Source organism: Salmo salar, chromosome ssa25 (assembly GCF_905237065.1).
Source record: "Salmo salar chromosome ssa25, Ssal_v3.1, whole genome shotgun sequence".
Taxonomy (NCBI): Eukaryota; Metazoa; Chordata; class Actinopteri; order Salmoniformes; family Salmonidae; genus Salmo; species Salmo salar.
In genome coordinates, this window is record NC_059466.1 from 31,008,566 (window position 1) to 31,069,513 (window position 60,948).

Genomic DNA, 60,948 nt, shown 5'->3' on the forward strand with positions numbered 1-60,948 from the left:
CATGTAGTAACCAAAAAGTGTTAAACAAATCAAAATATATTTTATATTTGAGATTCTTCATATAGCCACCCTTTGCCTTGATGACAGCTTTGCACACTCTTGGTATTCTCTCAACCAGCTTCATGGTGTAGTCACCTGGAATGCATTACAATTAACAGGTGTGCCTTGTTAAGTTCATTTGTGGAATTTCTTTCCTTCTCAATACATTTGAGCCAATCGGTTGTGTTGTGACAAGGTGGGGGGGGGGACCCAGAGTTACCTCTGCTGCAGAGGATAAGTTCATTAGAGTTACCAGCCTCAGAAATTGCAGCCCAAATAAATGCTTCACAGAGTTCAAGTAACAGACACATCTCAACATCAACTGTTCAGAGAAGACTGTGAATCAGGCCTTCATGGTCTAATTGCTGCAAAGAAACCACTACTAAAGGACACCAATAAGAAGAAGAGAGACTTGCTTGGGCCAAGAAACATGAGCAATGGACATTAGACCGGTGGAAATCTGTCCTTTGGTCTGGAGTCCAATTGAGTCTGGTTCCAACCGCCGTGTTTTTGTGAGATGCGGTGTGGGTGAATGGATGATCTCCGCATGTGTAGTTCCCACCGTAAAGCATGGAGGAGGTATTATGGTGTGGGGGTGCTTTGCTGGTGACACTGTCTGTGATTCATTTAGAATTCAAGGCACACTTAACCAGCATGGCTACCACAGCATTCTGCACCGATATGCCGTCCCATCTGATTTGGCTTAGTGGGACTATAATTTGTTTTTCAACAGGACAATGACCCAACACACCTCCAGGCTGTGTAAGGGGTATTTTACCAAGAAGTAGAGTGATGGAGTGCTGCATCAGATGATCTGGCCTCCACAATCCCCTGACCTCAACCAAATTGAGATGGTTTGGGATGAGTCGGACCGCAGAGTGAAGGAAAAGCAGTCAACAAGTGCTCAGCATATGTGGGAACTCCTTCAAGACTGTTGGAAAGCATTCCAGGTGATGCTGGTTGAGAGAATGCCAAGAGTGAGCAAAGCTGTCATGTAGGCAAAAGGGTGGCTATATGAAGAATCTCAAATATAAAATATATTTTGATTTGTTTAACACTCTTTTGGTTACTACATGATTCCATATGTGTTATTTCATAGTTTTGATGTCTTCACTATTATTCTAAAATGTAGAAAATAGTAAAAATGAAGAAAAACCCTTGAATGAGTAGGTGTTCTAAAACTTTTGACCGGTACTGTATATAGTGCTATTTCTATTGTTGTTTTTTTACCATTTTACAATTTTCATCGGTTTCATTATTTTATTTAACTTAGTCCTGCATGTTGGAGCTCAGAGCTTAAGATTTTCACTGTACCCTGCAATCACACCTGCAACCCTATACGTGTGACTATTAAACACTCAGAATCTGAATCTGAATCTGAAACTGTAACCCTCGATTTCCAAAATGTGGATGTTTTCCTCACTGTTTGAACAATAGGCTGTCAGCACAGGGTGTGAGAGGGGTGACGTTGCGGTACGCTGTCGGTGTGTCGGTGTGTCCGTGACAAGACTGCGTCCGTGGAACGAGGCCAGCTGGACGCCTCTGCCGTGCCGTGACGCAGCGTATTCTGGACAAATCATCGATCATTCTCTTCCCTGGCCGTGGGTCTCGGACAGAAGACAGGGTCAGACCTGGGCCCTGAGACAGGCTCTGCCGAGACCACTCACAAGCTGACAGGACCCACCATTCCACGCATGCCAAAATAACTGGCAGGGATAAAGCCAGGGATATCAGTGTCACATTTTATGGAGGAAATTCATAGTATTTTATTAAACATACTTTACTTCCTCATGGTATATCAGACCCCAGCAGTAAGTTTACTGATAAGCCTGTGTTTCTTATGTGTTCTAATACTCAGTGGTGATAGGACATGATCTACTTACATACATACAGTATACACAACGATCAAGTCAAAATGAGATGATATCACACATACTAGAATATGTGGGCTGGGTGGTAGCCTAGGGGTTAAGAGGCTGGGCCAGTAACCGAAAGGCTGCTGGTTTGAATCCCAGAGCTGACTAGGTGAAATCTGTCAATGTGACCTTGAGCATAGCACTTAACCCTAATTGCTCCTGTAAGTTGCTCTGGATAAGAGCATCTGCTAAATGACTGACATGTAAGATATGTACACTGAGTATACCAAACATTAGGAACACCTTCCCAATATTTAGTTGCACCCCTTTTGCCCTCAGAACAGCCTCAGTTCGCTGGGGCATGGACTCAACAAGGTACAAGAGCCTTCCACAGGGATGCTGGCTCGTGTTGACTCCAATGCTTCCCACAGTTGTGTCAATTTGGCTGGATGTCCTTTGGGTGGTGGACCATCCTTGATACACACGGGAAACTGTTGAACGTGAAAAACCCAGCAGCTTTGCAGTTGTTGACACAAACCAGTGTGCCTGGCACCTGTTACCATAACCCGTTCAAAGGCACTTAAAAGTTTTGTCCTGCCCATTCACCCTCTGAATGGCACACATACACAATCCGTCGCAATTGTCTCAATGTTTAAAAATCCTTCTTTAACCTGTCTCATCCCCTTCATCTACACTGATTGAAGTGGATTTAACAAGTGACATTGATAAGGGATCATAGCTTTCATCTGGATTCACCTGGTCAGTCGGTCATGGAAAGAGCAGGTGTTCTTAATGTTTTGAACAGTCAGTGTATGTCTTCTCTATGCAATGTTCAAACACATCCCCAGACAGGTTTAACACATGTAGATGATCCAAATTACAAGGCTTTAAGACAATAGAGGTTGGTCATCCTTAGTAATAGGAGAGTAGAGTTAAAGGTGCAGTCAACTGTTATTCTCTGTTAGAAGTGCTGCACCTGACACACAGATCACCATTGCGTATTACCACATGTTCAAAGATACTGGGTATTCAGATCCTAATGTTGCTCTCACACGCAAACATTAAACATCTTGTATTTATATGGTCAATTCCACTAACAGGGTTGCATTGGGGCAAGTTTGTTACAAAGAGGAAAAGTGGGTGACATGTAAATATACAGTTAGAGGGGAAGTGTCATCTTGTTTGTACACTAGGACAGATATGACCTAGAAACAGTAGTTAATGTGTGGTTTACTCCCTCAGCAGTCCCAGTTAGTCACACAGAGCGAGTGTGTGTGGCAGTTTGAGTGTGTAGCAGTGTGGTAGTATGTGTGGCAGGGGTCAGGGCAGCCTGGTGGGGTGGCAGGGACCCAGGGATGGTGTGACGAGGCACAGCTGGCGGAGAGGGGACCAAAGGGCGCATATATCTAGCCTCCCTCAGCTGCTGCCAACACACACACATACATCGTCAATTAACTTTCTTTGCACCACCATTTCCCAGTATCTACAGCAAGATGACAATAAGCACTGTCAACATTACATAACAGGCAATTAGCACCAGTGTCTTTCTTCCCCAAATCATTTGACTGGCGGGGACAGCAACTGAGAAGGCAGTGGCAGCCAGTGTTGTGTTCAAGACCACCTAAAGCAAGACTGAGTCAAGACCTAGACCAGAAAAATACAAGTCCAATTCAAGACCATGATGTAATTTTGTCAAATCAGCACCATAATAAGAGTTCTAAATGTCCAGTATTTCTGTGTTCATATTTCAGAACAACATATGGATTCAGAATTGTGGAAAAAAGCGTGCTGAGGGAAAATAGAGCCACTCTACAAATTATTACTCACCCAAACAGTGGGGAACAATGGGCCTTCTACACCTTTAGAGAGGGCTAAGGATTTATAAAATAATTATTATAATAATATCATAACAATGATAATTATATACTTTTTTTCAATGATGTTCTGATTTAATCTTGTCAGTTTTTGTTGGAAAGGAAAGGGTTAACACTGAAGATAAAAAAAAATATCCAATCAGGATTTTTCTTTGCTGGCCTCTGGGGAGATACATCTAGATAGCAAAGTCAGACATTAGCTAGGCCATCAGAAGTTACTTGATAAAGGAATCTGGCATTCAACTGTATTAGTGCAACATTTTGGAGTGGCAGTGGAGTCAACCAATCACATTTTGAGTTAATAACAAGAGACCAGATATGGCCATTTTCATGTTTTCATAAATTCTTAGAATGTTTGGGAATTACGTATACTTAGGCATTTGTGGAAATTTTATAGCAATATAGAGTTGGAATGCGGCCATGCATTTGGACAATTAGTAGACACTGCAGTAAATAAAACCGAATAAAAACATCTGTCTTGTCCAGGACGAGTCTACACAGACCGGTGTGCTATAGCCAATCAGCACTACATTAGACCTTTATACAAACAAGCCATTTTCCCTATGGGACTGCCATCATTCACTTTGAACTGAACTGAGTGTTTACAGGCAGTAACAACAGCGCGGCTTTAGATCACTAGCCACAAAATACACCTGAATGGATTTCTGCAAATATGTAAATACCACGGGAGTCCTCTTACATTTGGGAACTTTACAGTCCTATTGATCAAACAACCATGAACAGGTAGGCTCTCTCTCCCTCAGTTATACACATCAATAACAACAAGATCAACAACTAATGCTAACTAGGGCAAAATGAGCTAAAATCTAGCGAAGGCACATTAGATAAACCCTCTCAAACTTTTTAATGTAGTTGATCGTCAAAATTGCACTGATAAACGACGGGGAATTGTAGCCTCCTCATCCTTCTGCAGATTGCCTGCCAATGCATGCTTGTCCCAATCAAGCACCGAAGTTAACTGGCTAAAGTTGGCTAGCTTACTAGCTAGCTACTTCCAGACACAAATGAGAGAACACCTCACTCTGACCATTTTACTCGCCGTAGTAGAGCTGGATAGGCTGTTTACATGTTATCTAGAGCGTTCTTGACCAGCTATTACCTTGTTTGCCTACGTATACTGACACCGGTCATATTCAGCAGGTGTTGTGCGTTAGTAAATTCATCAGTTGGTCTGCGCTCTGAAACACTCAGACGAGAGTGCTTTGAAATTGGAGTAGATAGCCAGAGTGAATTTGCGAACACAAGAGATAGGCTAACTGTATAACAGTTGTTCAAGATCTTGCTAGATAACCAAATGACACCTGCATCTCTAGCTGTGTATAGCTACCGAAAAAAGATATGAGGGGAAAAAGTCAGTCACTCACCCACTCCTCCAATGGCATGACATGACATCCTCCTAGCAGCTAGCTAGCTATCTAGCTACTGTTAGCTGGATACATAAATAGATACGCTAGCATATTAGCCACGTTATGACTGACTTGTGATGGTTGCCCTTGCTAGTTTGATTGTATTGACATTCCCAGCCTTAGTTACCTTTGTCAGTTTTTGTCCAGAATATTGAGTCATTGAAACTGAAACAGTGCATATCAAATGGAGGCAGCAAACAATGTACCAGGCCAGCTGTGATTTACGACCTGATAGCAATATTTTTGGCCTACCAAGAAGTCTATTGGTGAATTATATTAATCATGCTTTGAACTGCATCTATCTATTCTAACACCAATGCCTTAGTGTACATAATGGAACATTGAGTTAAATATAAACTATTTTTAAAACCTCTTATAAAGTTAGTTTTGTAGCATAAACTGGGAATTTGATATTTTTTACTGATATTATGATTGTCTGTTTGTTTCATATCTGCAAAGTAGTTAAAACGCTGTCCATTCCACTTCAAACTTTAGGTCACTGGTTACTTTGTGTTCCAAACATGAAATGTTTTTTTCTCTCTCAAAATCACACTTTTTTTTCTAGAAAAAATACACAAAATCGTTGGTCTAAGTCCACCACATCAATCTGATTGGGTGGGACTGTCAATTGATTGGACATGATTTGGAAAGGCACACACCTGTTTATATAAGGTCCCACAGTTAACAGTACATTTCAGAGCAAAAACCAAGCCATGAGGTCGAAGGAGTTGTCCGTAGAGCTCGGAGACAGGATTGTGTCGAGACACAGATCTGGAGAAGGGTACTAAAAAATATCTGCAGCATTTTAGGTCCCCAAGAACACAGTGGCCTCCATCATTGTTAAATGGAAGAAGTTTGGTACCACCAAGACTGTTCCTAGAGCTGGCCACTCGGATGACCAATGGGTTCATCGTCACTGAGTACAAATGTATCCGACACAGAGACAAGACCAAGGAAGTCAATATCTGGTCTCGAGACAGGACTCGGTCTCGAGTACTACAACACGGTGGCAGCCATCTTGGGTCAAGTGAATCCATGGACACTAAGAGGGAAACAGCAGGGGTTAGCTGGTTTTCAGTTATAGGCAGCTTCCTTTTCCCCATTATCATCTCCTTTAAAAAGGCTGGGGGCCAAACACTTGCCAATCAAATTCAATCAAATAGATTATGCTCACAAGACTATATTGCTTATAACATCAAGGTGGATCAATGTCATTGTGTCTTAAATTCATCATTAGACTTGAAATGTTAAAGAAGACCCTGGACGTTTCTCTGACAGGGTATCGGTGGGGAACATGGAGAAAGTCTACAGCAATGATAAAACACTTTGTTCTAACATTATCAACAAGTTTTGTACACTTTAAAGAAAGACTCAGCAAAATTACTGGAGATATTGAAATGGGTGAGATGCAACACTTCGCTCTCACACGGTCAGACACATTATCTGTGCATGTGCACTGGTTAGCTTCATGCTGTTAACAGCGTGGTAGCCAGGGCACCAAACCAGCTGAGAAGTTGATCCTCGCGCTTCAACGCTCTTAGTTGTGGAAATGTACCCACTATGCTGTTTACTTTCTGAATCTACGTCATTTCGCTGTGTCTACCTTTAAACAATTCAGCATAACAAACCTGTATAATTTTCAAACCAAGTTCAAGTGATAATGGAGCATAATCTGAGTGTTTCAGTTCTTCAGTTCTTCTGCTCTCGGTCTCTGTGTACGTATCCACTCACATGAGTGTGCCTAATTGCTAAGGTGTGGTCTTTCCACCCAGCTCTAATTAAACCTCACCGCTGTTACCACTGACCCATGAGTCTTTTTGCATTTGCACATGGGATAGCTGAGTTGGGTCTAATTCAGCCAAACTAATCAAATGGGTTTCAATTGCTCATTAAAAGACCTCATCTGCCATGCGGTGTGCAGTCTCTAACCTTTGAGAGTGGCCACGTGGGAGATGTAATCTCATTTGTATCCTGTGCATGTCAGTGGAGGTGTTAAAGGGCAAGCAAACAGCACTCTGTGTAGACTGGAGTTTAAGGAGTGTCATTATCCATGACTGTTTCCCCTGACTCTCCCAAATGAGCCCCTTAGCAGCATTGGCTCAGACTCTGTATGTGGTGCCAAGTGTATATTAATTACAGCAACTGTAGCTTGATGTGTGTACTTCAGAAACAATAATCAAAGGGATTCATTGTGTTCCACAACACCCCAAAGTCTGGCCATTGATTATATTTTTTTTCTTCAGATTTTAAACACATGATACACAAATAGCCATCTTACTGTAGCCTACTCATGATATTGCCATGGTCCATCTCCCTTGTCTTTCTCTTTTCTTGAATATTAAGTGGCTGGAGGGATCATCTGTATGGTGCCACTAAAGTGGTGAATGTCAAGAAGCGATGGTGACGGCAGAAGCAGCTTTAGAGTGGTGATTATGTGTCGGAGCTGGGCAAAAGAACGCGGCCCATTTCAGGAGAATGATGGAAATCTCCTGATAGAAGCAGTGCACCCCACAGTCCACTCTGATGCCCTGGGGGTGGCAATGTTGGGTGATGGATTCTCTGCCCTGTGTAGCTGCCTTATTATGAATAAGGACCATGAATGTGACACATCTGAGAAACAGTGGCTCCCCATTCCGTCTGATTAACAGGATCCTGGGTTTAAATCAATCGGAGCTGAGCGCAGAGCAGACACATAACTCAGCCACTATGCCTCTGTCTCAGTGGTGGACACTGCCAGGTTACTGTGGGTATCAGAGGAACCAGAAATTCTGTGGGTGAGGTTAAAAGGGTGTAATCGTTTGTAATATTGACTCTGTGGCTACTGTACCAATCCCAACTGAAGGTTTTAAGAGAAGTTATATAGGACACTGTGAAAATATAGGACACTGTGAAAATATAGGACACTGTGATTTCCTCTGCTCACTCCACAGTCCCACATCAAGGTCAGAGACTCCAACCCATGTTCTTTTTCCTCTGGTGATTTTACATCCAGGCTTCTCAATGCTGTGTCTGTGTACCGTATCACTCACCACAGCGCTTTATAGAAGAGATTTTACACTGAGGTTTTACACTTTTGCTCCTCTATAGACCCACATTTTAATTTCAAAGGCCAGGGACTTGAGTCTCTCTCTAGCCGTCACGACTGATCTTTCACACAGCGCTTAATTGAGACGACACTGAATCAAAACAGTACAACCTCAACATAGAGTCTCACGGCAGTGGACAAGCTGCCGCAGCACTCCCAGCCCCAGCAGCAAACATGCACTGAGGCAGAATGCCCCATGATTCACTACTACAGGTTGTCCAAATATTTTCTGTGAAAGCATATACAGATATATGATCTTAATCTGACCAATCTTGTCACAGCAAAAAGATCTTGCAGCAACAGGATTTTAACATTTAGTCCATAACGTTGCTTGATCTGTGGTTAAGCTATTATCTGGCCAAAATTAGACTACATTAAAAGTGGAAACTGTTAACATAACCATGTGTTGGTGCGAGTTTTCTGTGAATTTATGTAAATCACAAAGCTCATCTATATTTCCTGCAGTGCAGGAAAATTTGCTTCAACAAAAAAGTGATCAAATTATGATCCCACACCTGTAAAGTGGGACATTTATAGGTGGAAATATATCATTTTTGTAAATGGGCAGGCATTTCAGCTACTGTTTTAAGCTGACCTGGTGATTCTGTAGGGTTCATTCAGCCGGGCCTTATGTCTTCAAATTGAGACAGAATTTTTCTAATTCATTAGAAGAGTTTGAAAACTTCTACGCTTGGTAGTGGGTTTCTAAATGCCTGTATAAGCTGGTGTCTGGGGATTGGTCCTTTGAAAGGGCCTCAAAGCAGGGACATCAGAGCCCAGTGGAGAACCACAGGAATCCTCAGCATACTGATATCCTGCATCTCAGTCCCTTCTGAGAACTGAAAGTCACAGGACGAGGACGGTTACTGATTCAGACGATGTCTTCTCTGGAATCAAGAGCAATGACTGCTGGCTTTGTTGTACCATTAGAATCTACTCCCAACCTCCCTCCCAGAAAGAGAAGTGAACGGTAGATAGAGAAAACCCAGGTGGCCAGAGCAACAATAGTTGATAAAACTTACATGAGCTGACTTTGAATAGTAATAAATGTCACAGAAACAAAAGATACTGTACACCTGCTACCCTTACTTGTATTATTTTTGAGTGTGTCTTATTTGGAGACGGAAGGATGTGACAATGATTGGATCCGAAATTAGGAACATTTGTGGTGAAGGGAAATGATAAATAGTAAATGATCTGCATCTTTCACTTCTTGTTTTCTTCCATTAACATATCTCCCATACAATCTCCTTGTGCCCTTCTGCTTTTGTAGAATGTGACCTTTAGCAGCCTTTGAAATAAACAGGGTAAACAGATAAGAACGGGTTGAAAGTTTGTTTGCTTTGATATTTTCACTCAAGTCGGATGAGAATGTCAGTCATGACGCATTTGATAAAATGCAAATGGCGAAAAAGTGTGTCATTAAATAGAGATTTTGTATTTCATCATGTTTCAGTTCGTTTTTGTAAATCCGAAAGGAAAAGTAAATTGGAACAGAGAGAGAGAGAAAACAAAAACAAAGATGAAAGTTAAAGAGCCACAATCGAAAAACGAACTTCTCTGTTTGAAAACGACCTATGTGCAATCGATATGAGTCAGAAACATTTATTCTAGTGTGAAAATGTACTACAAAGTGTAAAAAGGATCATTTTGGTCATGAAGCCCAAAACGGATATTTGTGAGATGTAAGGAATCTTACATTTTTCTTTGATTAACTAGGTTTTCCCTTTTATCTGTGGATTAATTGTTGGAGTAGAGAACACATGATTTTGTGTGACTCAAAATTCTACAAAGATCCAGCAAAAAAAGAACCATATACATTTCCAGTAAAATAACAACCCAATGTTTATATCCAAGGACAAATTAGCTAGCAACAGCAAGCTAGCAAAATGTCCATGAATGTTTCATGTGGGTTTCGACCTGTCCCCAAATTAATATAGTTGGTTCACAGTTGGTTTTTGTATTTTAATCTGCGTATCATGTATGCGTCTGGTAGGGGTAGACAAAATCAACATGCATCTGCGATGGCACACGCGGATGCACGTGCGGGGTCGGTTTGGTCAAGGTGCTCAGTCAACCTCTATACTGATTGATTCATATTCTCTGAATCAAGTGTTATTTCATTTCACAGCATCATTCACACAATCTATGTCACTATATTCAGCATGTTTGTTCCTTTACTTTCAGACAACTTGCTTTCAGAACAGAATGATCCCTGTGTGTACAGGGGGCAGCATCAGAGTCTGTCAGATGCGTCCCTTTCAGTAGGGTGAAAGGTCACCACGACGGTCCGGGGACCCCGCTCAGGGCAGCGCGGGCACGGTCGTTGCAAACAGAACATCCAGGACACCACTACTTGCCTCATTCACCCATCACTCTGTTGGAGCACTCTGAGGGAAGGTTGTGGATATTATAGGATGTGAGGGGGTGAATGGTATAGGTTTGGAGACATCTGAGATTTAAGCTTCATACTGTGCTACACATGTGCTCTTACAGCTAACTCTATTCACTCCTTTTCTCATCTGGTCTCTTCTCCGTCTGAGATGACCCAACAGAGCTGAACTTAGAGAGAGAGAGAGAGAGAGAGAGAGAGAGAGAGATTAAATATTCTGTGTTTTCATTCAGGGGAGTTTCTCTATAAGTACAGAGCAATTAGCTACTTAGATAATCACCTAATCATGCCCACATGTGGTAATTGGAAAAATACACTAAGCAGCTTAAGTCATTCGAGCAGATAGGCGGTCACTATGTAAACTCTCCAGGTACGGATAAGAGAATTTGTCCCAGATTAAAATCTGTTTATTTTGGATGGGTGTATTTATCTGGATATGTTAGCATAACCTGATATTATCCCCAACTGACAACATAAATGTAAACATGATTAAATAGATAATCATTTGAAAGGAAGAGAGGAAAGTGACTGAATATGTGTTAACGGCGAGGAAAGGGCTGAGAAGAACTCTGTTGAGGTGAGTCCATTCCAGTACACTCCTTTCTCTTTTTTGTACCATTCTTTGTAATACTATTTCCAAGAAGTCATCAGTCCCCTATCCCTACTGTTTCGGTGGTTGTTTGTGAGTGGCTGTCTCTGCCTTGCCCTGTAAAACAACAAGGCAGATTTATTAATATAAATGTGTAAAAATAAAAACTTTATTGGAAGACCATGCTAAACAGAGAGACAGATGAGACCATGCTTAACAGAGAGACAGATGAGACCATGCTTAACAGAGAATGAACAATGCTTGGAGGGGAGAACATCTGTTCGTTGGCATAGAAAACTTAAAGAGGCATTCTCAGCTCTTTCCCTCAGAAAATGTGGCTAATGCATCACACTGGAATGCACTGGTGACCAATCAGGTAATCAGGCAAACTCCGTTTCTGGGTGAGTGAGGCATACAGCAAATGGAAATAACTCACTCATAACTCACTCCTTGAGATTCGGCACCTAACTTCTACTTTAACTAGAAATAAGTTTTGCATTATCAGACTTGAATAATTTTAACCCAGTTGAAAAAGCATTAATTGCAGGTAAGCCTCTCACTCATAATGCTTCTTATTGTTGCTCTCTCATTTGAGAATGCAGGCCTTGTAGCTCTGAGAATCAGTATGGCCACTCCTACCTTGAACCATATCAACATGCAGGACTGAGACTGGGATCCAGGTTTAATTGGTCTAATGTAAATGGGAAGCCAAGGGGAAGCATCGGTGGCACACCTGAGGAGAGTGAACACAGTGTTATTTTTAGAGGGAAACGGAGAGCAGTGTCACACCAACTTGTTGTGAAGGGACGTCTTTTTCACTTCAGCTAACATCCCCCTATCTCTCACTCTCTTTTGCCCTCTCGTTCTCTCATTCCCTTTCTCACCCTCTCTAGCTCTCTCTCTCCTTCTCTTTCCTTCTCACTCTTGCTCTCTCTCTCTCTCTCTCTCTCTCTCTGTGATTCTGTGATTATATCACCCCATTTCTGCCTCCCCCTATACACAAACAGCTACCACGTCATGCTATCTGACGTACCTGACGAATCTGTAGTGAAACATGTTTCCCTAGAACCAATATAGACCATGCCTATTACATCAAACTAACAATGATTAAACAGCTAATGCATCAACATGTCAACCATATGCATAGAATGGGGAATGTTGTGAAGCATATAGTCTGTATGAAGCAGTCACATACTACAGAATATAACCAACTACAGAGGTAAGTAACATGTTATTATTGTATAGCAGTAGTGTGATGTCTCTAGCAATGGTATTGTGTCAGTGTTGTGTAATTATCGTGTCAGTATTGAGCAGTGCTATGGTGTCAGTGTGCTGACACCACTGAGCCTTGTTAGTGTCTGAGGTGCTGTGTTTAAATATAAACGCTTCCTCAGGCCTACAGACGATCACTGTGGTCTCAGCTGCAGAGCTTTAGGGACAGTGTGCCTCTAATACACTCATATCAAACACATAGCAAAGCAGTCTCTCCATTCTTCTGTCCCTCTCACTAACACAAAACATCCAGTCTAATGACTGCCTCTAAACACATCAACATGACACTCAGACACGAGTCGATAGGGATTCAATCTTTACCTTTAGGAGTTAAGTTCTCATTTACAGTCCCAAATTAAATCTGACATTATTATACAAAGTAGAAAAGTGTTGTATTTAAATGTAGCTCTGCAGAATGTAATGTCTAAATGGGCTGATTAAGAGCCCTGACGAACCCTAAGTATGACATAACACTCCCAGAATTCCATTGTGGAGTCTCCTTATAGTGTGTGAGTCATGTGTCAAGGTCCCTCTCTCCTAACCCTTCCACTAGGTTGGAGCTGAGGCTGCCCATAGTTACGCCAATCAAACAACTCATTATGTTAATTGTTCACCAGAGAAAACAAGCTTAGTGTTTCCACAGATACACAGTGTACTATGATATCCTCTCAGACGGAATCAATGAATGCCACATTTTTATTTGAGATGTCCTAATCTACAATATCGTGCATGCATAAAACTGTACACACACACACACACACACACTCACGTACACACCTTCCACCTCACCCATTTTTGCGTTTAAACTGCCTTGTTGAAGCTGTGCACCTTGACTATGTTCCCTTGAGCCCATTCTTACTCTTTCCATTATTTATCAGCTCTCTGACAAGAGCAGGGAAGCTGATTTCTGTCGTGTTTTAAGATGATGCGAATATGAAAAGAGCCTGTTGCCTGAAAAGGTCAGACAAGAAAATGGGAAGCTTGACTTGCCTAGAATGTAAAGAGACCAACTCCCACCGTTTACTGTTCAGCCATAACTTTTCCTCTAGGATTTGGATTTTTGCCACAGGACTTATATCTCCATCCTCTGAGCTGGTGTGTCAACAAGGGTGTTTTCCATTTTCTTTAATGCCATAAGGGGCCCAGGGATTGAGACAGAGATTTCTGTTCAATGAATGCGATGATGAGGTCGCCTTCTAAAAGCGATAGGTATTTGGATCTCGTATAGCGTAGGCTACCATCTTATGACGGGGTCTTGCTGTGATGTGTAACCTTCTAGAGGAGAACAACCTCATCTTATCTCTAGGTTATTTTCCGATTACATCCCAAATCTCCTCCACCATTTCCTGATGTTCTCTGTTCCTTGAAAATATCTGTTGCTGATTTCAGAACAGTAGCCTAAGGACTTTCCAGTATTTCACACATACCCTGTCCCATCCATATAGCACCTCCACAAGCCAGCCCCATCCCCCATCCCCCAGCCCCCAGCCCGGACCCTGTCCCATCCATATAACACCTCCACAAGCCAGCCCCATCCCCCAGCCCCCAGCCCGGACCCTGTCCCATCCCATAAAACACCTCCATCCCCCACACCCCCCTGCCCAAGCCCCTGGCCCCCTCCCCAACCTCCATCCCCTGGCCCTAGCCTCCATCCCCCCAGCCCTATCCCCCAGCCTCCATTCCCCGGCCTCTATCCCCCAGCCCCCCCTCCCCAGCCCCATCCCACAGCCCCAGCCCCATCCCCATCCTCCAGCCCTATCTTCCAGCCCCTTCCACCATCCCTAGCCTCCATCCCCCAGCCTCCATCCCTCAGCCTCCATCTCCCAGTCTCCATCTCCCAGCCTGATTGTGTGTCATTGTCCCTCTACAGGCTGCTCTCCAGCCCAGACGGTGAATCTTCTCTCTCTGCTCATCTCTCACAGATCTCCCCCATACTGGCCAATGGAAAGTGACATTTTTAGGGAGCGTGTGCGTTCCTGTGCTGACTGCCCGGGATGTTACCCTACACTATTATCTCATGGGTTAGTCATTCAGTGACACCGAACAAACAGGCTGTGTCTGTGTAGCATTCCTGATTGGACTGACCTCATTTTCCCCTATGGAGACAGTACTGGGGAGAATCTCGGGTTGTCCGTAATGGGCAACCCGAGCCAACACCTCTCAGCTCATATAGGTACGATTGGGACAATATGTTTCCTTAAGTGCCTTTGCCTTTGTTATTTCTTCCCCTTCAGTTTTCGAAGATCTTCCTGGACTAAAAAAACTATTTCAAAGTGACTCCTCTTGTCAGAAGAAGTTAGTGTGGGATGCTAAACACTAACCGAAGGCCTCGTCCTCCTCCATTTGTTTCCTGGAGCAACAGAGAACGTCTTGTTGTTTTATTAGCGGTGGTGCGGAGGGAATCTAGTGTCTGTCAGAGTGTGTCAGGTGTCAGGGAGGGACATAAAGCACACCTGCCTCGTGTCTCACTGGAGAGACAGAGACAATCCAAATAGACTGGGAGTGCTGAATGAGGTGTTATATAATTTCCCACTGTGTTCATTTTTTTACGTCAGGGTATAAAACCTGTTGCCTTTAATTTAGGGGGCAAGATTCAACCATAGTGGAGGGACAGCAGTAAACATATGTGTCTGTCACAAGTTGATGGTTATTGGGAGAGAATTGAGACCCCTGTTTATTTGTGATGGAGACATTGGAGAACCCTTGCTTTGACCTTGAGCTCAAAGTAAACCTCCATATCACAATCTAGAGATGAGGTAGTGCAACTGGTGAGGTCAAGGGTCTCTCTCTCTCTCTCTCTCTCTCTCTCTCTCTCTCTCTCTCTCTCTCTCTCTCTCTAACTCCTACTTAAAAATAATGGGTGAAAATCCTCACCATTCTGTGGAATGGCTAATAAACTGATTTTGATTATTACGTGATCAGTCCATCTCTGGAAGTCAAGAAACAGATGGTGAGTTCCCACAATGCAGCTCTGTGGTGACTCCAACCTTCCCACACCTGTCATACGGTTGATGGACACACAGTGGCCAGTAGTTGATGTGTAGGCTACTTCTATCAGCACACACACTTTTATTTTTGTTCGATTTTAGTCACATTTTAGTTGTGTCATACCAGTTCATTTATCCCTGTATGATGATTCTGACACCTACATGTACAGTAGTATAATGTGGCCTACGGTATACCTCACAGAATCAGTGACAACTGGACTACTCAGCAATTTAACTCTCTCAGTTCATATTCCCAACTGTTCTCCATCATGAAAACAAAAAAATAAACTTGTTTTGTTGTTTTTTGCTTTAGCCTTTCCTTGAATAAATTCACCTAGTTGTCAGTTTCCTACTTCAATTATCTCTCTGGGTGGAGACAAGCTCACTAGTGGTGTGCAGGTCTGCTAATATAGAAAATGCCCTGTAGGCTGCAGAGAAGTCAGAACTATTTTTTTTCTATGTTTTTGCTTATAACATTTTGGTAGGCTATTTCTTAGTCAACTTGTTTATAATTAAAAACATGCAGCTTCTCTTCTGTCATTAAACAATATCTTGCCCTAGATGACTAAATAAACCCTTGCTCACCAGAATTATGTCATAAATGATAGAATGAATGCCTCAATCTAGTTGACATCTGTAAAGTTTTCTCTGTCGTCTCTGCAATAAGATTATAGATTAAAGTCAGTGTTGAGATTTCAGTTTCCATTTAACCCATCTGAACAGAGGGCTTCAGTTCCCCTGATGTATCATAGGCCTATTTTAAGGCCGCGTTCACATGCTAGTTGGAACTCGGAAACTCAGAAATGTCCGACTTGCTGATTCTTAAACGCTGCACGTGTATAACAACAACCAGTTATCAAGTCGGGATTTTCCCGAGTTTCCTAGTTCCGACTAGCACGTGAACACGGCAGAAGGCCCCATCTTGTGACTGTCGAATTTGTATAGCACCTCACAATCATCACACAACACTGGCATCATCCTCTTTTACCACTTCACAAAATCTTTCTGAAACATGACTGTTCTGGCCTCTCCCTTCTCTTTGTTTTCAACTCTCCATTTCACAGCTTTTCTCTTACTGAATTAAACTCCGACATTGTCCTTTTTGCCTCAGTGGATCGACATACATTTTTTCTGCCCGTTCCCAAAAGCATTTGGCGATTGGCGTGTAGGATATTTGGCGCCCGTAAAGTTAGGCCCTAGAGATTAGGCTTACGCACTAATGCCAGATAGCCTAAAAAGAATAAAAGAAAACCTCAATGTAGCCTATATCAGCCTAGATATAAATATTTCATGACCCTAAACCCACCCACCCCATGGTTATATCCGCGGGGACTGCGGGCTAAAAGTAGGGGCATGTATTCGTGGCTGCCAAGAGAAACCCAAATTACCAAGAAAAAAAAGAAAAATATCTTACGTCTCTCTGTGTTTCAGAATGTTCCTTCAATTAGCAAGAGGTTGAGTGTATCTCCCCAGGGAAAGCCATCCGAGGGAGCGAAACAGCACCGCTTTGTCTCTGAATGTGTAGGCCGTCTATCTGGTCAAGAGTATGACATTGTTGCCACCTGTAGCATTGAATACAAGGGAAGGAAGCCAGCGAGCACTTGGCCACCCTTGATTTTTTTTTTTTATAAAATAAAAGCTCATCAGCATTGAGCTAAATTGAGCGAGCTCAACTGTGAACTGTGTGGTCCTTGCGCACCAAGAAAAGGATCAAGGGAAGCCCGTTTGGATTTGGCTTCTCTCTAACCACATCGAATGAGAGCAATATGTCATTGACAGACACAACTTCAATTGTTGGATCTTGTTGTGTTGTTGTCAGGTGGCTCGCTAACTAAAATTGACCCTTTCCTAAGTAAGCCATGGATTGAGATAGGGATTTGGACTTGTGGTTTCACTTCTCTGTACTGGCCAATAATTATAATCGATTCTGATCCAACCATAAATTCCTACATTGTGCCCCTGGCCTGAGAAGATGGAAGTTCAGTATGTAGCTAGATGTAGAAGGCTAATGTTAACTAGCTAACGTTGCCCATGAAATGAAGTTAGGCTAGTGAGCAAGCATTTTAGCCAGGTAGCCTAGGACAACAAAAAATATAAGTGTGTACAGTACGACAGAGTCATATAGTGTTTAGTCAACATGAAAGAGAGGACGATGGCATTGGCTTTCTTTTCAAGTAGGGTGAGTCAACCTGTTTTTCTACTTGCATGAATGCACGCACAGAAATCAGAACCATGGACAGCCACATCATATTTAGCTTACCTTGATTGGACTAAATTATTTTTTGTATCTTTTAGTTGGAAAGAAGTAGAAGGTGCTCAACCAATGTGAGTAGAGGTGCAACCTAAACATGTGTAGACATCATTGGACAGGAAAAGGCGCAAAGCTCGCTCACCATTAAAAATGCAGAATTCTTCAGAATCCTGAAGAAGACCATTGAAGGCCTAAATGTCAGTCTTTTAAACTTGTCAAATAAAACTACACATTTTTACTGGTGAGCGAGCATTGTGCACTTTCCTGTCCAATGATAGCCTATATTTTAGTTGTCACTGTATTAGACTAAGCATAGGTGGTTTGATGATGTTGAAATGGTGCTGGAATAGTGGAGGCAGCTCCTGTAACTCTCTGTGGTTCTAAATCAATAGTTGTTTATGAACATAATTTCAAACTTTTGGCAGCTATCTGGCTCCATAGCATGCAGACACCTTTATGAGTCAACCCGTGCATCACTAAAACCCACATTGCGCGCCCCCTATTGGTATAGGGGAAAATGTTTCTGTTGAATCCAAAATCCCCCTTCGCCACGCCCCGCCATTTGTGCTTTCTCATGCGCCTCCAGCATTTGAAAAAGTGTCCCAAACCTCAGGGAGTGAAAAGTATCGAAGCTGTCAGAGCAAATCAGACCCTCAGATAGCCACTTCGACGGAGCCAGCAAGGATGCAGGTTTCAGAGCTAAGTGCTATCCCGACACCCACTGTGATATGTTTGGAGTTTGGACAATTTCATACAAAATCGTGGAGAGGCGTGGCTAATTACACGTGCATTTGTTTAAGTCTGATTTCGAGACTTGACACATGTAACAGATTATATACCTCCCACATAAAAATATTACACTTACTGAGGTTTATATTTTGTAAAAGGATAGGGGCGATACAATCAATAGGGGGGGTTGTTCATTTGAATGTCATGCTCCTTTTATTATTTAAAAGTGGAACATGAATTGTATCATTCAAGTCAAAACCTAGTCAGTTGTACAATTAAAATGTGTCTTCCGCATTTAACCCAACCCCTCTGAATCAGAGAGATGTGGAGGGCTGCCTTAATCCACATCCACGTCTTCGGCGCCCGGGGAATAGCTGGTTAACTGTCTTTCTCAGGGGTAGAACAACATATTTTTACCTTGTCAACTCGGAGACTCGATCCAGCAACCTTTCGGTTACTAGCCCAACGCTCCTACCCGCCAGGGTACCTGCTGCCCCGGCGAGTGTGTCCAGAAGTTGATGGGTTTATTGATCCCATTGCCACTCTCTGGAAGTCACCCTCGGAGTTTCATCAGCAACAGTGACAAAGGAGGACCCTCCGGCCGAGTTGGTGGGGGCGAGAGGGTGGTTTGGGATTCACAGTCTGTCTTTACCTAACCTGCGCTGTCCATGGTGCTGAAATCACTTGTCCGGCGGCGGTTGCTGTCCACGGTGCTTAAGCCCTCTGCAGCGCAGCAACTTTAGCAAATGCAACCAACTGCTTGACTTCGGAAATCCGTATAAAAGGCTATTTAGATGCTTGCGCATTATTTCGAGGAAGAAGAATGGCATCATTAACTAAATGTTAACATGAACCATTGTTAACCTGTGGATCTTAATCAGCTAATCAGCCTTCTACCAAGACGCGTGAAAAACATGCAGGCTGACGTTTATTCCCATGAATCTTGCCCTGGAGGCAGAACTGAGCGATTTCTGCTAGATGATACAGCTGCGAAGTCAAATATGGCTTTTTCGTAAAAATTCATGAAAACCAAATTGTGCTTTTTTGGTCTTAATTTAAGGTTAGGGTTAGGCATTGGGTTCAGGCATTAGGGTTAGGAGTCTGATTAAGGTTAAGGTTAGATTTAAAATGAAATGTTATGACTTTGTGGCTGTGCCACCTTTTGACCATCCTGCAGAGCTGCCTCCAGGGCAAGATTCATGGCAATAAATGCCAACCTTTGAAAAAACACTCAAACATATTCAAAAGTATTTGTGCAAACAATAACGGCATTAAAAGCCAAGTGCAAGCAGAAAATAAAAACATGTGCTTGATGAATAACACATGTTTACCCAGTGGTTGTGAGGGGGCATGCTTTAAAGATCTTAATACAGGATTAGCATGCAGGCGAAGTATCATAAGCCATCAGGTCTGTTGTGCTATCTGTTCAGTATATGGACGGGTACCATAATGGAGTATGATTTCTAAGCTGTTGTCCCAGACATCTTCGTAGAACATGAGGTGCAAAGACCCACGTCCCTCCAATATTAATTGGGCGTGAATAGATCAGTGTCGAGGTAAATTAAGCCATGCAGGCCTTAGTCTGTGCCCGGTAGGACATCCATCTCCAACCGTCCCCACCACAAACACCGACAGTGACACCGGCAGTGACACCCCTGGATGGAGACTGGAGGCGTGAGACAAGAATACAGATTCCCCCGCCCAGGGACAGCCTATTTGTAGTTCTAATGTGGAGTGGAGGACAGCTCCAGACAGTCAGACAAAAACGCAGCGCAATGGCATTCTTAGCTAACAGTCCATTAAAAACATGTGTTAGGCCACACATTCTAAGATACATCTATTGGGAAGGTGGTTAATGATTGGTTAAATTATATCTATAATCTACAATCTATTTGAAGAATGAACGTGACCTTAAACATGACAACAAATTCCACAAATAAACTGACATAATAGAAAACATAATTTATTGAAATACGTATTTTCAATGGACGTAGTGTACTGGAATAAGCTACTATAAGACATAAAACATTTTTGTAACATACGGACCTTGGCGGAACAATAAATATGACGTCTGACTCCTTACTTTCATCTTTGTTGCTTATTTTTGATACATATATATCTTAATAGGCTATATATCTTGAGTGGAAACAGACAGATTTTCAAGCAAAATATACCACATCACACGGAAATGTCTTCTGTATACGGGCGGATGGCATGTCTTGGCTCCCCAAACCCCACAAATATACAAACAAATGACGCACAACCGCTTACAGGGGCGCCCGGACAACGGGCAACTTGCTCTAGGTATGATAGAGTCTAATAATGATAGTAGAGTTCACATCCCTGCATGTCTAGGTTTAGTCCGGATACAAAATGAAACCGGAAAACGTGCTGTACTTGTTGTTGTTTCCCCCATGCGCCTTGCCACCGTCCAGCTTGATATAGATCTCGTCCCCGGAGTCTAGATGAAGCACTACACTGTTGCTGGCGTAGTCATAGTTCTGGTCTGCGTCTTGGGCTATCGCACTGGCGCGTACCTGCGGATAAGATACATTGTTAGAGTATTGAAGGACTTTGCAACATGAATTAATAGGCTATTGACTGACTCGTGTCCACCCTTGACCCAATGCTGAAACATTATAGATTCTCCACTTTGAGGTCTTGTAAAAACCACCAAGCGATTCTATTGTCCTTGCTGGTAAATGAAGTGGCCCAAGCCTATTCATTCACTGACAGAACTCACTGGGTGAGATTAACTGCACGGAGCAGATGCCGTTTGGGAGAAACAAGCGCTTTCTGCGCGTAATAACTCTCCAATATCAATCTGGATCAATGCACAGTGAATGCGGCCGCTCTCCTTCAATTACAGAAGTGTATAGCATGTCATGTTGACTTTTCATAAGAGGAAATATAATTGCGTAATATAAGGTATAGCCTACCTGTCCGTTTTTGCACAAATCTGCCCACATGCTGGTCCCGTCGCCTCCACGCATTAACACATGGTATGTAAAGTAGTAGATCCCGGACACTTCACACGTGAACTTGCCGGTAGACGGGTCGTAATGGTTCCCCAGGTTTGTCACCACGTCGTCGAACCTTAGGACCTCGTATCCCTCGTGGGGGTTTTTCAGACCCACGTAAAATGCGATTTTTGTGCCACCAATTGCGGAGTATCGGTCCTCGCCATTCTCGGTCCTAGCGCTACTCACGGTCCCTTTAGCCGTCTCCCCCGTGGTAAGGCCGGGATAGCCCGGTTTCCCCGAGTTCCCCCTGTCCCCCGGCGGTCCTCTTGGACCGGGTGGACCCGGTTCGCCTGGCGGACCTCTCGGTCCTGGTTTCCCCGGCCGACCCGGATCGCCTTTAGTCCCATGCGAGAACGCCGGGGACGGGATGGCGCTCAGGTCCTGCATGACTTCCAGAGCATTGGCGCTGGGTTTGGGGTTGTATGGATCACATATCATCCTACAGGTGCCCATCATCTCGTAGTGTGCGTCCGTCTTGGATGCTTGGACCAGCAGCGGTATCGCTATGATAAGCGCTAACACCATGACGATGCCAACCACAGCAGCAACAACACGCTTCCTCTGGAGAGTCCGAGAAGCAAGCGCTAAAAAGTCTGTTTTGCTTTGGGAAGTAATGGTGAAAGGTTGTGATTGCGCTAAAATTCAATGCAGAAAAAGCAAGTGCTCCAAAAACGAATCACTCTATTCAAGGAATATAAAAAAAATATGAAAACAACAAATGTGTTGTAACCTTAAGCTTAGTTCACCTTGGGGCGCTTAACGCTGTGCCAGTATCACTACGCTTCACAGAGTTGACAGGGGAAGTATTCGTTTTGGCATGGCTGGACACTCGCTGGATTTCGGAGTTGAATAGAAAAAGCTTCGAGCGATTTCTGCCCGTCTGCAGCAACAGAGGGGAGTAGAGCGGCGCTGACGTAACAGAAGTTGAGGGCAAAGCTTGTTGCCATTTAGATTAAGACTGCAACAATAATCATGCCATCTTTATGTATGAATTATTGAATTATACATCCTCTGCACCTACCAGGAGAATATTAGATCAGAGAGCGTCTGTAATTCTTAAACGTCTAATGGGGGAGGGATAGGGGTGTTCTAAGATGACATTTGGAATTGTTTTAAGAGCCTCACTAACACTTAAACCCCATTATTGAAATGTTGACAGTGAATTCTCTCCCGTTTATTTCTGCTTATTTGAGAGAAGGCACATCTACAGTGCTTTCAGAAAGTATTCACAACTCTTTACTTTTTCCACATGTTGTTGTGTTACAAAGTGGGATTAAAATGTATTTAATTTTACTTTTTTTTGTCAATAATCTACACAAAATACTCTGACAAAGTGGAAGAAACCTTTTAACATTTAAAAAAAGAATGGAAAATGAAACACTAATATATCTACAGTGAGGGGGGAAAGTATTTGATCCCCTGCTGATTTTGTATGTTTGCCCATTGACAAAGAAATGATCAGTCTCTCATTTTAATGGTAGGTTTATTTGAACAGTGAGAGAAAGAATAACAAAAAAATCCAGAAAAACGGATGTCAAAAATGTTATATATTGATTTGCATTTTAATGAGGGAAATAAGTATTTGACCCCCTCTCAATCAGAAAGATTTCTTTTATACAGGTAACGAGCTGCGATTAGGAGCACACTCTTAAAGGGAGTGCTCCTAATCTCAGTTTGTTACCTGTATAAAAGACACCTGTCCACAGAAGCAATCAATCAATCAATCAGATTCCAAACTCTCCACCATGGCCAAGACCAAAGAGCTCTCCAAGGATGTCAGGGACAAGATTGTAGGCCTACTCAAGGCTGCAATGGGCTACAAGACCATCGCCAAGCAGCTTGGTGAGAAGGTGACAACAGTTGGTGGGATTATTCGCAAATGGAAGAAACACAAAAGAACTGTCAATCTCCCTCGGCCTGGGGCTCCATGCAAGATCTCACCTAGTGGAGTTGCAATGATCATGAGAACGGTGAGGAATCAGCCCAGAACTACACGGGAGGATCTTGTCAATGATCTCAAGGCAGCTGGGACCATAGTCACCAATAAAACAATTAGTAACACACTACGCTGTGAAGGACTGAAATCCTGCAGCGCCCACAAGGTTCCCCTGCTCAAGAAAGCACATATACATGCCCGTCTGAAGTTTGCCAATGAACATCTGAATGATTCAGAGGACAACTGGGTGAAAGTGTTGTGGTCAGATGAGACCAAAATGTAGCTCTTTGGAATCAACTCAACTCGCCGTGTTTGGAGGAGGAGGAATGCTGCCTATGACCCCAAGAACACCATCCCCACCGTCAAACATGGAGGTGGAAACATTATGCTTTGGGGGTGTTTTTCTGCTAGGGGGACAGGACAACTTCATCGCATCAAAGGGACGATGGACAGGGCCATGTACCGTCAAATCTTGGGTGAGAACCTCCTTCCCTCAGCCAGGGCATTGAAAATGGGCCGTGGATGGGTATTCCAGCATGACAATGACCCAAAACACACGGCCAAGGCAACAAAGGAGTGGCTCAAGAAGAAGCACATTAAGGTCCTGGAGTGGTCTAGCCAGTCTCCAGACCTTAATCCCATAGAAAATCTGTGGAGGGAGCTGAAGGTTCGAGTTGCCAAATGTCAGTCTCGAAACCTTAATGACTTGGAGAAGATCTGCAAAGAGGAGTGGGACAAAATCCCTCCTGAGATGTGTGCAAACCTGGTGGTCAACTACAAGAAACGTCTGACCTCTGTGATTGCCAACAAGGGTTTTGCCACCAAGTACTAAGTCATGTTTTGCAGAGGGATCAAATACTTATTTCCCTCATTAAAATGCAAATCATTTTATAACATTTTTGACATGCGTTTTTCTGGATTTTTTTGTTGTTGTTATTCTGTCTCTCACTGTTCAAATAAACCTACCGTTAAAATGATAGACTGATAATTTCTTTGTCAGTGGGCAAACGTACAAAATCAGCAGGGGATCAAATACTTTTTTCCCTCACTGTACATGTTAGAATCACATTTGGCAGCAGTTACAGCTGTGAGTCTTTATGGGTAAGTCTCTAAGAGCTTTCACACCTGGATTGTACAATATTTTCTCATTATTCTTAAAAGAGTTCTTAACCTTCTGTCAAGTTGGTTGTTGATCATTGCTAGACAGCCATTTTCATGTCAAGAATTTGTCTCCCAGTGTCTGTTGGAAAGTAGACTGAACCAAGTTCCTCTAGGGTTTTGCCTGTGCTAAGCTCTATTTCGTTTATTTTTGTCCTATAAAACTCCCTTGTCCTTTCCGATGACAAGCATACGTATAACATGATGCAGCCACCACCATGCTTGAAAATATGAAGAGTGGTAATCAGTGATGTGTTGTGCTGGATTTGCCGCAAACATAACGCTTTTTATTCAGGACATAAAGTACATTTCTTTGCCATATTTTTTTGTAGTTTTACTTTAGAGCCTTATTGCAAACAGGATGCATGATTTTGAATATTTTTTATTCTGAACAGGCTTCCTTCTTTTCACTCTGTCATTTATGTGAGTATTGTAAAGTAACTACAATGTTGAACCATCCTCAGTTATCTCCTATTAAACTCGGTTTCCTTCCTCTCCGGCAACTGAGTTAGGAAGGGCGCATGTATCTTTGTAGTGACTGGGTGTATTGATACACAATACAAAGCGTAATAGATAACTGCACCATGCTCAAAGGGATATTCAATGTCAGCTTTATTTTATTTTCACCCATCTACCAATTGTTGCTTTTCTTTGCGAACCATTTGAAAACCTCCCTGGTCTTTGTGGTTTAATCTGTGCTTGAAATTCACTGTTCGACTGAGGGACCTTATGTGAGGACAGACGCTGGGAGACTTGAAGCAAGTACAGGGAGTGAATATTTAATAAATAACCAACATGAAACAAAACAAGGACAGCATCTGGACAGGGGGAACAAAACGACATGAATGCTGACACGGGGCTGAAATGGAGGAATAGACAGATATAGGGGAGGCAATCAATAAGTGATGGAGTCCAGGTGAGTCCAATGAAGCGCTGATGCATGTAACGATGGTGACAGGTGTGCGTAATGATGGCACCCTCGAGCACCAGAGAGGGGGAGCAGGGGCGGGAGCAGGCGTGACACCTTACAGATGATTTTATGTGTGGGGTACAGAGATGGGGTAGTCATTTAAAAATCATGTTAAAACCTATTATTGCACACAGACTTACTATTTGCAACTTATTATTTGAGTTTTTAAGCACATTTTTACTCCTGAACTTATTTAGGCTTGAAAACATAATTCCACTTTGACATTATTTTAAATTCAGGCTGTAACACAGCAAAATCTGGAAAAAGTCAAGGGCTGTGAATACTTTCTGAAGGCACTGTAAGTGCACGTTTTTGTTATAAATGTGTCCTGGGAAATGGCATTATTTAGTTAAAAATTCCCAATTGTCCCTTTATATTCAAGACATCAAGGTGAGGAAGAGATCCATTCCAAAGAAGAACCAAAGAATATTGGAGAAAATAATCTACATCTGTGATAATACCAAAAGCCATACACTGTAACGGAAAACTAATTTAAACTGTAATTTTGGGTAACATCAACAACAACAAAAAATTAAATAATTTGTAACGTTTTACTGCACAATACTGGCATGTGAAGACATGCTCTGATGAATGTCGACTGACCAAAATACATTTGCATCTGACTGGAAGTGTGCAGAGACTTTTTCCTGTTTCAGCTCTGGGTGTGTGGTAGTCAGCTCTGGGTGCGTGGTAATCAGCTCTGGGTGCGTGGTAATCAGCTCTGGGTGCGTGGTACTCAGCTCTGGGTGCGTGGTAATCAGCTCTGGGTGCGTGGTAGTCAGCTCTGGGTGCGTGGTAATCAGCTCTGGGTACGTGGTAGTCAGCTCTGGGTGCGTGGTAATCAGCTCTGGGTGCGTGGTAGTCAGCTCTGGGTGCGTGGTAGTCAGCTCTGGGTGCGTGGTAGTCAGCTCTGGGTGCGTGGTAGTCAGCTCTGGGTGCGTGGTAATCAGCTCTGGGTGCGTGGTAGTCAGCTCTGGGTACGTGGTAATCAGCTCTGGGTGCGTGGTAGTCAGCTCTGGGTGCGTGGTAGTCAGCTCTGGGTGCGTGGTAATCAGCTCTGGGTGCGTGGTAATCAGCTCTGGGTGCGTGGTAATCAGCTCTGGGTGCGTGGTAATCAGCTCTGGGTGCGTGGTACTCAGCTCTGGGTGCGTGGTAATCAGCTCTGGGTGTGTGGTAGTCAGCTCTGGGTGTGTGGTAATCAGCTCTGGGTGCGTGGTAATCAGCTCTGGGTGCGTGGTAGTCAGCTCTGGGTGTGTGGTAATCAGCTCTGGGTGCGCGGTAATCAGCTCTGGGTGCGTGGTAGTCAGCTCTGGGTGTGTGGTAATCAGCTCTGGGTGTGTGGTAGTCAGCTCTGGGTGTGTGGTAATCAGCTCTGGGTGTGTGGTAATCAGCTCTGGGTGCGTGGTAGTCAGCTCTGTGTGTGTGGTAGTCAGCTCTGGGTGTGTGGTAATCAGCTCTGGGTGTGTGGTAATCAGCTCTGGGTGCGTGGTAGTCAGCTCTGTGTGCGTGGTAGTCAGCTCTGGGTGTGTGGTAGATTATTAACTGCATCATACTGAAAATGATGGTGCATTGTGGGAAAATGTTGTGGTCGGTGAATAATTGCCTTATTTCCAATGGTATTGTAATTCCACCCCACACAATACAGTACTGTACAGTATCTTTGGAATGCCAAAAACCTTTTGACCGCTAGTATTGTTGTTTCTGTCTCATTAACATATTTTGAGGTATGCTTTGTAAGAGGCTATATTTGTTGCACCCATGAGTGCGAATGCTGTACCAATTTAACTCCTATGTGGTTAGCAGGTTGACATGTATTGTCATGAGTCTTGTCCTATAGGCAGAACTGAGCAATTTCCCAATAGACCAGTTGCAAAGTCAAAATTTTTGTAACAGTTCGTGAAAACTAAAAGGAGTGTTTGGTCATAGTTTAAGATTAGGGTTAGGCATTAGGGTTAGCAGTGTGGTTAAGGTTAGAGTTAGGTTTAAAATCTGATTTTATGACTCTGTGGCTGTGCTAGCTAGTGACCACTCTGCAGAGCTGCCTCCAGAACAAGATTAATGATGAAAAACGCTAACCTGCATGTGGTTATAGTGCCCTTTCAATTTAAAATGTATAGGTTGGGGACAGATTGGAGTGAAAGCAAGTCTTAAACCTTAAAAGGTTGAGCATTTTTCCATGTCCTTTTGGTCTGTTTTGCCATGTAGTCGCTGCCAGTTTGAACGTCTTTATTATTAAGGCTTCTAGAAGTGCAAGTGATATAAAACACCAAATATGAATTCATACTGTATGCTGTAATGTGTAAAACTACCAAGCAGCCAACTTGCTTGCACCAATCCCTTGCAATTATAGAAAAATATTGTGAAATACAAACCCAGCCTCCCCTCAATGAATTTCATTCATTCATTCATTCATTCATTCATTCATATTACGGCAGAATTTACTTTTTCCAGTATAATACAGTCAATTGTACAGTATTGTACAGTGTCATTACACATTACTTGCTTTGATATCATATTTATATTACAGTAGGTGTACTGTATTATGAAAGACAGAATTTAACTTGCCAATGAGCTGCCTGTAAGTTACTGTCAAATTCACGGCAGCCTCTTTACAGTGTATACCTGGAATCCACAATGACAAATTGTGTCTTCACGCGCACAGTGGCCTAATCTTTACCATAAAGCCAAGGCTGAAGCAATGCAGTGCACTGTGTTGATGTTGCATGTAATGTTGAGCATTTAGTCCTAGATTATGCATAAAATAGCTAAGATAGGTGTCACGTCCTGACCATAGAAAGCTGTTATTTTCTATGGTAGAGTAGGTCAGGGCGTGACAGGGGGGTTTTCTAGTTTAGTTTTTCTATGTTGTTATGTTCTAGTTTTGTATTTCTATGTTGGGTTTTGTTTGGGATGATCTCCAATTAGAGGCAGCTGGTCATCGTTGTCTCTAATTGGAGATCATACTTATGTAGGTGTTTTTCCCACCTGGGTTTGTGGGAGATTGTCTTTGAGTTAGTGTATGTTTCACCTCTGCGTCACGGTTTGTTGTTTTGTTTTTCAGCTTATTTTGTATGTATTGCATAGTTTCACAGTTCAATAAAAATGTGGAACGATACACACACTGCACTTTGGTCCGCCCCTTCCTACGACAGCCGTGACAGAATCTCCCACCACCAAAGGACCAAGCAGCGTGGAATGGACCAGTGGACTTGGGAAGAGATATTGGACGGGAAAGGACCCTGGAGGCAGGCTGGGGAGTATCGCCGTCCTAAAGAGGAGATTGAGGCAGCGAAAGTGGAGCGGCGATATTACGAGGCACTATACCAACCACGAGGCAAGTGCGAATGTGGGGGGGGGCACACGGGGAGATTGGCAGAGTCTGGTTGGAGACCTGAGCCAACTCCCCATGCTTACCATGGGGAGCGAGTGACAAAGCAAGCACCGTGTTACGCGGTGATGCGCACTGTGTCGCCAGTGCGCATTCACAGCCCGGTGCGATCTGTGCCCGCACCCCGCATTTGTTGAGCTAAGTTGAGCATCCAGCCAGGACGGGTTGTGCCAGCTCTACACTCGAGACCTCCAGTGCGGCTCCACGGCCCAGTATATCCTGTGCCTGCCCCACGTACCCGGCCTCCATTGAGTCTATCCAGCCCGGTACGCCCTGTGCCTGCTCCTCGCACTTGCCCTGAGGTGCGTGTTACCAGTCTGGCGCCACCTGTGCCAGCCCCACGCATCAGGCCTCCAGTGCGCATTCCCAGTCCAGAGCTTCCGGCGACAGTTCCCAGTCCAGAGCTTCCGGTGACAGTTCCCAGTCCAGAGCTTCCGGCGACAGTTCCCAGTCCAGAGCTTCCGGCGACAGTTTTACAGTCCGGAACCTCCGGCGACAGTTTTACAGTCCGGAACCTCTGGCAACAGTTTTACAGTCCGGAACCTCCTGAGACGGCCCGCAGTCCGGAACCTCCAGCAACGGCCCGCAGTCCGGAACCTCCAGCGATGACCCGCAGTCCGGAACCTCCAGGGACGGTTCGCAGTCCGGAACCTCCAGCGGCGGACGGCCGTCCGGAACCTCAAGTGGCGGTCCGCAGTCCGGATTCTCCAGCGGCGGTATGCAGTCCGGAACCTCCAGCGGCGGTCTGCAGTACAGAGCCTCTGGCGACAATCTACAGTCCGGTTCCTCCTCTGACGATCCACGGTCCGGTGGCACAAAAGCAGAGGGATCAGCGGGCGGAGTGAGAGTTACGCCCCGAACCGGAGCTGCCTCCTCTACTGGAGGAGCCGCGGGATGAGAAGGTTCTGCGTACTGCACCAGAGCCGCCATAGACATTTGTCACCCTCCCTAACCCTCCCTTTCTTTTTGTTGTTTAGGTGCGTTCGGAGTTCACACCTTTGGGGGGGCGCTACTGTCACGTCCTGACCATAGAAAGCTGTTATTTTCTATGGTAGAGGTAGGTCAGGGCGTGACAAGGGGGTTTTCTAATTTAGTTTTTCTATGTTGTTATGTTCTAGTTTTGTATTTCTATGTTGGGTTTTGTTTGGGATGATCTCCAATTAGAGGCAGCTGGTCATCGTTGTCTCTAATTGGAGATCATACTTATGTAGGTGTTTTTCCCACCTGGGTTTGTGGGAGATTGTCTTTGAGTTAGTTAGTGTATGTTTCACCTCTGTGTCACGGTTTGTTGTTTTGTTATTCAGTTTATTTTGTATGTATAGCATAGTTTCACAGTTCAATAAAAATGTGGAACAATACACACACTGCACTTTGGTCCGTTCCTTCCTACGACAGCCGTGACAATAGTCCTATTTCATTTTGACACAGAGTACTTTCTGTGAACACTGGTCAGAGGTCAAAGAAGTCAACTTTGGGGTTACTTTGAGACTAATTTTACTTGTCCAACTCGGGTCTCTTGTGAGTCTTACTAAACGTACCACACTGTCATAAGACTGTGATAACCCGCTGAGCTAAAGCCCAGGTTGGGGAGTTTACAGAAGTCTTTAGATGTCAGGCTTTGTTACTCATCATAAGAGCATTGCATCATAACAGGACATCACACTGCCATTACACTGGAAATCGCAAGGTACATTGCGTTCGGAACGTATTCAGACCCCTTGACTATTTCCACATTTTGTTACATCACAGCCTTATTCTATAATAGATTTTTTTTTAAATCATCATCAGTCTACACACAATACCCTATAATGACAAAGCGAAAACAGGTTTTTAGAAACCAACCCTTGAGGTTGAAGCAATTGTCTGTAGAGCTCTGAGAGGATTGTGTTGAGGCAGCATTGAAGGTCCCCAAGAACGCAGTGGCCTCAATCATTCTTAAACAGAAGAAGTTTGGAACCACCGAGTCTCTTCCTAGAGCTGTCCACCTGGCCAAACTGAGCAATCGGGAGAGAAGGGCCTTGGTTAGTGAGGTGACCACGAACCCGATGGTCACTCTGACAGAGCTCCAGAGTTCCTCTGTAGAGATGGGAGAACCTTCCAGAAGGACAACCATCTCTGCAGCACTCCACCAATCAGGCCTTTATGGTAGAGTAGCCAGACAGAAGCCACTCCTCAGTGAAAGGAACATGACAGGGACTGGGAGACTAGTCAGGATCGAGGGAAAGATGAACGGAGCAAAGTACAGAGAGATCCTTGATGAAAACCTGCTCCAGAGCACTCAGGACCATAGACTGGGGCGAAGGTTCACCTTCCAACAGGACAACAACCCTAAGCACACAGCCAAGACAACGGAGGAGTCGCTTCAGGACAAGTCTCTGAATGTCCTTGAGTGGCCCAGCCAGAGCCCGGACGTGAACCCGATCGAACATCTTTGGAGAGACCTGAAAATAGCTGTGCAGCAACACTCCCCATCCAACCTGACAGAGCTTGAGAGGATCTGCAGAGAAGAATGTGAGAAACTCCCCAAGTACTGAGTAAGGGTCTGAATACTTATTATGTAAATGTGGTATTTCCATTTTTTATTTTTAATACATTTCCAAAAATTTCTAAAAACCTGTTTTTGCTTTGTAATTATGGGGTATTATGTGTAGATTGATGAGGGGGAAAAAATATTTAATCCATTTCAGAATAAGGTTGTAACATAACAAAATGTGGAAAAAGTGAAGTGGTCTGATTACTTTCCGAATGCACAGTATACCACTAAATACAAGTGGGTCTACATGCAATTTGTAGTCTGAAAGCCCATGCATGAGAGGGCTGCAAAGAGGCACCACCCTGCTGCTGGCTGGCACTCTCCACTGTAATCTGGCGCAGAGCACCAGCTTTCCTTCTGTTTCTGGGCTCAGCTAATCCTTATCTCCTAGATTCGGGGTTTAACTTCGAACACCCCTGTCTCAGTAGGCTAAACTAGCGTCTAACAAGGCACCAGTGTTTATTCCCCTCGTTCCTTACTGATGAGTTTCTCACAAACACAGCAAGGAGCAGGAAGTGGGGGGGAGGCATCGTGTCCCCCCCCCCCCCCGATCAACACCCCCTGGGAGCGGTAATTAAATCAATATACTTTGTGATTACCATCCTTCTCCTGGATTTGGAGAAAGTGTCTCTGAACAAACTCTGAGCTCTTCACTAGTTTTATCAGTGCTGTAACACAAAGTCATAAGTGTGTGCCTGTGGGTTTGAGATTGTTTGGCACATTCTAATATTACGGGGCTCATCAGGCTTTTCATGAATAATGCCTTAGATGGACTGGTTTGAGACAACATGCACATTCAAAAGGTTTCAGTCTACATCATAGTTGGCACAAACTGCTTTTCTCACTGTACTGTGGTTCTGAAGCAAGGCTAATTGGATGTGGGACCAGCAACAGGAGTGTGTCTTTTTTACCTCTACCTCACACAGCGTTGTAGGAGATCTTCAGTTTCTCCTTTCTTTTTTACCTCTACCTCACACAGCGTTGTAGGAGATCTTCAGGTTCTCCTTTCTTTTTTACCTCTACCTCACACAGCGTTGTAGGAGATCTTCAGTTTCTCCTTTCTTTTTTACCTCTACCTCACACAGCGTTGTAGAAGATCTTTAGTTTCTCCTTTCTTTTTTACCTCTACCTCACACAGCGTTGTAGGAGATCTTCAGTTTCTCCTTTCTTTTTTACCTCTACCTCACACAGCGTTGTAGGAGATCTTCAGTTTCTCCTTTCTTTTTACCTCTACCTCACACAGCGTTGTAGAAGATCTTCAGGTTCTCCTTTCTTTTTTACCTCTACCTCACACAGCGTTGTAGGAGATCTTCAGTTTCTCCTTTCTTTTTTACCTCTACCTCACACAGCGTTGTAGAAGATCTTCAGTTTCTCCTTTCTTTTTTACCTCTACCTCACACAGCGTTGTAGAAGATCTTCAGGTTCTCCTTTCTTTTTTACCTCAACCTCACACAGCGTTGTAGAAGATCTTCAGTTTCTTGGCAATTTCTCGCATGGAATAGCCTTCATTTCTCAAAACAAGAATAGACTGACGAGTATCAGAAGAAAGTTCTTTGTTTCTGGTCGTTTTGAGCTTGACAAATGCTGATGCTCCAGATACTCAACTAGTCTAAAGAAGGCCAGTTTTATTGCTTCTTTAATCAGGACAACAGTTTTCAGCTGTGCTAACATAATTGCAAAAGGGTTTTCTAATGATCAGTTAGCCTTTTAAAATGATAAACTTGGATTAGTTAACACAATGTGCCATTGGAACACAGGAGTGATGGTTGCTGATAATGGGCCTCTGTACTCCTATGTAGATATTCCATTAAACATTTCCAGCTACAATAGTCATTTACAACATCAACAAAATCTACACTGTATTTCTGATCAATTTGATGTTATTTTAATGGACAAAAAAGTATATTTTCTTTAAAAAACAAGGACATTTCTAAGTGACCCCAAACTTTTGAACGGTAGTGTAGGCTGTGACTTACTTAGAATTAAATACAAATTAAACAAAAAAATAATTATTAGTGCCCTTGAATTCATTTTTAGAATTGATTTTTTGAAACACACGAGTTTGGCCAGTTTGTGGTTTCAGGCTCATGCGACGGTGCCTGGAGAGCAGGCCAGAGCGAAGAATACCCTCTCCTCACTTGCAGAGCCACTGGGGATGCTAAACACCCTTTTGGAACTCTTGCCAGGCTGGGCAGAGATGCAGATTTTTTTAAATAATATATATATATATATAGGTAGTCCTAACGGTTTTTAGACAAAATAACCAAATCAAAATGAAAGCTCCTTGAACTTGGGAATATGCCAGACCTATTGGGCCAAAATCAATCATGGCCTATTGTATAGATAATAGAACAAAAAGTAACGAAAAGTAACGTTTAAGAGATCTAATTTTTGGTTTATAAATACTTTGCTACAATGACACACTTAGTTGTCTAACCACCTTGTTCCTTTCTTTTAGCATGTGCACGTAGCAAGTACACCGTCATGCTTCTGGGATACATGTCTTTTCAGATTCCACAATGATTATTTAGTTGTGGGCACTACATTACTGCACTCCCTATCTTTCTCTTGGTCCTCATATTTGTAATTCACCTTGATTTAGCACGTGTTTTATCAGTTTCTTTATAAAAAATAATTTGACAGTAGCTTAAGCAAGGGGCTATAGCAGCACACAAGTAGACTACTAAATGCATGCTGGGCCAGGCATGCCCTGAGCTCGTGAAGTGAGCCTTAATGGAGCGCTACTGGAGTGAAATTGGAGTGTGCGAGAAGGCCGACGCTCCAGCCTTTGGGAATCTTGCTCCATGCTCAAGTCAAAATGGGCACGCTCCGCTACTCGCTCTGCTCCAGCTCAGCTCCACTCGCTCAGCATCCGAGCGCTATAGAGGGTAGTGCGTACGGCCCAGTACATCACCGGGGCCAAGCTTCCTGCCATCCAGGACCTATATACTAGGCAGTGTCAGAGTAAGGCCCCAAAAATTGTCAAAGACTCCAGTCACCCAAGTCATGGACTGTTCTCTCTGCTACCACACCACAAGCGGTTCTGGAGTGTCAAGTCTAGGTCGAAAAGGCTCATTAACAGCTTCTGTCCCCAAGCCAGAAGACTGATGAACAATTAATAAAACGGCCACCCGGACTATTTGCATTGACACCCCCCTGTGTTTTTACACTGCTGCTACTCGCTATTTATTATCTATGCAAAGTCACTTAATCCCTACCTACATGTACAGATTACCTCTAACCTGTACCCCCACACACTGACTCAGTACCGGTACCCCCTGTATATAGCCTCGTTATTCTTATTTTATTGTGTTCGGTTTTTTTTTAACTTGAGTTTATTTAGTAAATATTTTCTTAAAACTGCATTGTTGGTTAAGGGCTTAAGTAAGCATTTCACAGTAAATTCTACTCCTGTTGTATTCGGCGCATGTGACAAATAACATTTGATTCGATTTTTTATTTGACTCACATACCTTGTTACCTGTATAAAAGACACCTGGGAGACAGAAATCTTTCTGATTGAGAGGGGGTCAAATACTTATTTCCCTCATTAAAATGCAAATCAATTTATAACATTTTTGACATGCGTTTTTCTGGATTTTTTTGTTGTTATTCTGTCTCTCACTGTTCAAATAAACCAACCATTAAAATTATAGACTGATCCTTTCTTTATCAGTGGGCAAACGTACAAAATCAGCAGGGGATCAAATACTTTTTTCCCCCACTGTAGGTGTACCAAAACATTCAAGGGCCATTTTCTCAAAAGTGGGGTTACAAGTTTATCAACCTTCAAAGCAGAATGACTTTCCCATTGTTCCTCAACTGCAGTGTATACTATACCATTTTCTAGCTCTGAGTCTCTACTTTTATCCAATATAAAAAACTCAATTTTAAATTTTGCTACATAAGACCGAATCGAGGAGGTCGGCAACATATGACTAAGTCACCACGGTTTACTACCAATCTGATACAAAGAGAGCAATGCTGTCTGATAGTGGGGGGTAGATCTTTCTTTCTCTTTCTTCTTGTCATTTCTACAATTTCTTACAACAGACAAAATGAACTCTCTCCACAACAGACTTCCTGTCAGATTGAGAGACAGTCAACACTGTTTTGTGCCAATGGGCTAGGGGTTCTGGGGAAAGACAACCTCACAACATGGCGTTAAACAGCTCAAAGTGTTTTTTTGTCTGAGCCTCTGGAGAAATGTGCGCCGCCTAGTGGGCCACTTTTGGTAAACAGAATTGACGCTGCGGGATGAACCAATGTGAAGGCTGGGTGAGTAACAAACACCCAACAAGGAAAATATACGCACATAGGCCCTGCAGAGGACAGTTGAAGGTGAAATTAAAGCTTGTGTGACTGACTGGGTTTGGACCTGTGCGGTCTTTGTGCCACAAGATTGTTATTTCACAGAGCTAAAGCCTTGGCATTCGCTTGGGGAGCTAATACAAGTCACGCAAACATACACACATGCAGTGTAAACAGAAATCAGCATTGCTCTAGACTTTACAACAATTCACGTCTGTACCATGACATATTTTCAGCAGTAAAAATATCAGTGGCCAATACCTAAATGTAAACAGTCTCTCATTCCACTCTTGTGTAAATGTCAGTTTGCTGCTTATAGCACACAACGTGGCACAGTGCAGCACTGGACTCCAGGCAAGGGCCACACTACAGCATTACACCACCAGGCCACTTTGTGACCTCCTTGAATTCAACACACCTCCTAGCCACAAGAGAGCAAGATGCCAGCTCTGTGTGTCACACACACATCACCACACACTGCTTTGGCAGCACCACACAGTCCAGTCAAACTGTCTCCACCTATCACACTGCTCTCTTGAAGCTGCCCTGAGGGGTGATTGGTGGAAGCAGACATGGACTGTGTGCTTGATGTACTGGTCAATCATTCAATTGTAGCATTTGCTAATATAGTTCATAAGGCCGTTCAGTTTTAGAGGCACAAAACTTTTATAATACTATATAAAAAGGAAAAAACTCCAGCCCAATGGTGATCTACAAGACGCTCTGTATAATTAATGGATCTTACAAACAACGTTTCCATTTTAATTAAATTGTTTGTGAAACATCAGAGATATTAATAAAACAAATGCATGGTCAGCCTTGCATACAGACAGGACCATGGGGCTCTGCTGTTCTCAAACTGTGTGCTCAGCTGTGACCCTTCCCAGAAAGCCACAGGCCCTCCCCAAATGCTTTCCTAATGCTGCATGGCACAGTCAGCAGCTAACAGAGGGCCCATTACAGTTACCTCAAAGGCACTCAAGTGTTTTCTCCATAGACAATTCTTATGTAATGAAATATACTGTACATGAACATCTCGAAGGTTGACCAGTGTAAGACCAGATGAAGACCTGATGAAGCGTTGTTTCGATTAACCTTTTATTGAACATATCTTTTTATATCCTGCTTAAAAACACTGGATGTGCATGTATGTAATACTTTCAAATACATAACACGCACATCCGTCTGGTAATGTCACTCTGTATATCATCACCAGAGGCAGACATGTTTTGGCACCAGAGGCAGACATGTTTTGGCACCAGAGGCAGACATGTTTTGGCACCAGAGGCAGACATGTTTTGGCACCAGAGGCAGACATGTTTTGGCACCAGAGGCAGACATGTTTTGGCACCAGAGGCAGACATGTTTTGGCACCAGAGGCAGGCATGTTTGGAACTGCCACTGCCCAAGGTTAACATGGAACCTGCTACCAGCCAACATCTCTGCTCCATAGTATTTAGCCTGCAAGTGAACTGTGTCTGTCACTATGCTGAAGAGACTGAGACTGAGAAATGAATGTATTTTATTTCCAAGTCATGTTCAAAGAACTGACTATACACCACCACTTCAACACACCAATATAATGTAGTTTACGAAAGCTCAATAAGTAAGGCTGGTCTGAATGGCTCGTCACTTTATATTCATCTAGTAAACTCATATAATTCACATCGCTTCCTATCTCACTCATCGGCATAGCAGGTACTTACACTGAGTGTACAAAACATTAGGAACAAATGCTCAATATCACTCATGCAATAATCAGTTTCCTTTCTTTCAACCAATGGGCATGAATCTAGGGGGGGGGGGGGGGAGTGGAGAACCATGAGCAGTCTGTGAGCTGTGGCTGCCACATAAAACAAGACAAAGGCAAAGACATTTAAAATCAATCCTCCTCAAACACTCTTCTCGGTTCGGCTCTTGATAGCTTCAGAACTTTTCCTGAGAAAAAGGGATTTGCATCCTGTTCCTCCCCTCACATAGGAGGATAAGATCATGAGCTTGACGGTTGGGAAGTTCAGTTTCGTCAAACATAAAGCATTTTTTGGTTCCTTCATGATAGAAGAGCTTTCAAGGTCAATGTGAGATGAGGAGTTATTTATATCAGATACAATACTATTATACATTTATTTATGCACTGTATGTTCTTCTCTACCTTGAAAAATAAATAAAAGCTGTAGTTCATCCCTGTCTAATCTCCTTTTGCCCGAAACCATCTTCGAGTATCAGGTATATCCTTCGTAAAGTTTGAAGGACAATGTTGTGTATCCTTTCATTGCTTGGAGCCTATGTTTGTCCTGGTACATATTTGTTTTGTTCTGGGTCAGTATTTTCCTTCTCTTCATGCCTGTGGGGTTTACTCATTGTTCTACAGCATCAGCATGTCATTGTTTGGAGCTCTCTTTGTGTCAGCTCTTGTCAGAGTTGAACTCCAGTCCTCTTCAGGCGAGGTACAACATTATTCTACTCTGCTCCAGTCTCCCACCCAGCATAGATTTGTCTGTAGTAGTTGTTAACTTTGGAGCTAACTCTGAGGAAGGTCGATTGAAAGGAATGTAAATAAAACCCACCTGAATCATGTCTCCTCTCCTCTCCTCATGTCAGCACTACATCATACTGGGAGCAGCTACATTTCTATCTACACAGGACAGACTAAAAAGAGACAGACATGGGTAAGGAGACAGTTTTGAAAGAGAGTGAGAGAAAAAGAGAGTTTGTGTGTAAGAGAGAGAGCGAGGGAGAGAAAAAGAGAGAAAGAGAGAGACAGTTTGTGTGTGTGTGAGAGAGAGAGAGAGAGAGAGAGAGAGAGTTTGTGTGTGTGTGAGAGAGAGAGAGAGTTTGTGTGAGAGAGAGAGAGAGAGAGAGAGAGAGAGAGAGAGAGAGAGAGAGAGAGAGAGAGAGAGAGAGAGAGAGAGAGAGAGAGAGAGAGAGAGAGAGAGAGAGAGAGAGAGAGAGAGAGAGAGAGAGAGAGAGAGAGAGAGAGAGAGAGAGAGAGAGAGAGAGAGAGAGAGAGAGAGAGAGAGAGAGAGAGAGACAGACTTGTGTGATTGTAATGTTTACTGTTAATTTTTTATTGTTTATTTCACATTTGTTTATTATCTATTTCACTTGCTTTGGCAATATTTCCCATGCCAATAAAGCCCTTTGGATTGAAGACCCATGGTTGGCTGTCTGCTGTGGAAAACTGATATGTCTCTGTTGTCTGGCAATAACAAAGTTGTGGCCAGATGACTGACTCCAATGATCTGTTATTGGTCTGTTTCCTGATTTGGTTGCTCCAGTCTGAGCCCTATATTAACATAAATGTAGTCATGTCATTGTAGAGTTATCTGATTATAGACAGTCTGTTTCATATGATTGTTGTTCTATCCAGTTTGACCCACTTACAGAGTGGGTATAGGTGTGTCACATTATTATGGCTTGGTCCATTGTAGGCCCGGGAGCCTGTATTATGATTCTGACCCAGTTTCAGGCTTCTGCTGTGGCTAGAATGAGATGCAGAGCCTGACTCAGATACATGTGGGGTAATAATCGCACCCTCAGGTCAGAAAACCCAGTCCAAGCCATGATGACCCAGTCACAGGGGTAACACAGAAAGGGACAACACCCTAGTTTCAAAACAAGTCCTTGGATGTAGAGTATGTTACTGTAGGATTTTACAGTGGGATCATCACTTGAGTAAGTATGCACTATTCTATGCATTGAAATGAATGGCTCCCTTTTAGTCCACTTGAAAATGTCACTTTCTTATTGAATCAACTGAGGCAACAGCGTGGATATGTTCAGACTTCGGGTTATGTCATTCATAGTTATGTAACTCAACAGGTGCTCTCTCTATCACCCCTCTCATCACTGCATCATGCTGTCTTTAGAGGTAACAGCAGAGTTTCTGCTGTGATATTCCTGTTAATCACACAGAATCACACACAAACACACACACACACTGCCTATAGGGGGAGCCGTGGACATTGTGCTGTGACATTCATGGACCCATCGCTCAGGGTCCTACAGACACCAGCTTTATGTAACAAAGAGACTGCAGCCAGTGGAGTCTTTAAAAGAAGTGTTTGACATTTAGCAGAGGGACACTACTACTCCATTTTACAGATACACAGTGAGTGTACAAAGCATTAGGAACATGTGGTAATACGCTATGGTGATCTGTGTGTCAGGTGCAGCACTTCTAACAGAGAATAACAGTTGACTGCACCTTTAACTCTACTCTCCTATTGCTAAGGATGACCAACCTCTATTGTCTTAAAGCCTTGTAATTTGGATCATCTACATGTGTTAAACCTGTCTGGGGATGTGTTTGAACATTGCATAGAGAAGACATACACTGAGTGTTCAAAACATTAAGAACACCTGCTCTTTCCATGACCGATTGACCAGGTGAATCCAGATGAAAGCTATGATCCCTTATCAATGTCACTTGTTAAATCCACTCCAATCAGTGTAGATGAAGGGGAGGAGACAGGTTAAAAAAGGATTTTTAAGCCTTGAGACAATTGCGACGGATTGTGTAAATGTGCCATTCAGAAGGTGAATGGGCACGACAGAATATTTAAGTGCCTTTGAACAGGGTGTGGTAGTAGGTGCCAGGCGCACCGGTTTGAGTGTGTCAAGAACTGCAACGCTGCTGGGTTTTTCACACTCAAATGTTTCCTGTGTGTATCAAGAATGGTCAGGGCACCCAAAGAACATCCAGCCAACTTGACACAACTGTGGGAAACATTGGTGTCAACATGGGCCAGCATCCCTGTGGATGCCCTGACTAATTGTGGCTGTTCTGAGGGCAAAAGTGATGCAATATAAGAAAGGTGTTGCTAATGTTTTGTACACTCAGTGTAGTCTATTTCTTTAAATATTTCACCCAATCCTAAATCAACCCCTTTCCACTGGATCTCCACAAGTGTCTTTCAGGTAGGGGCTAGGTTGACAGCGATTTCAAACAGAGATACATTTGCACTCAAAATATATTTCACTCTTACACAAAACATGTACTGAGAAAATAATATTTAATAATGGTTTATAAAGATAGCTAATGACAATCAACCAATCATTATTCGCCATGGTAAAAGGTCTACTCATATTTTTTCAACGACATCAGAACAAATAATATGATAATATATCAATATACAGATAAACAGAAATTACATTTGCATGATTTTCTAAGTGCATCTTTAATCAGATCTAGAGACTCACCGTCATCTCTCTCTCTCATGTAATATTATTACCATTACCTGCAATGCCATTACTTTCTTCGGGACTACAGTAGAAATAACTAAAAAACAAATCAAAGTTAAAAAAAAATATCTCTGTCTCAGTAGCAGAAGAAGTTGAGCCTTTTCTCACAGTCTCTGTTCTCCCAGCATCTTCCCTCCCATGACAGGGCCCCACAGTGGAGGTTCCAGGCTGAACATTGGGGCCTGTCCCTGGAACCAGGCCTCGAACTCCAGGGGGTCACCATTCAACCAAATAAAATTGTATTGGTCGCATACACATATTTAGCAGATGTTATTGCGGGTGTAGCGAAATGCTTATGTTCCTAGCTCCAACAGTGCAGTAATATCTAACAAAACACAACAATACACACAAATCTAAAATTTAAATAATGGAATTAATAAATATATTCATATTAGGACGAGCAATGTCAGAGTCCATTCACCCACTGCCAGCTGCCAGCCAGGTACCGCAAACCCATATACAAGTAGTCCTTCTGGGCCTCCTGGCTGTCCTCACAGGCCAGATCCAGCTTAGTCTCAGAGAGCAGGCTGACCAGGTCAGTATCGTTCTCCTTACAGTACTCCAGAGCCTCCTCCCACATCTTATTCTTCTTCACCAGAGTGAACCAGGTTTTCCTCTAGGATTTTGTCTGTGCTTACATGCAGCTCTATTTAGTTTATTTTTATCAACAACAACAAAAAACTCCCTAGTCCTTGCCGATGAGAAGCATACCCATAACATGACGCAGCCACCACTATGCTTAAAAATATGAAAAGTGGTACTCAGTGATGTGTTGTGTTGGATTTGTCCCAAACATAACTCTTCGTATTCAAAACAAAAGGTAATTTCTTTGCCACATTTTTTGCAGTATTACTTTAGTGCCTTATTGCAAACAGCATGCTTGTTTAGGAATATGTTTTATTCTGTACAGGCTTCCTTCTTTTCACTGTCATTTAGATTAGTATTGTGGAGTAACTACAATGTTGTTGATCCATCTTCAGTTTTCTCATATCACAGCCATTAAACCCTGTAACTGTTTAAATCACCATTGGCCTCAAGGTGGAATCCCCGAGCAGTTTCCTTCTTCTCTGGTAACTGAGTTAGGAAAGACCCCTGTATATTTGTAGTGACTGACTGGATGTATTCCTACACCATCCAAAGCATAATTAATTACTTCACCATGCTCAAAGGATATTCAATGTCTACCAATAGGTGCCCTTATTTGCGAGGCATTGGAAAACCTCCCTTGTCTTTGTTGTTAAATCTGTGCTTGAAATTCATTGCTTGACTGCAGAGGGACCTTACAGATAATTGTGTGTGGGGTACAGAGATTGGGTAGTCATTCAAAAATCATGTTGAACACTTTTATTGCACACATAATCCATGCAAATATATGTGACTTAAGAAACATTTTACTGCTGAACTTATTTAAGCTTGCCACAACAAAGGGGTTGAATACTTATTGACTCAAGACATTTCAGCTTTTCATTTTTTATTAATTTGTTAACATTTCTAAAAACATAATTCCACCTTGACATTTTGGGGTATGGTGTGTAGGCCAAAATCTAAATGTAATCCATTTTAAATTCAGGCAGTAACACAACAAAATGTGGAAAAAGTAAAGGTGTGTGAATACTTTGCTGGCCTTCTAGGCAGAGTTCCTCTGTCCAGTGCCTGTGTTATTTTGACCATCTTAATCTTTTCTTTTTATTGGCCAGTCTGAGATATGGCTTTTTCTTTGCAACTCTGCCTAGAAGGCCAGCATCCCAAAGTCGCCTCTTCTCTGTTGACGTTGAGATTGGTGTTTTGCGGATACTATTTAATGAAGCTGCAAGTCGAGGACTTGTGAGGCGTCTGTTTCTCAAACTAGACACTTTAAAGTACTTGTCTTCTGTGAGCAAAATTGCAAGATTACGTTATAATACTTTTATTGCATCAAATGGTTGTTTTATGCAACAGAATAGAGGGTTATAATAACTCTATTGTGTCTCTGGGAGATGACTCTGACAGGAGATTTACGATGTCCTTTGGGTGATAAAACCTAAAGAGACCGCATTCCAGAGCATGAGTTAATGTTTCTGTTGTATAAGGTACCAGGATGAGATGACCCCAGGGCCAGACCTTAGTCTCTACACAAAGAGAACTGTTTTTACAGCAGATACTGTCTGCTGTGAATTATAAGTATCTTTCATACAAATCTTAACCTTGTGACCCATTCCATACATCTGTTGTTCGTCATGTAGACTGAAAGGGGTGTATCTTGGTTATAAAAGACCTTTGTATTTTTGTCTCGGGGCTCTCAATGAATCATCTGAGGGTGATTCATCGACCAGCCATCATTATCGTAGAGCACTCAATCTAAGTCGCTCTGGATAAGAGCGTCTGCTAAATGACTTAAATGTAAATGTCAATCGATTCACTTTATATGTGTGTGTTGTATTGACCTACTCCCTTATTAATAAGTGAATAAAGATTTAGTTTAAAATTTACTCTGACTTGTATGATAAGTTTGTCTCTCCTCATTTGATTGAAAATAAATTAACCACCACACCTCTTGCTCCTCTTTCTATTCTGGTTAAAGCCAGTTTGCGCTGTTCTGTGAAGGGAGTAATACACAGCGTTGTACGAGATCTTCAGTTTCTTGGCAATTTCTTGCATGGAATTGCGTTCATTTCTCAGAACAAGAATAGACTGACGAGTTTCAGAAAGTTATTTGTTTCTGGCCATTTTGAGCCTGTAATCGAATCCACAAATGCTGATGCTCCAGATACTCAACTAGTCTAAAGAAGGCCAGTTTTATTGCTTCTTTAATCGGAACAATAGTTTCCAGCTGTGCTAACATAATTCCAAAAGAGTTTTCTAATGATCAATTAGCCTTTTAAAATGATAAACTTGGATTAGCTAATGCAACGCGCCATTGAAACAAAGGAGTGATGATTGCTGATAATGGGCCTCTGTACGCCTATGTAGATGTTCCACAAAAAAATCAGCCGTTTCCAGCTACAATAGTAATTTACAACATTATCAATGTCTACACTGTATTTCTGATCAATTTTATGTTATTTTAATGGCAAAAAAAAACATTCTTTCAAAAACAACGACATTTTTAAGTGACCCCTACCATTCAAAAGTTTGGGGTCACTTAAAAATGTCATTGTTTTTGAAAGAAAAACTAATTTTCTCTCTCTCTCCACACGGGACCTATATATATATATAGGTCCCGTGTGGCTCAGTTGGTAGAGCATGGTGTTTGCAACGCCAGGGTTGTGGGTTCGATTCCCACGGGGGACCAGTATGGAGAAAAAAAAATATGAAATGTATGCATTCATTACTGTAAGTCGCTCTGGATAAGAGCGTCTGCTAAAATGTAAATGTATATATATATATACACTGCTCAAAAAAATAAAGGGAACTCTTAAACAACACAATGTAACTCCAAGTCAATCACACTTCTGTGAAATCAAACTGTCCACTTAGGAAGCAGCACTGATTGACAATACATTTCACATGCTGTTGTGCAAATGGAATAGACAACAGGTGGAAATTACAGGCAATTAGCAAGACACCCCCAATAAAGGAGTGGTCCTGCAGGTGGGGACCACAGACCACTTCTCAGTTCCTATGCTTCCTGGTTGATGTTTTGGTCACATGAGACGGAGTCTACAACCCACACAAGTGGCTCAGGTAGTGCAGCTCATCCAGGATGGCACATCAATGCGAGCTGTGGCAAGAATGTTTGCTGTGTCTGTCAGCGTAGTGTCCAGAGCATGGAGGTGCTACCAGGAGACAGGCCAGTACATCAGGAGACGTGGAGGAGGCCGTAGGAGGGCAACAACCCAGCAGCAGGACCGCTACCTCCGCCTTTGTGCAAGGAGGAGCAGGAGAAGCACTGCCAGAGCCATGCAAAATGACCTCCAGCAGGCCACAAATGTGCATGTGTCTGCTCAAACGGTCAGAAACAGACTCCATGAGGGTGGTATGAGGGCCCGACGTCCACAGGTGGGGGTTGTGCTGACAGCCTAACACCGTGCAGGACGTTTGGCATTTGCCAGAGAACACCAAGATTGGCAAATTCGCCACTGGCGCCCTGTGCTCTTCACAGATGAAAGCAGGTTCACACTGAGCACGTGACAGACGTGACAGAGTCTGGAGACGCCGTGGAGAACGTTCTGCTGCCTGCAACATCCTCCAGCATGACCGATTTGGCGGTGGGTCAGTCATGGTGTGGGGTGGCATTTCTTTGGGGGGGCCGCACAGCCCTCCATGTGCTCGCCAGAGGTAGCCTGACTGCCATTAGGTACCGAGATGAGATCCTCAGACCCCTTGTGAGACCATATGCTGGTGCGGTTGGCCCTGGGTTCCTCCTAATGCAAGACAATGCTAGACCTCATGTGGCTGGAGTGTGTCAGCAGTTCCTGCAAGAGGAAGGCATTGATGCTATGGACTGGCTCGCCCGTTCCCCAGACCTGAATCCAATTGAGCACATCTGGGACATCATGTCTCGCTTCATCCACCAACGCCACGTTGCACCACAGCCTGTCCAGGAGTTGGCGGATGCTTTAGTCCAGGTCTGGGAGGAGATCCTTCAGGAGACCATCCACCACCTCATCAGGAGCATGCCCAGGCATTGTAGGGAGGTCATACAGGCACGTGGAGGCCACACACACTACTGAGCCTCATTTTGACTTGTTTTAAGGACATTACATCAAAGTTGGATCAGCCTGTAGTGTGGTTTTCGACTTTAATTTTCAGTGTGACTCCAAATCCAGAAATCCATGGGTTGATAAATTGGATTTCCATTGATTATTTTTGTGTGATTTTGTTGTCAGCACATTCAACTATGAACCAAGAGAATGGCAAGCATCCAATCAGTATTTGCCATGGTACAAGGCCTATTGTAATTTTTAGAAGACAAAATAACATAACATACACTATACATACAAAAGTATGTGGACAACCCTTCAAATTGGTGGATTCGGCTATTTCGGCCACACCCGTTGCTGACAGGTGTATAAAATCGAGCACACAGCCATGCAATCTCCATAGATAAACATTGGCAGTAGAATGGCCTTACTTAAGGGCTCAATGACTTTCAATGTGGCACTCCCTACCGAGTTCCAAACTGGAGCATCATTAAATGGGTTTCCATGGCCGAGCAGCCGCACACAACACTAAGTTCATCATGGGCAATGCCAAGCGTCGGCTGGAGTGATGTAAAGTTTGCCACCATTGGACTCTGGACCAATGGAAGAGCGTTCTCTGGAGTGATACATCACACTTCACCATCTAAAAGTCTATCGGACTAATCTTGGTTTGGCGGATTCCAGGAGAAGGCTACCTGCCGAATGCATAGTGTCAACTGTAAAGTTTGGTGGAGGTGGAATAATGGTCTGGGACTGTTTTTCATGGTTCGGGCTAGGCCCCTTACTTCCAGGGAAGGGAAATCCTAACACTACAGCATACAATGACAATGACAATTCTGTGCTTACAACTTTGTGGCAACAGTTTGGGGAAAGCCCTTTCCTGTTTCAGCATGACAATGCCCTCGTGCACAAAGCAAGGTATTTACAGAAATGGTTTGTTGAGATCGGTGTGGAAAAACTTGACTGGCCTGCACAGAGCCCTGACCTCAACCCCATTAAACACCTTTGGGTTGAATTGAAACGCTGACTGCAAGCCAGGCCTAATCGTCCAACATCAGTGTCCAACCTCACTAATGCTCATGGCTGAATGGAAGCCAGTCCCCGCAGCAATGTTCCAACGTCTAGTGGAAAGCCTTCCCAGAAGGGAAGGCTTTCATATAAGCATCTTATAGCGATGACTATCTCAGATGACCATGAAAGTCAGAAAGCTCCAATACATGTATGTAGGTCAAAATCAAATCAAATCAAATGTATTTGTCACATACACATGGTTAGCAGGTGTTAATGCAAGTGTAGCGAAATGCTTGTGCTTCTAGTTCCGACCATGCAGTAATATCTAACAAGTAATCTAACAATTCCACAACAACTACCTTGTACACACAAGTGTAAGGAATGAATACGAATATGTACATAAAAATATATAAATGAGTGATGGCCGAACGGCGTAGGCAAGATGTAATAGATGGTATGGAGTACAGTATATACATATGAGATGAGTATTGTAGGGTATGAAAACATATAAAGCAGCATTGTTTAAGGTGGCTAGTGATACATTACATCAGGATGGCAAGATGCAGTAGATGGTATAAAGTACAGTATATACATATGAGATGAATAATGTAGGTTCTGTAAACATGACCTAATATAAATAATATAAAGTGGCAAGTGATAAATTGATTACATCAATTTTCCCATTATTAAAGTGGCTTGATGTGTGTTGGCAGCAGCCACTCGATGTTAGTGATGGCTGTTTAACAGTCTGATGGCCTTGAGATAGAAGCTGTTTTTCAGTCTCTCGGTTCCAGCTTTGATGCACCTGTACTGACCTCACCTTCTGGATGATAGCGGGGTGAACAGGCAGTGGCTTGGGTGGTTGCTGTCCATGATGATCTTTTTGGCCTTCCTGTGACATCAGGTGGTGTAGATGTCCTGGAGGGCAGGTACTTTTCCCCCGGTGATGCGTTGTGCAGACCTCACTACCCTCTAGAGAGCCTTACGGTTGTGGGCGGAGCAGCTGCCGTACCAGGCGGTGATACAGCCCGACAGGATGCTCTCAATTGTGCATCTGTAAAAGTTTGTGAGTGTTTTTGGTGACAAGCCGAATTTCTTCAGCCTCCTGAGGTTGAAGAGGTGCTGCTGCGCCTTCTTCACCACGCTGTCTGTGTGGGTGGACCATTTCAGTTTGTCCGTGATGTGTACGCCGAGGAACTTAAAACTCTCCACCCTCTCCACTACTGTCCCGTCAATGTAGATAGGTGTGTGTGTGTGTGTGTGTGTGTGTGTGTGTGTGTGTGTGTGTGTGTGTGTGTGTGTGTGTGTGTGTGTGTGTGTGTGTGTGTGTGTGTGTGTGTGTGTGTGTGTGTGTGTGTGTGTGTGTGTGTGTGTATTGGCATGCTTAAACTGCAAAGTGATATTGTAGATGATGCCTAATTAGATAGTTAGGTGTCAGAGCTGTGACCTGAGTTCTGAGAGGGAGTCTTCTCTGCCCTCCTCGGGGTGACTTTGGCACCTCTACTCCACAGAGCCCACAATGCTCAGCAGAGTGACAGGTGACCCGCCTGACCCCAACACACACACCCCAACACGTTTTCTTTCTGACCTTAAAGTTATCTTATGTCGTGATGAATTCACATCCCATGTCATTGGTATGGTATGTCTGCCTAAACCTCAAATGAATAGAAAAGATAAGCGCTGAATAAAATCCTGAATTTGCACTGCTTATCTTTACCATTCTCTTTGGATTGAATCATATGGATCTACATAACAGGTTGCCTGGGACATGGACTTATTTCATAAGTACACTCCAGTTTTGAGGTTGAAAACATCTCAAAGTGAGCAGCACCTCCAACGTGTTTGGTAAGACACCTCAGTCACCTCTCTGACTCTGTCCAAGCACAGTACAACAGTGACACCTGTCGGGAAAAGTCTGTAATCTGTTGCCCAGAAATAGTGTTTTTTCTTTCCTGCGTTAGTAAGTGCGCACAATTGTACAAACCGCATATGTAACAACTTCATGACAAAATATTATTACATCTAAATCTAATATAATATATATTTGTAAAAAATAATGAATTATGCGACTGAAAGTCCAATAAAGCTACAGCAACCTTCATATCATATACCAGTGTGTTTTTACATGGCACATTTTACACAACAGCTAATTTCATAATATACTATGAAACCACTTAGCTATTATTATCATCTGTGTATATTATATGTCTAATCGGATCAGAAGGAACTGTAAGATTGCCCGGGTGTTCTGCACGGCCATAGTTATCTTCCGTACACAGACGAGCCGAGCGATGTGGGCAGTCTTGTTGTAACGCAGTTCGGCATCTGCAAGGCATATGACGGATTCTGCTTCATAAACAACACACGTAAGTGCAATGAATATGCGCCTCGAATAACAAACTAGTGGCATAAAATACATATGATATTATTCCCTTGTCGTCAGTGGCGATTTTAGCATGGAAATCTTGTTGGGGCAAAAAAACATGTGGGATGCATGCCAGCAAAGCCACTACACAACCCAAAACAACACTAAACAATACATGAATTGCACTATAATGGTGACAAATGTTGCCCACAAACTGTTAGGGCCTACATAAAGCTGTCCCAACATCTTACCACTGCTCCACCTGGCTATCAGCGGAGCCTTGTCTGGCAGCGAAACAGTTCATTCTGTCTCATTTACGGTCTTTAAAAAAAACATAGCTGATATGGCTGACTTCCCTTAACCCTCCTGTTGTGTTCGTTTCATGTTAATTAATTCTGTGTTCCCGGTCCAAAATGCCGCCCCATTGTAGCTGATAATAAATCCATAATAATACATATATGATCACCTAATGTTGTGTTAGATATTTTTATCAACTTAAGTTCTTGTGAAAATGTCAAGTTTACAAGAACATTACAACTTGTATTTGCTATTTATGGCCCGTAGGTACAACTCAGATGAAACATATTGTGCTATTTATCACAGACTACTTTGTGTCCAAGTTTATCAAGGACTCTCTCCTCCTCACCAGTGTCATGATCAAAGATATGATCAAGAGCCTCACATACAGTATATCGTTTGGTCATTGTGCTGCCACAGAATGAATTGTGAGCAAGACCTCAAAAAAAACTTTATATACCAGAGCTGCAAGAAAAGTTCTATATATTATTGAAACAATGTTGCGATTGTTTGTGAGAATGCCACAGGTGTGATTCCAGTGGGGGGGAAAGATTCTATTGGGGAAAGGTTCCCGTGGGGGTTGCCATGGAAGCCAAGAAGGGGTGTGTGTGTGTGTGTGTGTGTGTGTGTGTGTGTGTGTGTGTGTGTGTGTGTGTGTGTGTGTGTGTGTGTGTGTGTGTGTGTGTGTGTGTGTGTGTGTGTGTGTGTGTGTGTGTGTGTGTGTGCGCTCAAACACATGCATGTGGGGGTCTGGGAGGAGAAGTGTGTCCATCTGATGAATGGGCATGTGCCTGAACTCAATTTTATACACTAATTGTAGTCTCACCCATCTAATGACTGGGAACATCACAGGTGTACAAAAGTTAAATAAAACACCCCAAATTTAATGAAAATCATAAAAATGTGTTTTGTGTGTTTAGATGCCCTGTGTGGACAAAGTCATGGAACCTTATGACAATCAGATTAAATGAACTACATTTTTCAGAGAGAAAACTTGTAAATCGGTCTAATTCGACCGGAACACAGCAGGAGGGTTAAACAAATGTGGTTTCTACTGACAATTGATGTACAAACTATGGCATAAGGGGACGACAAGTGGATAAGAGGCAATCTGTAATTTCGATTAAGACATTAATGAGCGAGCTAGGATGGACATAGTCATTACAACTATTTGTTTAGCACTTTTGAAATGTACAGCAACAGAATTCAGAACATGGGCCGTTCTTACAGTGTTCTCCCTGTACACCAAGTCAGAACCATAGAATAAATAAAGGGGGCATATAAACAATGAAAGCTCTTACAATATTCAATGATTACATTTCTCAAAAACAGTTTATAGGCTACATGTGCACCACCAAGTCAGAACAGTAGGCGAAATTAAGAGGTGAAAAGACCAAATTATTAGGGTGAGGCACATGGGCTACTAACAGCTTACTACAAAACATACACTTAGTATTACTTTCTTAGCTACAGTATACATATCTCCCTGGCATATTACATCATTTATGCAGCAGCATACAATACATTAGACTCACCTTGTTGTGCTGTGCCATTTGAAAAGGAAGGTGGCGTGGCAGTCCTTCGTGGGCAAATTTTATCATCAATGTCAGGCATTCTCTGGATTTATGCTGCTTTCAAGACAACTGGGAACTCGGGGGGGGGGGGGGTAGAATCATAATGACGGCAGTGATCTTCAGGTCGTAGCTCTAGAAAGAGGCCCGAGTTCCAAATGTACAATACCGAGTTGGATGAAAGTTCAAAAAGTATTTACCCAATTTTCCAGTTGTCTTGAACTCACTAAAGTCAGATTTTGCAGTTCAGAGTTAACAGTTGTTTTGAGTGCGGCACAAATCATGCTTCATTGACAGCATAGCCAATGTTGAATGTTTATCATTTTAAACTAGGAAGAGAGCCACTCCACCACACAGCCACTCCACTGAATAGCAGGCTAATGATTGCTTTGCAATAATTGCAGTTAGCCACTGATTCCTTCCAAACCACTCATTGTTGAATTTGCGATTTCCAACGTTTCCAATGTTTATGTCCAATGGTCAATGAGCACTGATACGTTTTATCTATAATTTCTCTTCATTATTTCTCTTCATATGACAAGGTTTAAAACGGATTTGCCAGTAGATTGTCGACTTGATTCATGATGATGACTGCTAGCTAAGACTTTTAAAGTATGACGTTGACATGATCAGTCCAATCAAAGCTACTGTACATATAACGTGATTTGACATAATTTTATTTGTGGCCAATGACATTGAGCCTTCTTGGATGAGCACTTCTAATGTAACTCTATGCCATCACCCAAGGGGCTAGAATTTGAGGTGTCCCCTTAGACTTGGCGGTGATGTAGTGTCCCCATGAGTGACAGAACACTGAGCCAATGACTTCGCAAACGCTCCGTATTTTCTGCTGGCTCGCCCCACCACCACAAAAAGAACTGAGCTAGGCTGAAACACCTGCATTTTGGAGCTGCCTTACTCAATAAAACAAAAAAAATACCATGTTTATATGCTGCGTTATTAACTCAATGATGTATACATCTTTTTTTACATTGTTTGCAAACTGATATGTGACACGTTTAATGACAAAATAGCATGCAAAACAGGAAGGGCCCCCTCAATCATAAAACATGCTAAAAATGTCGGGCTCAAAACAGGTGCGGCTCTGCCCCACCTGCCCTGAATGACGAATCGCCACTGCTTGTCGTGCTGTTTGGCAGTGTTAAGTAAATGCATTTCTTACACTACATGGACATAAGTATGTGGACACCTTCAAATAAGTGGATTCGGCTATTTCAGCCACACCTGTTGCTGACAGGCATATAAAATCAAGCACATAGCCATGCAATCTCTATCGACAAACATTGGCAGTAGAATGGCCTTACTGAAGAGCTCCATGACTTTCAACGTGGCACCGTCGATGCCACCTTTCCAACAGGTCAGTTCGTTGAATTTCTGCCCCGCAAGAGCTGCCCTCAACTGTAAGTGCTGTTATTGTGAAGTAGAAAAGTCTAGGAACAACAACGGCTCAGCCGTGAAGTGGTAGGCCACACAAGCTTGGTGGAGGAGGAATAATGGTCTGAGGCTGATTTTCATGGTTCGGGCGAAGCCCCTTATTTCCTGTGAAGGAAAATTGTAACGCTACAGCACACAATGACAGTTTGGCGAAGGCCCTTTCCTGTTTCAGCATGACAATGCACCCGTGCACAAAGCGAGGTCCATACAGAAATGTTTTGTCTAGATCGGTGTGGAAGGACTTGACTGGCCTGCACAGAGCCCTGACCTCAACCCCATCAAACACCTTTGAGATGAATTGGAACGCCGACTGAGCCAGGCCTAATCGCCCAACATCAGTGCCCAACCTCACGAATGCTCTTGTGGCTGAATGGAAGCAAGTCCCTGCAGCAATGTTCCAACATCTAGTGGAAAGCCTTCCCAGAAGAGTGGAGACTGTTATCAGGGGCGAAAATCTGATATCAACTTTGGAGGGGACAATTACATTACATTTTCTCAAGAGCAATTCCTGAGGTGGACACCAAAAGTAGTGCTGTAACACACAGCCTACGTTTAATATGGTAAATGTATATGCCGTACTCCTAACTACCGGTACCCAAAACTACACAACTAATCACAACAGCAATACCATTGCCTTTAACAAATCTTAGTTCAGTCACCAGTTTAAGTTGAGAGTGGGGGTATCCATGGCATTTTCCAATTATGTTCCTATTTTACAAGTTAAAAAAATTGAGAACCTTTCATAATGTTACCAAACAAAGACTCAACAAACTTACCTGAGACTCCCTGTCTCTGCCAGTCTGTCCCTGCATATCTGTCCCCAACTCTGCTGTCTGTGTGCCATCTGTTTGCTGCTCTGCCTAATGACATCATTGTGAAACATTTCCATTAGAATTTCATTTCTTTCTTATGAACATTTTATCAACTAGTCTTTGAGATATTAGGCTACTAGGGTTCTTACTTTGCGTTTTGGTGTACTGAAAAATACTCTGATGTCCGTCTTTTTTCTGCCATTTTTCTACCTGGTTGGCTACACACACAGTATGTAGGTTATTTACAGTAGGAGATGGGCTTCTATCATCTTATCTTCTATCATTCTATATGGGCTTCGATCTAAAAGGTAGCTAGCAAATGTGAAACGGATTGCAGTGACAAGAGTTGACAGCTGTATGAGTTCACCATTTACACAACATATGCTGCAACCTTTTGTAATTTTAATCGTTTGTTTCATATTGGCTGGCTTCTAACAATAGCTGAATTTGCAAAGCTAGCGAGCACCAATTCAGTGGTGTTTGCTATAATCTTTGCTACCCGGGTTAAATAAAGGTGAAATAAAATATATAAATAAAAGTTCCCTTGCGACAATTTAGCTTTTGCAACGAGACCATTAAATATATTTAAAACAATGGTAGAAGAGAGTGTAGTTCTGTTCAGTTTATCGCTAACCTTATCACAGGGACTTTGAAGCACTAACTTACATGCATGCTGATCTTGGAATAAATTGACGATAGCAAAGATTCCATCTTTGACGACGCCACATAAATGGAATAGGTACTAGCTAGCTTAATAGTTAATATTTGCGCGCTAGCTCTGCATATTCAGCTAGTGTGTGTGCGCGATTGACTGGATTAACCTCACGTCAGTTACGTGCATTGAGTGCCTTTCAGACAGTAGATACGACCTCTACGTTACCTAGCAAGCTAAGGAACTGGCAGTGGATCAAACCATTGTGAGGCAAAGGGTGGGGGGGTTGCAATCTTTTGAAACTTAAAAACGCGCTATTAAGTGTCTATAATCAGCACAATTGCTTTCATTGCGTATTATTAATATTATTTAAATTACATAGTTATGTTTCAGTGATATATTGGAGGGGACAAATCATATTTTTCCCAGGATGGGGGGGTCGTGTCCCCCCCATCCCCCCCGGGATTTCCGCCCCTGACTGTTATAGCAGCAAAGGGGGGACCAACTCCATATTAATGGCCATGATTTTAGAATGAGATGTTCGACAAGTGCCATGTTGTGTAGTTGGCACACTACATCATTTTATATTTGGACAGGAAAAAGGACATGTGATATTTGAATGGTTTCATGGCGAAAATGTAAGGCCATTTCAGAATTTAGTGGCAGTATAACAGCAGAGATGTAGGCTACAAGTAGTACTCATATTTTTCAATTTGTCCAAGAATGATATGGCTATTTCATGTGGATAGGGCTCTTGTTTGCATTATAGTGCCATAGTTGAACTTAATATAGTTACTATGAATATATGAAAATACTATGAATATATGAATATATGAAAAAACTATGTAATTACAATGTGTAGTATTAGTATGTAATAACAGCCTCAACGCCTCTTCCAGCTCTACAGGTCTAGCATGCCTCTGGGCGACATGAGGACACCCCTGCTGTCCAACTCATTTGACGTCCCAGAGGAACCCCTGCCCTGTGACCCGGGAAACCCCACAGTGGGCATCCTAGGCTCAGGTGATTACTCCCGCTCCCTGGCTGTGCGATTAGTTGCCTGTGGTTATAGGGTAGTGGTCGGCAGCCGTAACCCAAAGCATATAGCCATCGGACAGTTTCCTGATGGGGTTCAGCTTCTCACACAGCGGGAGGCGATGGTTGGCACAGAGAAGGTTGTCTTTGCTGCTCTCTACCCTGAACACTACCACACCCTGGTGGGGTTGAGGGATGTGCTGGCTGGGAAGGTGCTGGTGGATGTGAGCAACGCCACCAAGCTTAACAGTGGAGAGCCGTCTAACGCTGAGAGGCTGGCAGAGCTGTTCCCAGAGAGCAGAGTGGTGAAGGGCTTCAATGTGGTCTCGGCCTGGGCCCTGCAGACTGGAGCTCATGACGGCAGCAGGCAGGTAAGAGAGTAATCATGTATATACTGTACATACAACTCCACACATTGTATACAGTGGCAAGAAAAAGTATGTGAACCCTTTGGAAATACGTGGATTTCTGCATAAATTAGTAATAAAATTTGATCTGAACTTCCATCTAGGTAACAATAATAGACAAACACGGTCTGCTTAAACTAATAACACACAAACAATTATACATGTTCATGTCTTTATTGAACCCGCAGTGTAAACATTCACAGTGCAGGGTGGGGAAAGTATTTGAACCCTTAATAACTGTTTGACCCTCCTTTGGCAGCAATAACCTCAACCAAATGTTTTCTGTAGTTGCGGATCAGATCTGCACGGTCAGGAGAAATTTTGGACCGTTCCTCTTTACAAAACTATTTCAGTTCAGCAATATTCTTGGGATGTCTGGTGTGAACTGTTCTCTTTAGGTCATGCCACAGCATCTCAATCGGGTTGAGGTCAGGACTGACTGGGCCACTCCAGAAGCGTATTTTCTTCTGTTGAAGCCATTCTGTTGATTTACTTCTGTGTTTTGGGTCGTTGTCCTGTTGCATCACCCAACTTCTGTTGAGCTTCAATTGGCAGACAGATAGCCTAACATTCTCCTGCAAAATGTCTTGATAAACTTGGGAATCAATTTTTCTGTCGAAGATATCAAGCTCTCCAGGGCCTCAGGCAGCAAAGCAGGCCCAAACCGTGATGCTCCATCCACCATACTTTACAGTTGGGATGAGATTTTGATGTTGGTGTGCTGTGCCTTTTTTTCTCCACACATAGTATTGTGTGTTCCTTCCAAACAACTCAACTGTAGTTTCATCTGTCCACAGAATATTTTGCCAGTAGCGCTGTGGAACATCCAGGTGCTCTTTTGCAAACTTCAGACGTGCAGCAATGGGTTTTTTTGGACAGCAGTGGCTTCTTCCGTAGTGTCCTCCCATGAACACCATTCTTGTTTAGTGTTTTACGTATTGTAGACTCGTCAACAGAAATGTTAGCATGTTCCAGTCTTTAGCTGACACTCTAGGATTCTTCTTAACCTCATTGAGCATTCTGCGCTGTGCTCTTGCAGTCATCTTTGCAGGACGGCCACTCCTAGGGAGAGTAGCTACAGAGCTGAACTTTCTCCATTTATAGACAATTTGTCTTATCGTGGACTGATGAACATCAAGGCTTTTAGAAATACTTTTGTAACCCTTTCCAGCTTTATGCAAGTCAACAATTCTTAATCTTAGGTCTTCTGAGATCTGTTTTGTTCGAGACATGGTTCACATCAGGCAATGCTTCTTGGGAATAGCAAACTCAAATTTTGTGAGTGTTTTTTTTTATAGGGCAAGGCAGCTCTAACAACATTTCCAATCTCATCTCATTGATTGGACTCCAGGTTAGCTGACTCCTAGCTTTTGGAGAAGTCATTAGCCTAGGGGTTCAAATACTTTTTCCAACCTACACTGTGAATGTTTAAATTATGTATTCAATATAGACAAGAAAAATACAATAATTTGTGTGTTATTCGTTTGAGCACACTGTTTGTCAATTGTTGTGACTTAGATGAAGATCAGATCAAATTTGATGACCAATTTATGCAGAAATCCAGGTCATTCAAAAGGGTTCACATACTTTTTATTGCCACTGTATGTAGTTATAGATGTTGCACACCGACAGGCACTCACCCACACAATGTGAGCCTCAATTTCTCCTAATCAGTTCTCTTCCCTTTGCCCCTCCCAGGTCCTGATCAGCAGTGACTATCCTGAGGCCAAGAGAACTGTGATCCAGCTGGCTCGCTGCATGAGTTTCCTGGCCGTGGACATGGGAGGCCTTGCTAGCTCTAGGCACATTGAGGACGCCCCCCTGCGCCTCTTCCCATCCTGGGGCGGCCCCCTAATGGTCACTTTCCTCCTCATCCTCTTCTTCTACGGCTACAACTTCCTGCGTGGCGTTCTCATGCCCTACCTGTCCCGGGGGCAAAACAACTTCTACCAGCTGCCCCTGGAGACGGTGAACGAGACGCTGCCAGCAGTGGCCCTGGTGATCCTGGCGCTGGTCTACCTCCCGGGACTGTGGGCTGCCGCACTGCAGCTGGTCCGGGGAACCAAGTACAGCCGCTTTCCCGGCTGGTTGGACCACTGGATGGGGAGACGCAAACAGCTAGGCCTGCTGAGCTTCCTGTGTGCCGGGCTGCATGCGGTCTACAGTATGTGTCTGACCCTGCGCAAGGCTTCTCAATACAGGCTGCTGGATGCAGCGTACAGACAGGTGAGTGGTTGGAGTCAGTTGAACAGGTTGAACTCATAGCAGGTTGAACAGGTTGAACTCATAGCAGGTTGAACAGGTTGAACTCATAGCTAGTTGAACAGGTTGAACTCATAGTCAGTTGAACAGGTTGAACTCATAGTCAGTTGAACAGGTTGAACTCATAGTCAGTTGAACAGGTTGAACTCATAGCTAGTTGAACAGGTTGAACTCATAGCTAGTTGAACAGGTTGAACTCATAGCTAGTTGAACAGGTTGAACTCATAGCTAGTTGAACAGGTTGAACTCATAGCTAGTTGAACAGGTTGAACTCATAGCTAGTTGAACAGGTTGAACTCATAGCTAGTTGAACAGGTTGAACTCATAGCTAGTTGAACAGGTTGAACTCATAGCTAGTTGAACAGGTTGAACTCATAGCAGGTTGAACAGGTTGAACTCATAGCTAGTTGAACAGGTTGAACTCATAGCTAGTTGAACAGGTTGAACTCATAGCAGGTTGAACAGGTTGAACTCACAGCTAGTTGAACAGGTTGAACTCACAGCTAGTTGAACAGGTTGAACTCACAGCTAGTTGAACAGGTTGAACTCACAGCTAGTTGAACAGGTTGAACTCATAGCTAGTTGAACAGGTTGAACTCATAGCTAGTTGAACAGGTTGAACTCATAGCAGGTTGAACAGGTTGAACTCATAGCAGGTTGAACAGGTTGAACTCATAGCAGGTTGAACAGGTTGAACTCACAGCTAGTTGAACAGGTTGAACTCATAGCTAGTTGAACAGGTTGAACTCATAGCAGGTTGAACAGGTTGAACTCATAGCAGGTTGAACAGGTTGAACTCATAGCAGGTTGAACATGTTGAACTCATAGCAGGTTGAACAGGTTGAACTCATAGCTAGTTGAACAGGTTGAACTCATAGCAGGTTGAACAGGTTGAACTCATAGCAGGTTGAACAGGTTGAACTCATAGCTAGTTGAACAGGTTGAACTCATAGCTGGTTGAACAGGTTGAACTCATAATCAGTTGAACAAGTTGAACTCATAGCTAGTTGAACAGGTTGAACTCATAGTCAGTTGAACAGGTTGAACTCATAGTCAGTTGAACAGGTTGAACTCATAGTCAGTTGAACAGGTTGAACTCATAGTCAGTTGAACAAGTTGAACTCATAGCTAGTTGAACAGGTTGAACTCATAGCAGGTTGAACAGGTTGAACTCATAGCAGGTTGAACAGGTTGAACTCATAGCTAGTTGAACAGGTTGAACTCATAGTCAGTTGAACAGGTTGAACTCATAGTCAGTTGAACAGGTTGAACTCATAGCTAGTTGAACAGGTTGAATCATAGTCAGTTGAACAGGTTGAACTCATAGCTAGTTGAACAGGTTGAACTCATAGCTAGTTGAACAGGTTGAACTCATAGCTAGTTGAACAGGTTGAACTCATAGCTAGTTGAACAGGTTGAACTCATAGTTGAACAGGTTGAACTCATAGTTGAACAGGTTGAACTCATAGCTAGTTGAACAGGTTGAACTCATAGCTAGTTGAACAGGTTGAACTCATAGTCAGTTGAACAGGTTGAACTCATAGTCAGTTGAACATGTTGAACTCATAGCTAGTTGAACAAGTTGAACTCATAGCTAGTTGAACGGGTTGAACTCATAGCTAGTTGAACATGTTGAACTCATAGCTAGTTGAACAGGTTGAACTCATAGCTAGTTGAACAGGTTGAACTCATAGCTAGTTGAACAGGTTGAACTCATAGCTAGTTGAACAGGTTGAACTCATAGCTAGTTGAACAGGTTGAACTCATAGCTAGTTGAACAGGTTGAACTCATAGCTAGTTGAACAGGTTGAACTCATAGCTAGTTGAACAGGTTGAACTCATAGCTAGTTGAACAGGTTGAACAGGTTGAACTCATAGCTAGCTGAACATCTATAATCCATCAGTAGGGGACTATCCAAATAAAATGTTAGCAGCCGTGGTTGGTGATGTCACTGCTGTGGAGCAGTAGGCTGGGGCTGCATTTTGAACTCTCTATGAGTGTGAACATGACGTGACAGAGTGTGGCTGAGGCCTAATTAACAGACTGACTCCGTTAAGAGCTGCTTCTTGGGGGCAGGATGCTCTCACGCATCCAGCTCTCCGATGGAGTGTTGTTCACAAGTGGGAGAAGGCAGTGTGTGATCATTAGTTGATCCACAGATTAAGTGTTCCTCCCACACTTATCTCCCAGTCTCCCAGTGTTTTAATGCTTTTAACTGCATCAGTGAATCATTTGGTTTTCCACTAACCGGTCTTTGTGCCCCTTCAGGTGAAGGCGGGAGTGGAGCATTCCTGGGAGGAGACTCAGGTGTGGAGATCGGACCTTTATCTGTCCTCTGGCATTCTGGGACTTGGTGTTCTGACTCTTCTGGCCATCACATCTCTACCCTCGGTGGGTAACGCTCTCAGTTGGAGAGAGTTCACTTTTGTACAGGTGAGTAGCTAACAGCACGATACTTCACACTTTTGTATGCACCCGTAGTTTATTGCAACATTTTGAGCGGTTTTCTATCATCTGTCTCCAGTCAGGGTTGGGATACGTTGCCTTGACTCTCTCCATCATGCACACCCTCTTCTTCAGCTGGGACTTTGCTTTCTTCTCATTTGCTTACCCTTACTACATGCCCCCCACATACCTGCTGGCACTGATCCTGCCCTGTCTGGTCCTGGTGGGTCGGCTCTTCCTGGCGCTGCCCTGCCTGGCGTTCAGACTGGCAAAGATACGTCGAGGCTGGGAGAGTCCATGCCACCACCCTCCTCAGACCCAAGAGGACACAGCCAATGGCGTGCTGCCCAGGGACTTGAGTGGTGATGTGTGATGATCCAATCAAGTAGAGACTCAGTGCAAATCCATTTTCTAGCTCTGATGAAAGGGATGGTTCATTGTACATATTTTGTCTGACACACACTATGGCACTTTTTAATGCCACTTCATTTTTTCATCCAAATAAGAAACAAACTCAAGAAAATTGTTACTATTTTTCTAGAAACTGAAATACTGAAAGGTTACCTCACAAGTCCAATATACAACTACCTTCTGTTATGATAAATTACAGTGGGGGAAAAAAGTATTTGATCCCCTGCTGATTTTGTACGTTTGCCCACTTAAAGAAATGATCAGTCTATAATTTTAATAGTAGGTTTATTTGAACAGTGAGATACAGAATAACGACAAAGAAATCCAGAAAAATGCAAAAATGTTATCAAATGATTTGCATTTTAATGAGGGAAATAAGTATTTGACCCCTCTGCAAAACATGACTTAGTACTTGGTGGCAAAACCCTTGTTGGCAATCAGAGGTCAGACGTTTCTTGTAGTTGTCCACCAGGTTTGCACACATCTCAGGAGGGATTTTGTCCCACTGCTCTTTGCAGATCTTCTCCAAGTCATTAAG

The 60,948-nt window shown here is 43.1% G+C and overlaps 3 protein-coding genes across 5 annotated transcripts; 1 reads left to right on the forward strand and 2 right to left on the reverse strand.

The window, feature by feature from the left end:
* Positions 1-20,448: 20,448 nt before the first annotated feature.
* Positions 20,449-22,410, reverse strand: c1ql2 (complement component 1, q subcomponent-like 2). Its single transcript, XM_014173996.2, has 2 exons — positions 21,441-22,410; positions 20,449-21,038 (listed from the first exon to the last, which is right to left on the reverse strand). The coding sequence occupies exons 1-2, from the start codon at positions 22,047-22,049 to the stop codon at positions 20,859-20,861; spliced, it is 789 nt and encodes a 262-aa protein (XP_014029471.1). The 5' UTR covers positions 22,050-22,410; the 3' UTR covers positions 20,449-20,858.
* Positions 22,411-26,139: 3,729 nt separating this feature from the next.
* On the reverse strand, positions 26,140-41,644 carry LOC106586551 (mucin-4-like). Its single transcript, XM_014173985.2, has 2 exons — positions 41,518-41,644; positions 26,140-27,107 (listed from the first exon to the last, which is right to left on the reverse strand). Exons 1-2 carry the CDS (start codon positions 41,642-41,644, stop codon positions 26,140-26,142), a joined length of 1,095 nt encoding a protein of 364 aa, XP_014029460.2.
* Positions 41,645-48,937: 7,293 nt separating this feature from the next.
* Positions 48,938-60,711, forward strand: steap3 (STEAP family member 3, metalloreductase). Of its 3 annotated transcripts, none has more exons than XM_014174021.2 (5): positions 48,938-49,063; positions 54,749-55,255; positions 56,990-57,517; positions 59,823-59,987; positions 60,135-60,711. In XM_014174021.2, the coding sequence occupies exons 2-5, from the start codon at positions 54,764-54,766 to the stop codon at positions 60,363-60,365; spliced, it is 1,416 nt and encodes a 471-aa protein (XP_014029496.1). In that variant the 5' UTR covers positions 48,938-49,063; positions 54,749-54,763; the 3' UTR covers positions 60,366-60,711. The 3 variants fall into 3 exon arrangements, with proteins under 3 accessions (XP_014029496.1, XP_014029497.1, XP_014029495.1); XM_014174022.2 differs by having other exon boundaries at positions 60,264-60,711; XM_014174020.2 differs by having other exon boundaries at positions 60,079-60,707.
* Positions 60,712-60,948: the final 237 nt, after the last annotated feature.

Excerpts from the sequence above, each read along its gene's own strand:
- steap3 (XM_014174020.2), top strand. The coding sequence starts at position 54,764 with ATGCCTCTGGGCGACATGAGGACACCCCTGCTGTCCAACTCATTTGAC. Across the intron at positions 55,256-56,989 it reads CTCATGACGGCAGCAGGCAG|GTCCTGATCAGCAGTGACTA; the intron begins GTAAGAGAGTAA and ends TGCCCCTCCCAG. Across the intron at positions 57,518-59,822 it reads TGGATGCAGCGTACAGACAG|GTGAAGGCGGGAGTGGAGCA; the intron begins GTGAGTGGTTGG and ends GTGCCCCTTCAG.
- LOC106586551 (XM_014173985.2), bottom strand. The coding sequence starts at position 41,644 with ATGTGGGAGGAGGCTCTGGAGTACTGTAAGGAGAACGATACTGACCTG. Across the intron at positions 27,108-41,517 it reads GAAGGACTACTTGTATATGG|AGCTGACTACCACGCACACA; the intron begins GTTTGCGGTACC and ends CCACACACCCAG.
- c1ql2 (XM_014173996.2), bottom strand. The coding sequence starts at position 22,049 with ATGGTGTTAGCGCTTATCATAGCGATACCGCTGCTGGTCCAAGCATCC. Across the intron at positions 21,039-21,440 it reads ATTTGTGCAAAAACGGACAG|GTACGCGCCAGTGCGATAGC; the intron begins GTAGGCTATACC and ends TCTTATCCGCAG.